Below are 52359 nucleotides of genomic sequence, written 5' to 3'. Positions count from 1 at the left end.
GTCTCATACACAAGCACGATGCGGATGAGGAGAAAATGGAAGAGCTGCCGAGTAACAAGATAAGGATGGAGTAGCAGGAGTATCAATTTATCATTGGAAATATCCACTCCCCTCTGAAGCGCTGGGTGGAGTATGCATAAGATGCCTTCGAGAAGGGAATACAGATCACAAACCAATTTGTCTTCTTGAGTCACAGTGAAGTTTGTACAGTGATGTGGCCCGAGCTGTATTCTCCAGAAACTAGAAGAAACAATAAGAAGGAAAATCCCTCCTAAACATCCAGCACTACATAAAATGAAAAAAATAAAATAAAATACAAAGAACCTGCTTAAGACAATGAAAACAAAGAGGAGGGCATAAGTGGGCTGAGTTTTATGTTTGTGTCTACAGCTGAAGAAAATCTGTTGTCTGACAAATCTGAGTCCGAATATGTGGCCAAAATGTAGTTGACCTACTCTTAAATGTGAAGAAAATAAAACTTGATGTTACGTTGGAGGAAGGTGACACTTAATAAATGGAAAAAAAATACAAAAAAATACAAATAAAAACCTACAAAAAAAAAGTTAATGTACTGTAGCAAGCGTTACCGCTGAAATACGAAGTTCAGAGTTCTCCAGAAGTTGCCAAATGCACCAATTTAGCATTATATTCCGATAACACTGTCAGACTCTCGATGGGCAGTTGAGAACAAAAAGAAGAAGAAAAAAAAAGCTGAGATGTTGTGTTTTTTTTCCCCCCTCATTACTCTTCCCTGATGCCTACATTATTACCCCACAGTGAAACGCCATAACACGGGGCACAAAGGCTTTTGTAGCACTTTCCAGCACCTGTGAGCTGATGAGTGAAATGGTCGGCGTTCCCCTGCGAAACTTATGCTGCAATTTTCACTTTGAGAGAAGTTTCCACGCAAGAGTTGATTCTGTTTTTGTTTTGTTTGGGGTTTTTTTTACAATCAGATGTAGGGCAACTGATGACCGTGCCCCCGTGGTAAAGACCTGTAGATTAAATATGATATGGATTATTGTAAGGGTATTGCTGAGCAAGTGCACATTCACTTTTATGTCACAGGAATCTGAGCAAATTAAGGTTAAAGGAAGTAATGGTCACAATTTCACATGAATTGCACATTTTTCCTTTTTTTTTTTTTTTTTTTAATATATTGTGTTTTTGTATCATTTCATACTCACTAACAGCTTGTCAAACTGTTCAGATGGAATACGATGGATGTGAGTTGAGGCCGGAGAGTGGTTATATTTATAGTGCCAAACAAGCACATGTTGTCTTTTTTTAAGAGAAAAATATATATATATGGGCAACCATAAGTGGTATTATTTATAGGTTATTTATTGGGACGTGTTTGACTTAAAAGAAGCCTAACTCATCCACCATGTGATCTCAATGAGATGCACCTACAGTACGTTTTGTAACTGACAGTTTCAGATTCCCATTCAGGTTGGTTTATTCCCAGAAATGGATACAAACATGCCTATTCAGGTATTTTCTTTTTCTTTCTCGATGCATATCTTTACTGAACTCCAAACGGAGGAGAAGCGTTAGCAGCCCTTTGCATGCTCGCATTAAAAAAACAAAACAACAAAAAAACCTAACCACCACTCATTTGAGTCAGAACATGTATGACCTGCTTTCTAGACATGAAATCAGCACCTTCATCTCAAAAGCTGTGAGGATCCTCTGTTCTATGCTTTTTTTGAATATTTGCTTCTTTATGAGAAAGAAAATATGTTTTGTTTTGGGTTTTTGTTTTGTTTTTTGACACATATGTTCAAGGAGTAGAGGAGAAGAAGTGTTGAACTGATTTCAATGTGAATTTTCTTGCCTCTAGTGTATATGTGTAATTACATGTGAATTGTACTGTAAATATGATATCTTTCACTTAATAGTTCTTAATGCATGAACAAAAACATGGCAGTTCGTAATACCAGCTAGCCTCACTGCTAATGGCATGGACAGCTTCTCTAGCATTGGCATACTTCTGCAAACGAAGCCTGAAAAAAAAAATAGGAAAAAAAAAATGAAACACATGAAATACACGGTGTGCACAAAATAATGGAGCAATCAACACGGAGTCCTCTCACAGTGACGGAGTTTCTGGTGGCTCTGAGCTTGCATTCGGTTCACCTGTTTTCCTCCAGGGCAAGGCTAATGCTAATGCTAATGCCGTCAAAGATGCCTGGGAATTGCAGTATGCCTTGGTGCACTCTCAGCAAAGGGGAATGTGAAATTCTGTAGCTTCGCTTTCCCATGTAACACATTCTGATCTGGCCTTGGGAGCCTGCGGGGGGGTGGGGGTGGGGGGGGGGTTTCGGACAGGACGCCTGCTGCGTTTACCTCAGCCGTCAACTAAGCACTCAGTTGTTCATGAGGCTACTCAAAAAAAAAAAAATTGAGGGCACGGTCGGCTAGCTGGCTTATAGAGGCTAGAGGAGCAGGGTTGCCTTAAGAAGGCGAGTGGGATGTTCTTTCCTGTTCCTCAATAAGACAGTCACGTGTGCCCTTGAGCAAGGCACTTAGCCAACTGCCCAAGTGCAGCTGCTCAGTTGCAGAAGTCTGTGCGGGGATGGTAGCAAATATTTTCGTCGGTGTGAGGGCACTGATGGGGAAAGACAGGTCCGTTAAATGTCCTTTCTTTATGTAGAAGTAAATCCAACCTCTCCTGTAGTCCGACTAAACTGTTCCAGTTTGCTAAAGTGCCCCTTTTTCAATGTTTGTCAGACGCCATCTCATGTCTATGTCGTAATTACCGAGCAGCGTTATAGATCCTGTCCTTCTTTGTTGATTCGTGTCTTTAGACTGAACCACGGCCATGCAAGCAAATCTCATCCACCAAAGCACCACAGCGCTGCTTGACGGGGCTCCTCACTGTCGGAAGACCTTTTGTTGGTGCACTCATTATTTTGTATGTACCTTGTAGGTTTTGTTTTGCATGACCTGAGTTTTTGAAAAGGTTTTATTTTCCTATATTTTTACTCCGCACACCATCCGACTCATCTCCACAGCCAGGAAAAAGAAAGATCCAGTGTTTACATGCTCCAATTGCACTTGTTTTACAGCCAGCTCTACAAACCTTGTGAAACAAACTGTTCATGAAACCGAAGGACAAACGTAACCCTTGCGGCGGTTTGATTCCCGCAAATCACGGCGGCGCGCTCCTGCTAAATGTATTTACTGTAAACCACTGCAATTTGGAATCGATGCACCAACGTGCATGCTGTAGTTTTATCAGGTTCGGCATAAGCATTAACATCAAAAAAACGCCCTTCAACTACAATGGATGTAGAGGATGCTCGCCAGTAGCATCTGAACGTAAGCCATGTGATTGCACACCGAGTGGGTGTTTCCTGCATTATTATTATTATTATTTGTTTTCCCCTCTCGAATAAGTTGCCTCTGGTTCCTGTCTGTTGTCGATGAGTGTACAAGGAAACCTCCGAGAAGCTGCGCCGACTCCCAGTCACACATCGGTACGCCGTAGCTTGCTCTTTCAAAGAGCCTCGCAGGGAGACGACTCCACGTTCGACCAGGGGGTGAGCCCATTATTTTTTTTATTTTTTTTCCAGACGCTTTATACGATTCGACAAAAAGAAAATAAAGAAGCCCACAACAAGCCCATTTATTTTTCGGTATGAATTAGTGAAAATGAGTTTTCTCATTTCTGTGTTCATTTCTGATTTATTGTATTTGCCGCATTTGTTATGGATTGTTATTCTTACTGTAGTTGTTGTTTTATCATTAGAAGGAAATGTACTTCATCTGATATACTGGCACTGGAAGAAAAAAAATGCATTTGGTTTTTGTACTGTAATTGTTTTGTTCACATTGGGCGCTTATTTGATTAAGTTGTTTAATAAGGTGTTTGATTTCACTCATGGAATCAACATTTGTGTAGTATGAAGTTGTATTTTTTTTTTGTCAGTGCAAATTAATGTTATAGTGTCAATCAGCTTTTTTAGGTGTTTGAACAAAATGTGTTTTTTACAAATACAAGGTGTTCAAGTATGTGGTATAAAAAGGGTTATCATTCAAACAACCGACTTTTTACAAATAAAGGCTTATACAGTAAAGAAAGCTAATGTCTTTTCATTTGCCCTTTGTGGACTAATATGCAGCACTGTTTTATTTATTTTTATTAATTTTTTTTTCTTAATGATATTAGTCCCCAAAAGGTAAATTGCTTACAATGTTGCAAAATGAGAGGATAAAATCAGGTATTTACCATTGCTTTTCTAGGTTGTTGGCAGAGCTCCCACCTCTTAGTTGGTGTCTTGCTTTTGATCGGGACTGGATGATATGAAAACAGTCCAAAGTCCCAACAAAAAGAACTTCAGTTAAATTATTTGGTTACAAAAACATTGCGCGTTAATAAGACTATACCTCCTTTCATACCCTATTTCCTGAATAAAGACGCAAAGTGACTCCTGCTGACAAGTGTAATATTTGCGCCCCCCCCCCCCTTTTTCAATTCAGGGGTAAAAAAGGTTTTTTATTTTTATAAAATGTTGCACAGTAGTGCGGGAAGGCATGCCAGGGGCATCTTCAAATCACTAGAGAATTAATTTTGGCAACGTTTGAAGTGAAAAAGTATTGCTTTCGCATTTTAGTTTCAGAAAAGTTCCATATATACAAGGCATTGGCAGAAACACTGAAAACGGTGTAGTTTCCATGCAGTGCCACTAGTGGCTGCTGTTGGTTGTTTCTGTGTTTCTGTGAAAGTGCACACATGCACGCAGAGAACAATATGTTATAAGAAATTATGAATGACGAGTATACAGTTGAATTGCTTTTAGAGTAAATATGAAACTACCAAGCCCCAGTAAAATATGGTCTGGGAGTCATGACACTGACATTGTTCATCTACTCATGCATGCGCAAAAGAACTCTTTGCTTTGGGTGTGGTGCCCATGCGTAGCAGCTCATTTGTTCCCTATTTCCATATTTCCAGCGCTGCCAAAAACTTGAAAACATCGTCGCGTGATCAAGGCCTTAGTTAGCTGGAACTTTGCTGATAGTTTTTGTCCTCTCTTTAGAGGCATTACGCAATAAATGGAGGTTTTTCCACCCTTGGGCTCGAACTACAGCGACTGTGTAGGTGATGAAGGTGAAGGGGGGCGACCTTTGAAGGTGACTGGGCCCCGCAGTGCTGAGGACTGTAATGATCCTGCGAGACTTTTGAAATATTGTGCTCCATCCACGCCTCCAAGCTTCGGGAAGCTATAAATCAGGGTTATTGATTTTATGGATCAGGGGGCGTCAGAGCAGGGGGTGGTTTGGAAAAGCCTTTGGGTGTGATAGTTTCTAGGTCCCATGTGAAGCGAGAAGCTGAATAAATGCAGTCTAAATATACATATGAAGTGCATTATCGCAGCACAAAGTTTCTATTGCTAACTTTTGGTTGTTTCAGACTTTTAACTCTGCATGGTACTTATGCACATTTTGATCTAAAGCTGCAATAAGTCATGTTTTTCACGCTATAATATATCAATGTTAAACTGTCAGGATCCATACACAATAAAAGGCTATCTCATCTGCTGCTTTTTAGATACTTTTAACTCATCTCCATTCCTATACATTCTGTCTTTTGTCTTCTTCAATGATAGGAAAAAGCATCGCCCACACCCCCTGCAAGCTCTCTGCACCTCCCTGATTTTAAAACCTGCTGCATTATTGCAATGTGAATTACAGCGAATTAGAAAGCCCATTTTTCATACGCAGGAATCTGTCTGTTCCTTCTCAGTATCACATCTATCCTCTCCGTCGGTGTGGATGTCGGAGTTTCCTCCTGCAGTTTAAATCCACAGGAGATCCTCGGTTGCTGTGTAGGTGTGAACGTGTCTGTTTACATGGGCGATACAGTGGAAACACGTCCAAGGTGAGCTCTTGTTATTTGCCCAGTACATGCTGGGATGCATTCCAACCTTCCTCCATACCTTCTGTGATCCTGGACAGCATGAGCAGTTTGTAAAGTGGTTGTGCAGCCATACTTTACACGTAATACTTTTTTGATCACGTGCAATAATCGATGCACTTCTAATTTATGTGATCAGAAAAAAGTATCGATCTCGTCTCTAATCGTGCAGTGATGGCTTTAACCAGTCATTAGTTCTGGGCCTCATTAGTGGTTTTTGAACAGTGAAATCCCCCCGACACTTATACTTCAAATGCTGGCAGGAGGAGCAGGAGCCGTGTGAGAGGTTTTCATACAAATGACACGCAGAGCTTGAACAGAGAAGAACCACAGTACAGCGTCTGCTGTGAGTGGGAAAGATGCAGTGGAAGATACTTTTCTGATGGTCTATTGACACATTATACTGGGCAACCCAAAGAAGATGGTGATGATGGTTTAACAATTCAACATTAAGAACTATAAAAAAAAAATCTGTAATAAAGTGAATATATGTGCTCATAGAAGTAACATTACAGCCGCAATAACAGCTGTCTTCCAAACTAACAATAGAGTGGTATCGATGTGCATATTGGTCCAAATGTTATGTCACTATGCAGTGGTTTCAAAATTGGTCTGCAAGAAGGATTCACTCCAATAAAATGCTAAAAAAAAAACATTTAATTCAACATTTCAATGAAAATATCTACATTTTCTACAAACTACCAAAACGGCGTCAAAGCCATATAATGAGCCTTTGACCGCGTTGACCGGAAGTCAAGCACAGTGGGCGGTATTGGTAGATTTGTCGAAGCTGCATTAAATGGGAACTTTTTCAGGATGTATTTATATTTATTGTTGCAAATCCTGAAGGAAAACACCAGAGGTTTTTGCTATTTATTAGTTATTATACTCATAAATCAGTTTCCCATTCCAGCCCCACAGAGATCACGATGTGCGACACTGGTACTGAAAGCAAAATGCGGAGCTGAGGGATGACTCATATTGAACAAAACAGACGCTTTGCAGTCGATTTGAATGTTATTGTCTTTTTAACGGTCGGGTAGTTTTGGGGTGGTGGAGGATGGAAGGAGCAAAGGTGTAGGGTTTTAAGTTCACCTCTTGTAACCAAAACAGTCATGACAGAAGTAATATTGAAGGTTTTAGGTGAACGTAAAGAAGCATTATGCAGCCATCAGGGCCAGAAATCTCCACAGAGAGATTTAGTGGTGAAACCTAATGAAACACGAACTGTGTGCCGGTGTTGGTATTGTCTACAGAGGACTTGTAGACTTGTTCGAGCAGAAAAAGTCCAGGTGTTACGAAAGTATGTGTTGAGGTAACGGCAGTGAGTGTATTAGGACTTCCCACAACATCAAATTTGTCTGTGAAACATATTCACCTGTCCAATTTGACGAGAATACTGAATTTAAAAATGCAACTATACAAATATGATTATGGCTTTTTTTTTTTTTTTTGCAGTTTTAGGTGTTAGTCAATTGAACGATTTCAGGAGTGTAAGTTCTTTTAACTACTTTGATTTTAATAATAGTATTAATATTGTATATAATACTATTTAAAATGTGTGTGTCTATATATATATATATATATATATATATATATATATATATATATAATTAGTGTTTTGGGGGTTTGGCATGAATAATAGCCTCAACGAATTATGCAAACTTCAACCATCGTAATATTCTTTTTAAATAGATGACATGGCACTAAATTTATATCTAATTCATGCTAAAGTTATTTTTAATATCTATCTGATATACTGTCGGTGAAAACGTTAATGGTTTCCTAGTGAATATTTCAAAGCATTCCAAAAAGAGGTCTCAACAAGCGGCCAGTGTTTAGCTCATTCACCTGCACACTTTGTCTTTTTTTTTTTTTTTTTTACTTTCAAACTTAAGAGGAAGTAACAAAGGTTTTCTTCGGCGACCGAGTTGGACAGCAGCTGTACGACGAACCTCAAACATGCAAAACAGCCTCCTGCCGCCATTAATATAATAGCTCCAGCCCTCCTCACTCTTCCCCCTTTTTTCTGCTTCATATCAGTTCTTTTTTGAGACATAGCTATTTTACTATAAATAATGCATCGCTGCAAGAAAAGGCAGTGCAGTTTGGGGGGTGGAATTATCCTCTAAATTTCTAGTATATACCATGCATGTTATATACTGATACACAGAATATTTAATCAGATGTTATTCCTCTGTGTGTGTGTTTTTTTTAGTACCATTAGAGTTGATGTATGATTCAGTCCCAGTACTTTTAACTGCCATGGGATTTTGCACAGAAAGCATTGACGATGGAAGGAAAACGTATTATTTAATAATGCTTTATCACACTAGTGTTTTAAATATATAGCTGTATAATATGAAATGTTGTATTAATGAAATGAGCTTAAACTAGTTTCCACATTTAATAGTTAGGAATTTGAAAGTAACAGTTTTGGAGTTACTCATGTTAATACCTGAAAACAATCATTTAATAATAAAGGGAATCAAATAATAAATGCCTTTAATTGGAGATCAGGTCATAAAAAAATGGTGTTAAAGCAGCACTGTTTGGTTTTTTTCCAAACATAACCCGATTTTGCTCCGTCTTCTATAAATTGTGCAGGAAAGCCACTTGGATTCACACATTTTTTGTGATTTACTTGTGGCATTTTGCTCCCTGCTACCTGCGCTTTTCCCACAATTCTGTGCCACTGACAGCTTTTATTCGTCCCTCTGAGAAGAGATTTACATCTAACTACATATCATTCAGCACAAGGCTAAAGTGCAAGAAGCATTGACCTTCAACTTTTATACTCTCAGAATTGATTCGATCACTGGCCGGATGGACTTTGTGTGTCTCTGCGTGTTTGTTGTATATCACCGCGCCTGCTGTGGTCGTGTCCTCTTCTAATGACTCTCTGCCGACGTGTCCTTTCTCAGATACATTGCAGATTTAATGCACAGGTTTGTCCCTCCCTAATTGATTTCTTTTAATTTACTCTCAGTGGAGTCCAGCAGGCACTTCACCAGCTGATTACACTGCTAAGTGAGTTCACCTTGAGAGGAGCCGAGGTATATAAATAATATGTTGCACATGCAAAGTGATGGAGGAGACCTGTTTGTTGAGCAATCAGGTAAAAAAAAAAAAAAAAAAAAAATAGCAGATTGAGTCCAGCGCTGAGATGTGCATGAACATCCTGTGCAGGATTGCTGTCTCTGACTTGTGTATTTCCTCCTTCCGCTCTCGAGTGCACAAGCACGGCTGAGGAGATGGATGATGCAGGAGCCGGTGGAGTACCTCGGCAAAATGTGCCCTCCATTTCCGTGTTCTATTGTCAGCACTCCATATAAAAACATAAAATATTGAAAGGGTGCATTAACATGGGTCAGGAATTGATGGCTGTTCTTCAGAAGGGGAGAAAAGAGGGAAGGTGGCATGTTTCAGCTCTCCGGTTTAAAAATGCAGCTTTATCATTTCTGTCAGATGCAGGCTTTCAATTCTTAATATAAAAAGTATTAGAATAGTAACACTACTTAGTATTTGATTAGCAGTGAAAGAAGAGTATTACAAATACAAGCCAATGTTAGTTAGACTAATGCTGACCAGGACATTGAGGTTCAACTGCATTTCTAGAGGATCTGATTGACAATTTTACCCCCTAACAAATTAATTTGTTGGGTTTAAAGGAGTAGGATATTTAATATTATGTTTCCTTTGTACATTAGGCGGCAGGAGTGAGGCCTTGTAGAAGACAGTTTTTTTTTACTGTCCTAGTTTTGAGTTGGACTTTGTTGTTTACCTCGACATTCACTGTCTTGTAAATCCAGAATATTCTGAACTGCACAAACTAGTTTGCTTGCTAACTTTACCAACTTTGGGCTTAACCCAAAGAAAAAAAATACAAGTTAAACTTTGGGCTTTGTGCTGAGGTTTACTCAATTTCAAATGTCTAACCCCATGCTGACGGTACAATACATGGATGATCAATGAAATTACATCACACATTTAATTTTTCTTTTATAGCATATTTAATGAGAAAAAAAATTAAACACTGTACCTTTAATGGATATTTTCTTTGATGGTTTTATGTTTCGGGTCATTCAGAGGTTTAATTAGCACAACCATGAATTACTGAAGACTTTAACAACACGTAGACGATGGAGGGCAAAGAGGGGATCTGCTGTTGCGTTTGCCTTTTTCTTCACTGGGATTGGCAGGACAGATAATGTCCACTGAGCTCATCAATTATTCAGTCAATAAACCAATACATCTGTCAGCAGACGAGGAGCACAAATTCTTTAAGCATCATCTCTGACATGATGAAATGTCAGGCCATGTTTCTCCTGCAGAGAGCGAGGGAGCCACGTCCGTCGCTCTCCTCCTCTTACAGCAGGTTCATCGGTGTTGCCATGGAGTTCTTGTTTGGGGCTTGAAAATAGAGTGAGGAGATGAAGAAGAGTGGAAACATAATGTGACTAATAAAATATTAAGACCTATCTCTTTTATGCAGTGTGACCACGACTGAACCACTAAATCCAACCCCTCCAGGGGCATCATTTAGAAAATCCCAGCATATAGCTTAAAAAAAGAGAGAGAAAGAGAGAGAGAGAGAGAGAGAGAGAGATGAAGGGAAAAAGGGAAATGTGTTGGTGTGGGGGAGAGGCTATTGAAGGTAAGATTACGGTTACATGTGTGCAGTATTATGTGGCAAACACACACGAGAACGTATGCCCACATGTCAGCAATGCCAGAGTCGATTATCACCATTAGCGGATAATGTGTGGCGAACGTCGGTCCTGTTTGAGCTTCTAACATTTGCACGATCCCATGAATAATAAGCTCAAGATCTCACTTATAAGACACTGAGATCTCTCAGTAGGGACCGACACCGTATAGTAACACTGAACACACACACGCTGATATACTAACGTTTGAATATTGGACGTGTGTTTCAGAATTAAATTTACATTGTTTGTAATTGTGACTGTTTTAAACCACTTCTTACATCTTACTTGCTGTCCTCAGAGCCACTGAAAATGCAACTTATTGAGACCGTGAGGTGGAACTTTTTCGAAATGCTCCCACTCCACATGTGGGAGTAGATGGACAATAACAACAATGGCGGCCTCCAGAGTGTCATGACTCCCAGGACTTATTCTCCAGGAACTTGGTAATTTTATAGTTGAGAGTCACCCAATCCAATCCAGCTTCATCATCCAACTTCATCATCGGTCTGTGTACGCGCCATTGTTTATGTTTATTGCGTAGCATATGGTTCTCTGCACATTTCATTACAAAAACAAACAACAGCACCCACTAGTGGCCCAACATGAAAACTACATTGTTTTCAACGTCTCTGCCCTTGCTGTTTACACAGACATAATTTTTAAAATGGATAAACATGAAACTTTGCTGAAATGGGCATGTTGTCATGGAAACGGGTTCTGAATCTTTTCTGTTGTGGTTTTAATGGCTGATCACCATGATTTTCTTTTCTTTATTTGTTGAAATTATATTAAATTATCATTCTTAGATAAAAACAGATCGAATGCAATACCCTCATTGAAATACTTAATATTGCTTTGGGTCTTCAGGCCCTTAGAGAGTAAAACATCTCTGCACCATGTGGAAAACACAAACCTCCTCTTGCCATGTGGGATCTTGTGAGGATCGTGAGTAAGTCACATAAAATTCCACTTTTCTGGCAAATTTTTTGGCATTGTGTTTCTCAATTTATTTTTGGCATTTCCCCGCCATTGCAAAAGGACAGATTTCAAATGATACCAAATGCCATTAGGCAAAATAGATATGGACATAATGTGTCTCAGAAAAAAAGCATAATGTTTCTTTGTGCCAGTGAGGGTCATCTGGGTGATTGCTGCCTTTTTTGTTTTTTTTATTGCCGGCACTTTATGAAAGTTATGGCCTCAATGCAGCCCTGACAGGCTGTCGATGTAACTGTTTGCTGATGTAAACGCACTCCCGGCCCTCTGGCCCTGCTTCCTCCTCGGGTTAGGTCACCTTCTGCGATGACTTTCAGAAATGCACAGAAACATCCGGAGATATTCCCCCTTCGATGCCCTGCTTCATTTTGACCTGTTTGCACTGCTGTGACAATCTTAGTGGAAGCATGCGAGTGTTTTGATGGTGATGGGAGGGGATAGTTCAGTGTCGCTGACCCAGTGCAAAGGAGACCTCTTGCACTTTTGTGATGTTTATTCTCGCTTTGTGCGTTCTTGTTCTCACATATATTTTAAGAGACGAAATCGCTTGGTGGCTGCAGGGTCATTGAGTGAAGTCATCTTAAAGGCTTGGCCTATATCTTTTTCCAAGTGGAAGAGGAGGGTCAGGGGGAGCACTGTCAGTTGAGGCCGGAGCGTGGCGCTCTCTCCTCTGTTGCCACCGGCTGCATGAAGCTTCCTGCATCCACAACACACAAACAGGAAAAACAGCATCTAACAGGCTGGCCTGCCATCTGCTGGTCATTGTCTGAACTTGCAGCCATGCCGAAATAACTGGATCTCGTTCAAACTGCCATCAAATAAACACACGCATTGCTGCAGTGTAAAAGTGTAGTGTAAAAGCTGGCTTTCAGATGGAAAATCGATATATCGCCTTTCCTGAGGTCTGACTCGCGCCTCCTCACAGTCTGCAGACAGGGAAACACCAGGCGCGGTGGGTGGATGAATAAGTGTGTGTGGAGGTATTGCACCAGGCCTGCGAGAAGTTTGAGTGGGAAGCAGCTCTGCAGCCCTGCAGCCTCCTCTTCACTCTGTCAGAGACATTTCCATTCTAGTCAGGTTTCCCTCACATTTACAGTAACTGCAGATTTATTAATGTGGACAGAATAGAAAGTTTAATTGCATCCTGAAAATATATGGCAGTTATTTTTGTTGTTGTTGCCAATGACTCAAGCTTTTAGCACAATAATCACACTTAGAGGAAATCCAGAGACACTACCAAAACTCAAGTGCATGTTCTTTGGACTGTGGGAGGGGAGAACATGCAAACTCCACACTGACTCAAACTTTTCGCTGTGAGCCAAGATTGTGAACCACTACACTTCTGTGCAGCAACACATATGTGGTATTTATGAGAAAAAAGAATTGCAATATATATTGATTGTTTATATATGTTTCAACCAAAATCCCACATTCTAGTGAAAAGCATATCATAATGTTTTGAATGAATAACAAATACCCGTGCATGTGTGGCCCTGATTTATCTCCGAAATACATTTAATTTGCAGCTTTAAAGCCTAAAAGACCACATTGAAATATATTTCATTTTATCCTCGGTTGCACTGTCTCAAAGACAAATAATAATCACTTTATTTACATGTGGAAAGCTCCAGGAGGCCGCCGCAGACAGGCTGGAGAGCTGCAGGCGACACGTCTCAGGTATAAACACTCAACGTCTCCAGAGGATCAATCAAACCCACTTTTCCACAAGTCTGTTACCCAAGGGGAACAAATCTGGAATAATTATTCCTCAAATATATATAATCTGACAAATATGAACAATCATACTCTGGAATCAAATATTCATATAGCTTTGTTTTAATGTTTTCTTTTGAAAATTAAAGGAGATACTATAATATAAGAAAATATTGTAGAGGTTGTTATTTCTGTTACATCTCTCATAATAGTACAAACACTGTCTTGTTATTTATTGATGTATTGATACATTCTAGTAAGCAGTATTAACTGTATTTCTTTTAATAATGCCAATTCTTTTTTTTAACTAAAAGAGCAAACGTGTGACTTTAGTCAATTTTTACATCACTTTGTTTAAATTAGTTGTGTAATTAGCATACCTTAGACTTGTTTTTTTTTTTCCCTATTAAAGAATAATTAAATAATTATTCTCATTAGATTTGTGGTAAACTTAGACAATCACAAAATGAAGGCAGAAACTAGTATGACAAAAAAAAAACTAGCTAAAGCCTAATGAATGATGAAGTTTTGACTTAAATCTTATGCAAGATTATAAACAATTAAAATGTTTTTTTTGTATGTTGCAATGTAATTCTGCTTCTTGTCCCAATATACATTTTGGAGCTATTGGTCACTCATACTGTAATACCACCAAGGTTCTTGGAATCGAACAGTGCAACACCTTGCTTGTGTTTCTCTGGGCACAATCCTACTAAGACTGTTGCGCTCCTAATGTAAAACAACTGTGACAGCACCTACAGCTGCATCCGTTTGCTACACCGGCGTCCCGCTGGACGGTGTTTAGTTAAATCTGCCTCCTGTTGGACCTAATTGCTGACTCATGGTTTCAGACACATTGCTCTGGCGAAGCTCGTCCTCTGCTCTGTCGACCTCTCGTGCTCCAGATTTACCTTTGCAGAGTTATTCATTGTGATTTTAGTTGAGTTTCTTTTAATAGTGGCCTCACAGTGTTTCACAAAATATGCATTCAGATGAACAAAACAAACTAACAGTTTTAAATGGTTATGAAGTAAGATGAGACACCGGCGGAGGTTTCGTTATTTTGACTTTTGGTGAAAAAGAGGCACAGTTATGGATTAATACTCTGTTGGTAGGTATAAAACTGACCAAGATGATATTCATATTTCACAGCTTGTATTGAAAAAGTAAATCTCTAAATAGGCTAAAGTTTGTAATGGCTGTCATCAGAAGCCTTTCTCAATCATGTCATGTCATCCTTAATCACTAATGTGTGTGTTTTTGTTCGCAACGTCATGTGTTATGTAAAATGATCAATTTAATATAATCAAAGTAACCATATATGTTACAATTACTTGAAATGACTACAGTTAATCAAAACTAGGATCTTTCGTCTCTCTCAATACCATCTTACAGTGTAATGAGTAAGTACATTGCAAAGGGAACATTGTTAACTCGAGCTTTCCTCAAATTCTTTAAAAATGTGTTATATCCATTCATCCATCCATCTTCCAGGCTGTTGGAGCTCATCCCAGATGACACCACGTCACCAGTAACTTATATTTCCCAGACTAACTATAAATGTCCAATCGGATGATTGAAGTATTTACTTTTTCTTGTTAAGATTTTCCAAGTGGATTTCATCGTGTCTATATACGATATAAATATGAGTCCTTGAAGGTTTTATTTGTCCCTTGGTGGTTTTCCCTCTCACATTCATGAACTCTGATCATCCACTCATGAGTTTATTATAAACTGGACCTTTCACACTGCAGTTCTGCCCCAAAGTGCAGCTGCCAACATCTGTTGTTTGGTTCAGATGACTCCCACATCACCCCACTTCCCCAACTTACCCGCACATATCCTGGGGATAATGAGCTCAACACGCCTCCCTCCACCTCCGCCGTGAACCCACCGCCTCCCACCCTCACCTCCGCAGTCGCCCTCCATCAACATTTGTCACGTTGTTAATCACTTGTGTCGGCTTCAGGTAATTACAGACAATTAATCATGTGTGATTCGGCGTGTCGCTCTCCATCTCCGCCGTGTGGGCGAAAAAAAACGACAAAGGTGAAACTGCCTTTATTAAGTGCGAGGCCGCGCCGGGGAGTAACCTCCCCAATGATGAGCAGCGTGTTGCAGCGCTTTGGCTTACACTTCCTCGAGGCGAGCGATAAAGGCCAGGTGGAGATTAAATTACATTAATTCCTTCGCCAGAAGCCCTGACCCAGAATGACTTACAAGACAAGGAGGATGAGCTGCAGTGAGACGACTGCCAAAGTGCTGAAAAATGAATTAAGCATCAGTGTCGCGACACAATGCTGGTCCTAACCCGCCGTGTACAGTCAACAAACACACGGAGGACACGGCAATGCCTCTGTCTGCTGTCATTTCAAACCTTTCGCAGTGGTAATCACAACTAAAGGCCTTCGTTTCACCTCCGTCCGAGAGCATTGGCGGCGAAATTGTGGGTTTTTGAAAAACAGCCACTTACACACCCAATCTACATGTACAATCTGGCAAACATAGATGTGCATCCATTATCAGGAATACCTTAACCTTGCCTTCATTAATGCATGTAGACTCACCTGTCGGACAGGAAACTAGATGGTACTTTGATATTTTGTAGAGATGTGCTCCCTCCGGGGTTTATTGGTGCTTATCAGTCAGACATTTCTATCTTTACTTGATAAATGAGGTATGTGTTGCATAGAATTCACCTTGTTGCGGCAAATTTTCCCAAACTTGGACCAGAACTATCAAACTAAACTATGCAGATTCCACAGAGTCCACACTAGATGTCAATTATCACATTGGAGCACAGCAGGATAAGATCCAATAGAGTTTATTGTCTTTTCAGCAGAGCGGACACTGAGTCAGGTTCTGGGAGCAAACTTGAAAACAATATAAAATCCATGGTCTTAAATACCATTTCTTCAAAGGAGGGCTGGGCAAACTCATTTTCCTTCTGTTCTTTTTTTTTTTTTTAGCCCATATGATTATAAATGGTGTCTGTTGATTTGGTAAATTGTCACTCCTTGGTGATATGTCGCATCCACGGGCTCTTAACTCAGGGGTCTTTGGGATTTTTCATTGAGTGTTTAAAAACTAAATAAAAAAAAAATCTCATCAAGCCTATGTCAGCATGAGCTGCTTCAACCCATTTACAAGGCCGGTTCAGTTCGCTAAATGACACAATAACACAAACCAACCAACACTTTAGGACTTGTCCATGTTTTGGTTGATACAATGATATGCTGATACATTTCATTGCGTGAGTATATTACACCTCATCTTAGTCGAGAAGAAATCCACAAGCCTCACCATCCCATGAAAGTTTGAGCTCATCCACTGCTTTGGCGTCACAATAACCTGGACCTACTGTCCAAACAGAGCAGATTTCCTGGGCTCAAATATGTCTAATATGCAACATTAGGCATTGAGATGGGATGGTAAACTCTATTACTGGTGCCCTGCTAAAATATCAGCACAACATAAAAAAATTTGGGGGGCAATAAAGAAGTGCAAGTGATTACTTGTTTTTTTTAATTATTATTAAACTGTGCAAGGATATTGCTGAAGAATCTCTATGAATAAAAAAAACAATAATTAATGAGCAAATTAATGTTAACATCTCATGGACAGACTAGCTTTATAAACAATATTATTGTATCAGAATATGAATTTTTTTTTGTAATTTTCTTCCAGATCTGCTTCTACCAGTCAGGAAAGATTGCCATCAGGAGTTATCACGAGGACAGAATTCAGCCCCGGCTGCTCCTGAGAACAGCAGCAATGCCTCAATGTGATAAGGATGCTCTCAGGCCAACGTTCTCGTAAACATCCTCTGCGAGATTTGTGAGCTCAGTTTCGTCCCCTAGACTGAAAAATAGCACACTTTTTGATCTATCTTGATGTAAAACTGACCACTGATTGAGTCAAGTTCATTTTAGAAATCAGTCAAACACATTGGTCTCAAGGGAAATCCACATATCAAGCCAGACAGAGAAAGAACTGCTATTTGTGATGATCAATCAAAGATGTGTACACGTTCTCACAGGCTGGGTAAACAAGGCGTGGAGGAGGCTTCGGGCTACGTGACTGAACCCACTGGCTCTACATCCTGGTCATTTGTACTGACTGCCTCCGCTCAGCTGAGGACCGGGTCTGGGTTGTGGAAAGTACAGAATCAGTATTTCATCGGTGCCATTTGGAAATGCAGAGCAGGTTTATTCTATATTGATTTATTTTATATAAATCAACAGCAGACCGATATAGAAGCAATAAATACAGAATATCTTCACAATGACCTGACTACTTCAGTTGACCTTAAAATGAATGAATGACGTCAAACCAAGTAAAACTAAAAGAAAGAAGCAGAACGAGTTCCTAAAAAAAGTAACTATTGCAATACTTTGGGTTTTGGCCTGTCTTTGAGCTGAGCTGTAATCAATGTGTGGATCAGTTTGATTCACTCATCATTAAGTTAATCTGAAGTTGCATCAATTAGGGGAACATGCTCTAATCTGAGCTGATTGAAACTGCAGTAGTTCTAAGTTTGTGACTGATGTCATTATAGTAACAGTTTATTAGCTAAAAGGAGCAGAAATATAGCCACGTGTTGCTTTAAAGTCAGTTATTCCCAATACAGATGCTGCTTTGTGACCTATTGTGTGACGCAAAGAAGTGAAAACAAAAATACAATTTAAACCTTGAGTTGAAGCTTCAGCCATTTCCCTGAAAAACTGGGTAATAATTAAAAAGTTTTTGCAGTCTGACAAGAAGAATAAATAACCTTGGGGTTTTTTTTGTGTGTGTGTGTAATATATAAGAGATCTTTCTCCATGTGTGATTTCTGCCTCTCTTGTCATTAACAAGCCCATTAAAATAGTGGCCATTAATGTCGTGAATGGAGAATCACATTCAGTTCGAATCACATTCAGCAAGTTACCAGGACAACCCTCGCAGGCCTCAGTTTCCTCGGCAGTTTCCATGGTTACGGCAGCAGTCTCCTCATTGTCAGCGCTGGAAATTAGAGGAGGACTGTGACTGCATCCTTGTACTGCATACAAAATATATGTATCAGCATGTGCTGCATGCTAAGCACACGTGTCATGTTACCCAGCCTCGGCCTGTGTGACACTGTTTTTGGTTTCTACACGCTGACCGTGACCAACGCCGTGAATATGCATGGCCGCGCTCATGCTGATTAACATGGGATCAAGGATGATTCCCATCATTTACTGCTGCATACAATTATGATAATTTTCCACAGATTGCTTGAATATGCATAGGCGATTCGCTCCTGCCGTGCCATCAATATCTCTTAATACAGAAGCACAACTGCGTGCTATTATGAGGCTTCCATGAAAATTTAAAGACATTTTATCAATTCCTGATAGCAGGCAGTGCATTTGATTAGAAGTTCATGTTTCAACAGACTCTATTCTTCACAGTGCCCACGGTGATTTACATGTTTAATTTTTCTTTCTTTTGTCTAACTACTATTTTACCTCCTCCTGACTTGGACAAAAAGTTGCCTGGATGAATGTACAGTATGTGCCAACTGTTGTTTAAGTCCTTCACCTCCCGTTATTTATTCGTCATGTTCCATAACAAGTGTCGGCACACTGACAACAACTCTTAAATCAGAGGGGAGATTGGATCCTTCCCTTCGTGCTCTTTTGTACGTGTCTCTGGCTGGTGATTTGCTCACTCAGATTATAATCCACCAATAAGGGCCCGGCAGACACTGAGTGGAGGAAACCAATTATGGACAGCACCTGGAGAGAGAAAGAAAAGACACACTGCCTCTGATGGCTGAATGACTGGTCTCGGTCGATCTCAAAGCAGAGTCGGCACATTTTTAAGGTGTCTGTAAGCTCTGTGTGAATCAATCTGCTTCACCCTGCTTTACAAGTTTCATGAGGAGATACAGAAAAGTACACATTTTCTTTCAGACGAGTGTTAGTTTGGGGGGGACAGGAAATCATGATTAAATGGAATAATTGACAACACAAATCATGCTGCTTGATCTACATTTATTTATTGCAACTTTTTCCTTTTTCTATGTTACACAGCAATTGGTATGGTATCACATTTCATTTTGTGTTGGTGGGGGCTCAACACTCAATCCAATCACTCCATAGTTAATAGTCTTAAGTCTTCCTTTCACACAGCTGTGAAAACCAAATTTTGTCCCAGAGACTTCAAAACGTCTGTGTTCCCTCCACAAAAACGTCCAGGAATACAGAGCACAGTGGACTAACATATGAATAAGAAAGATGCAAAAAAAAAAAAAAAAAAATCCTGAATGAGAAAAATAATGGATAAAACGCATCAGTGAACGTTTATTACTTTGATTTAAACCGTGGTCATCCATTCAATGGGAGGAGGATGTAGTTTTTATAAGGAAGAGTAGTAAAAGTGAGCAGGATACTGGAAAGCCCTCGTAAATCAACGGAGAGGCAGTCGAGGGCACTGAAGATGAAGACTGGATGATGAAGACCGTTTTGACTAATCAGACCTGTTCCAACATATAGCTATAAAACCCAATGTTTTACAAGAAAATTAAGCAAACTGAGGTTTTATTTTTATCAACATTTGGTATGATTTTTTCCCATGGAAATTTCCAAAACGCTGACAATGATGTAGTTAGCAGGCCAGGCCACGGGTTGACGCTGTTGCTTGTTTTTGAAATGAAATAAATTTTATTGCCCGAAAACATAATTGTATAAGGATACATAATGGTAAAATCCCCATTAAAAGCAAATTTTATCGTACGTGCATTCACAAAAACAAGCTATGTTCATCAGAAGATGAGTTTGATATTTTCATCCAACAAGCTTTATTCAATCGAGTGTGTGCGAGAGAGGATCCGCAGATTGATGAAGAGGTTCCAGAACACAATGTGTCAAATGTCTGACCAGTTCCTGTTTTTATTATTTGTTGGAAATAAATGCTGTTCAAATTGTCACAGATTTTTTTATATTATTTCTTTTTACAGGGGTTTTTTGGGCGGTTTCTTGTATTCTCTTTTAAGTTTTTCGGGGAATTGCTTTAGTCATTTTGTTTCTTTTTTTTTGTTTTTTTTTTAGGGACTTGTCCCAGTATACCAGCAGGCCAGTACACAACTGGATACATCGTATTTCATATAATTATTGATATTGGAGGTGTTTATGGCAGGTAAAGAAGATAAAGTGCATTGCTGTCATAAAATAGACTTCTTCCCATCTACGTTTGACTACCGGTAGTTTTAGTTGACACCAGGTCCCAGATATGTGGCCCAAGAGATTGAATTGAAAAACTGAATATGAATGAAGAGAAGTGAAAGTGAAAAGTAAGAATGAATTATAGCTTCAATTGCATAGTGATATACATTCAAACCAATAGATTCCATTTGAAATGAGGCCATGCAGGTTCACATTTAAAGAATTCAAATCCCATTCACAACACAGACTGGAGTCGGGATATCGGTGATGCTGCCACAACAACGGAAAACTTCAGTTAAAATGTCAACATTATGGCACTATTTTGCTGGTACAGCCCACTCAAGATGACACTGGGCTGTTTATCCCCCCTGAACTCAAATGAGTTTGATCTCCCAGGTCTAAATGTTTAACGCTGCATGTCCTTCCTCACGTAACGCTCAGTGGAATTCAAACCCTCAACTTCCAGTCACAAGGCCACCACTGAAACTATAAATGAAAAAAAAAAAAAGTACGGAAAAGGTCTTTGGACAACTTTGGATGTTTGCCGTGATGTCACTCATGTTAGTTTTCTTTGCTTATTGTTGGAACACACACGCAAACTGAAAGCATGTCATTTTATGTCTAATTTGTTTTTTTTAAGAGACTCATATTTATTAATATTGTCTCTTCGTGTTTGTCCTGTGATGGATTTGTGACCGGCTCGGGGTGTATCTTCCTTCACCCAGGACTTTTTTCCTATTGTTGAACTTCTCAGTGAAGTTTATTCATTCAGTCTGACGTTTTTGTTGAAATATTTGGAAAAATGACACTGATGTACATGGGATGAAACTATGCTTCACAGCATTGTCAAAAGGAGAAGGACTCAGTGCACAGAATGAAAAGTCACATGATAAATCCTCTCATTTTTCCTCACTTTGTCACTGCTCCGTCCGCAGTGACGTATAGACGGGTCACCTTATCACTCTGACTTGAGGAATATTTATGATGAAAACATGTTGACTTTATGATTCGGGTTGAAATCACAGTGAGAGATAGACACTCAGGCGTGGTGGCTTAGGTTATTACACACAAGTACAAATATGTGAAAAGCAGCAGGCAAAGACCAACAAGTTGCAGTGAGGCCTTTAAAAAAATAATAAAAATTTTTAAGTATGATTATGTCAACATTTTTTCTGTGCTTTGTCATGCAAATATCAGAAATCAACACTCTCCTTGTCCACTAGGAGGAGCTCTCCTCAGGCCCAGGAGGACACAGACAGCATTCCCATGGCAACAAGAGCTGGCAGCATCCATGCTGAGGCAGATAAAGCACAAGGATGATAATAAGAATAATCATCATCATTTCTGCATGAAACACTGGGCTACTCTGATTGAAATCCAGCAAAGTGCTGATTGTTTGCCAATGATAAACCCTTTCTTTACTTGAATAATTTGCAGATGTTCACAACTGCCTACGACACAATAAGTGCAATGCCCCATATTTATTTTTAGGTAAGATATTAACACTTTCAATTATTCTACTATGGCATAGAAAATTGTTTGCAAACAGTACATCAATCACTGCACAGCTCCTTGACTTACCTAGTTATGAACACACCTCACCAAAGGGTGAAAGGTACTCACACCTCAGTGTACAATGTTACTGTTTGGAAATGTCACACCCAAAACAAAAATGGTCCCTGTGGTCTAAAACTGGCATGTTCGTATTTTCTCATGAAATTAAAAGTTGAACAAGTTTAAAAATTTGATGTCTACAAATATAACGAAGACAAAGAACCAGAACAATTGATGACCCAGATATACTATCACAATCCCAGAGAGATCCGCTACGAGTGAAAATAGTTATTTAGTACTTTAATATGCGAGTTTAATAAAGCAGCATGACGCAATTAGCTCTGCAGCATGCATCGTATAGATAATAAACATGATATACGTAAGGATATACGTAATCCAAATACAGCCGCTGATAAATATTGTGTGCAGAATGATTTCATGCCTTTCCTTCAAATCGTTGAAATTATTTCTCCACTTCACACACAAGAAAAAAAATCATATGAATTAAAATGTAATAACATCTGAGTAGACTTGACACAATAAGCATTGAAGACATCTGAGTCAACAGCTGATCCTTAGCACCTGTCAATCAAACTCATTTACTGACTGACTGTATTAGGTCTCATTTTGGGGCATCTGTAACATCTAGTATGGTTATATAGTTCATAACGCCACAATCACCATTCATTACATGAGGAGATTCATGGATTCTGTTATTTGAAGTTTAGTTCGTGATTCAGTTATACAATAATTAAAAGCAAACCTTAAAAGCAAATCCTCATATTTCCCAGTTGTGTAAGAAAAAAAAAACCTACTCAGTGTAATTTTAATTAAACTTCACTAAAAGTCTGAGCGATGAGTCACTGAGGTGAATTCAGGCCAAGTCCTCCAGGCCCAAACAGCGTGCGTTGCTGAGGACGTCGTCTCTGGTCAGATAGCATCCGCAGAGCTGCCTCAAGCCGCTGAATGACTCCCGTCCATGCAAGACACGCCAGTTGTCTATAAAAATCACCTTCAGAAGCAATGCGTGGGAAAAATTGTGAATTACACTCAAGACATTTAATCTATCTGTTGATTTACGTCATGGGTTGCGCGTGAACGCATCATCTTACTTTGCCTGGAGTGAGTTTGACCCACAGCTCGTTCTCCGGCCGCCTCAGCTCTGCGGTCAGCTCTCGATGGGCCACGTACCACCACTGTACGGTGTCATGGGGGATTGTGTTTATCACCGATCGGTCGTAATTGTTGTATCTGCAAGACATAAAACGGAAGTCCTGCTGTTAGACTTAAAAACAGCTGCATTAAAGAAAGGAGAACTTCGGTGACGGACAAAAGGTTTCATTCACCGCATCATGTAAACTTCGTTGTTCCAAGGGTAGACCTGGAGCAACGGTCCGATCCCCGTCATGTGGTTCCTGTGGCCCTCCGTGTTTTCGATGTATTCGTGTTGGATGGGCACGCGAGACAGCAGCTCGAAGTTTTCCGGCGACTTCTGGCGGAGTTGCTCCGCAGCATAGAATCCGTCCACGAGGAGGGTCCGTCCACCGGCGCCCTCGTGCTTCAGACAGTGGAAAACCTGGATCCTGTAAGAGCAGTCAATGTCGTCAAACTACAGGAAAAATCTGTTTGTGGCTTCATAGAAGCAGCTGGGAAAGATTTATACCAACCTCGAGCTAAATAATTAGATTCTCATTTATAAAAATTTGTGAAAGCGTCTCGACTAGATCCACAATGGGTGTGTGTGTGTGAGCAAAGCCGAGATTTCAATGTGATTGCCATCATGTTGGAAAGATACTGTAGGATACCTGGGATTTATTTTTCCGAAAGTTAACCAGGTTTATTACTTTATAATGTACCATGTAAGATAAAAAGGTAGATGTTTACACTTGTCTGTTGAACCTATTGAACCTTGTTTAGCTCACTTCATGTCTATAATTCTCAGCACATTTCTTATAGTCGACCCCACAACTGGTTTTTATTTGATACACTTTTTATTGTTTCTCTATTTGATAACAAGGAGTTTTTTTGTTAAGACACATCTACTGTTGATAACACCACTCCTCCGTCTGGCATTTGTGAGGACTGTGCCAAATAACCTGAACTCTTAAAACCGTATAGAGTGAAATCTCTGTATAACACATTTTACATGCATTTTATATTTTATTGTTTTAGATCGTTCAGATGTTAGTATTTGTATTGTGCATTCCAAGGTAAGATTAACACACTAAATAGTGCCAGTACTATCTTATTGCTGTGCGAACAGTGACACATATCTTATCTAATCTTATCTGAAACCTTATCTAAACCACATTTGGATATGGCCTCGTGCAGGTCTACATTTTACAATGTTTTATAAACCTCAGTCCGTTCAGTGTCCTTCCGACGAGGCTGCTTTGAGACCTCAAGTAGGTGCGTGTGTGTGCTGCACCTACCCACACGGTTCATGAAAGTATGAGGTGTCAGTGTGACGGTCCAGAGCCAGCTGGCTGTAGGCAGTGTCTCCTCGGGAAAAGTCTGAAGTGAAGCACCACATTTTCCCATATGTAGTCTCTCTGGTGAGTAACACACACACACACAAAAAAAAAGAAGAGTCAAAAGACAAATTAAATAAATTTCTAGTTTGAATTGAATATGAGTTGCTGCTGCAGAACACTTGTAGGAAACACTGTCCGACAGAAAAAAAAAACGCAAAAGAGATTCACTAAAACTAATGAAGCAAATTACAAATAGAATTTGCTAAATAGTTCACAGAATATCGCCAAACATTTGCACGGCTTTGCAATTTCCTCACTTGAGTCACAGAGCAAACTTGTATTATTGACACTGGTGTGATGTAAGGGAAATTTGTTGGGGGGGGAGGTTGCATCATGGTTTCACATGTATGAAACTCATCTCATAGATAACACAAGAATTGAGAATTGTATATCCAGTTTGCGTGGTCTTCCAGCATTTCTATTCAATTTTCAACTTCTGCATGAGCACTGCACAGCTGTTGCATGAAATTCATGCATCTGCAGCAAGACTGTTGCAAGAACCCAAAGTTTATCATTTTTGTCTGGCGATTTTCATACAAATCTCACAAACACAAAAATGCAACATAAATTCAAACACCAGGTGAATTTTCACCCAACTGATTTTTAAATGAGCATGTGTAGAATTCCTGAAAACAAGTGAAAATTGGTGCGAATTCGCAAATTTTGTCTCTAATGACTTTGCGATCTGTGGGAATGTAGCGAGAACACAGTGAAGTGGGGTTTTCTGATACCTGATGAGACTGACTCGTTGAGTTACGGCCTCCGTGGCTTCCACAGTGGTGGGAACTTCATCTACAAAGGCGATCCCATAAAGAAGATAGTTTCGCAAAAACTTCTTCAGCTCTTCGCCGCACTTCATGAACTTCTCCCACTTGGACGTCTGCACGTGTGCGCTGTTGTAGGCGTCTGCATTCCAGAGGACGCGGCGCTGCATGGTGGTCTGCCGCTGTTTCTCATAGGTGTTCTCAGACAGCCAGCTGTGGCTGAACTCTGACCTGTGGCCATCGGGCCCTAAAACACACACGGAAGTTATAGTTAATAACACCAGTAAGAGGATAGATGCTTTTTTTTTTTTTGAAGAAACTTTATTTGTTACTTAATGTCGGTTTTCAATTCATCTGAAATTTGTATTGAGACCACATGAAGTTTGATATAAATAACTCTCACAAGTGTGAATTTCTTTAGCAATAAACACCGTAATTTCTCATTTTGGTTGTACGTGTACTTAAAATAAATGTATGCTTAAGTAAAAAGCTTAAACAATCTGACAACAAACCTACAGAAAACTATAAGAAAGACAGCAACACACACAATGCAATAACATTGAAGGTGACTTTGGTTTTACAAAGGGCAAACATTGTTTTATTTCAAGCTCTTATTTTCAAACAAAATGCCCATTATCAGCTTCCTCTGCATTTACCAAGCCAATTCTACGAGTAGAGTTCGTGGATAGAGAATCCTCTGGCAGCCTGAGTCGACCTTGAATATCCTCGTCTAACCGGGAGAGACACGCTTGCCAGTATGCCTGCAGGAGCATGTGCATCATCATCATCACCATCATATCCCGGGGCTGGCAGATCCCCATTTGTCACTTTGTGTAAGATACAGTGCCACTCTTGCGTGTGCATAAAAACACAGTGACAGGCCATCCTTCTGCACAGAAAGCCGAGCCCGGCAAGCCGGCGGGAGTACGCATCAGTCAGTCTTTAGGACGGAGCTGTGGCATGTAATCCAGACAGACACCTGAAGAGCTAAAACACGGACGTCTCAAACACTCACTGTCTCACTGAGCTGCTGTGATATTAAACCTGTGATTGATGATATCTCCTTGTCCATTTTGTGCTCTTTGCTTAAAAACAAAACCGAGGGACCCGGTGCTATAAATAATTTTTGGGGGGGAAATCGTCTTAAACTTTTTCAAATCCCTCTCAGTTTAATTTCCTGTGTATTCTGTCTGAGGTTTTTTTTTTTTTTTTACTAGGAAATTCTCCTGACAAATACAGTAAAATGTTGTGCAACATAAGCGTTCTTGATAAAATAAAGGCATTGTCATCGTCAAGTTAGCCTAAAATGGTCTAAATGATGGATGCTGAGTTGGTGTCACCACTGGGTGGGTGTAGTACTGTGTTTGCAGAAGTAGATCTGCTTTGATCCAGCATCCATGTGTTTCTCCAAGTTCTCCAGTGTCCCCATGAACCCAAAACATACATATTCTATGTGTGAGCATCCCTCTGTTAGTTCTCTCATGGACTGGTGACATGTCCAAGTTGTACCCTGCCCTCACCCTCGGTAGCATAAAGCTGTACAGAACATGAATGAAGGAATAATTGAGGTCCCGTTAAATAAACTTAAATGTCTGTGGAAGTAGAAGAAAGGGGTTCCCAATTTTAAATACAAAAAAAAGACCAAAAAAAAATGAACTAACTGTCGGCATATTGAAGGGTGCGATAAAGAGCGCATGACCTCCCTGTAACCGACACTTCAGGTGACTGATTGCACCTTATAGATTTCCAACACCCTCTTACACACCAGCCACCTCTGCAAACAACAATTAGATTACAGGAGCCACACAAATGTCAGTTTTCTCATCTGAAGAATCACATGGCGTCATGCTCTGAGTCGACATTAAAGGACACAGACTGCTTCATGAAGCAGAAACAGCTTTGGAGTGGGCCTCTCCAGTTCACCCGTCGTTCCACTGGACTGTGCACACAAGCCCTCACTTGTGACAGTGCATCTTTGTCACTCTTCCTAAAGTCCAGTGATTCGATCCATCACAACAGGTGCACCCTCAGTGACACTGGCTTTGATTTCAGGCATTGGAGCCTTTTTATTGTGAAGTTTGCACATTATTTGAAATTTCTTCCAGTTTATTGAAGTCCAAGAAAATCTGAAGTTGATTGTGTGACGTCTAATTTAAGACCCTTGCTTGCCTGCAGTGAGCAATTTCTCTCACTTTTTATTTCATCCACATATGGCCGCTCTTGATCGCAACCACTCACAAACTATAGAGGACCACTTCCATCATGACAGCCCATGACACAACACATTGCTTGCCATTTCGAGACATTGTTCCAAGTGCTCTTCCTTTTTATGATGCACTACATGTAAACTTTCCTGCTTTATCGCCTACCACACCCACCAAATCACAAAGAATAGGCCTTTTCACAATAAGACAGTCTCATGACAGGGGTCAAAAGCCACAAAACCTGATATGACTAAAATGATGCAACATGTTATGAGTTTACATAAACTTTGTCAGAAAATCTATATCTATTGAAAGAGCTGGAGAATGTTTCATGAATACTCATCCCACTCATCTACTGCTCATCCCACAAATGCATATGACATTTAAACAGTGATTAATTTCCAATAAGAAGACAAGCGGGAGAAATAGAGGAGCTGTAACTCAATTCAGAACTGTAGCATACATGATATTAAAGGTGCAAATATATGTTTTATTGTTGGATCAGAAGATCACAAACCTCTGCTGAAAATGCATTATTGCTGCACCCTCGATAGGGCTGATCTGTGGAGGTGCATCTCAGCACTCCTTCAAGTGAAAGCACTTTTGCGCATTTGGTTTGACGCGTACTGCACAGATCTCTGACTTACATGTGAGGATGAGATGGCCGTCCGACAGATGTGTATGCACAGGACGGATGGAGAGGTCTATACATCCGGTGTCCAAGTTTCTCTGGTTGGTGGCGGTGTTGTAGGAGGACGCGGAGCGACAGTGGTCGCGCAGCCAAACATAGTTAAAAAACATCGGGGCCCCTCCATAGTTGAGCTCTGGTGATTTCAGACAGGTGAGGATTAACGGGTAGTTTCATTAAAGAGGCCAAATACATTATTATAATGTTTTTCTACATCTGTCTTCAGACTTACCGAGACTGTCTTCAAGCAAGCGAAAAGTTGGAGATGTGGAGGAAGAGGCGCGGATCTGCGCGTTTCTTAGAGCCGACAGGCGCTCGGAAACTCTGACAGCAGGTCGCACTTTCTGACTCACGGAACAAAACATCCTCCCCCAAAACATCCTGATCGGTTAAAAATAATAGAAAGAAAATGTTCAGAATATTTAACTCCAAAGACGCAGCCGTCAAACAGACCAAAGAGAGAAGAATCAGGGGTGTTTATAACTTTGAGGGTAGACCATCCCACAAAGATGTAATGATTAACACTTGCAAGGTCAGGTTTACCTGCGTGGCTTGACCATTTAATCTGTAACGGGGGAAAAAAATACCTTATAACTCAGGTCGATCTACACACGTTGACTGAAAGCAGTGGATGATATGTGGTTAATCATCTTCCTTATGATGAAGGATGAGCAGCGTGCGAGCAGCTCAGATACAGAATTAAACTGATGCAACCTTACAAACAAAGGATATTTACTTTGCGCATAAACGCAAAAAACCCAAAACAAAACAACAACAAAACAAGCGTGCGCTTTCGCCTTCAGTGCGCCAGAGAACCGCCTCGCTGGATGGCGAGGTGGAAATAAACTGCACGCAACAGATTACAGCAAGTGTAAGGTAGGAGTCTTGTGGCTTTCAGTTTCACCGGAACCTGTAGATGACCAGGGTTGAACACTAAGCTACGACTAGTTTGACATTTTACGCATGTTTTCTTTCTTGACCGTGGCTGCGCAAAGGAGACAATAACTCGACGCAACTTCCCTCTGCGGTTGTTTAAGGGCCTTTCACAGCAGCGATCACGTGCAGAATAAAGAGGAACGTGGCCGCACAGCTTCTCTACAGTGACGAACTAAAATAAACTGACTCCATGGCGGCAGTGTTGCCATATCAGATTGACAGTTTCCAGCCCTGCATGGTCATTCGAGCACTGTGTGCGCCAGCCTTACTCTGGGTTGCCAGATCAGACAAAAACCCGCAAAACTCAATGAAAACCAGAAACAATCACAACCTTTTTGGAAACTAAGGATGGGATTTTAATTATTACTAAAGCACATAACAACAGAAAAAAAGGCTCATAACAATCCAATAACACAAAAGATAGCACAAACTGAACAAAGTTTTCAACCGTGTGATAAATAAACACCATAGTGTCTTAATGAACTCATCACGTTCGTTCTACTTGGCAAAGTCTTCACACACAAAATAAAATTAAAAAAACAGACAAACAAATAAATACATAATTCACCCACTTATCTTTTTATTTGTACTTTTCAATTTGTGCTGTATTTATTTGTTTATTTATGTTGCACACTTTACATATTTTGTCTCGTGCTATCAAACATGTTCCTTGTATGTTTGTAGAAAAAATTGCTATTTATAATCATACTTCATCACCAATAACTGTGGACCAGATTTTCTTCCATTCTTCCATTTTCAAATAAATCTTATTATATGAGTGGAAGGACACTGCTGAAATGTTTTGGGTTTTTTTGTCCTCAGATAAGGGAACTTATTTATTCATGTTTCCCTTTGAATATATGTTCTAAAAACCTTGTAACGGATTCATTTTTGCAGTTCGACGTGTTTAAAACAAGTGTTTAAAAAATGTTCTCCCAATCTGGCAACGCTGACCTCAGCGCGCATGCGCGCTTCATCCATCCACAGGGCCCGTATGTAAACACATCCTGTTGAAGGGGACATTCAATAAATGAGGGGGCATTTTAGCTGCACACTTCCCCTTGCTGTTAATGCACCAGTGTTCGGGTAAGAATTCACATTTTTACAGACTTTCTAAATGATTTACATATTTAAAAACATTAAAATGCTACATGCATCGAAGAAATAGACTGGAAGATTGAATACATGAAAATACAAGTGCATTAAAAACAAAATGATTTATCAAATCTATAAGGAGAACAAATTGCATTATTACCCAAAATGGTGTGATGTTTACATATTCAATGCGTCATTGTGTGATAACTGATATTCCTCTAAATTTAAACAGAAAGGTTGGTGAACCTGGTGTTATTGGTCTGTAAAAGTTCTACTAAGGATTTATCATTAGTTTCTTGATTTCACACTGGCTGTTCCCAATAGATCTGTTGCAAACATTGCAAACATTTTTGTTCCAGTTCATAATGTGGAGGCTTCAAATATCGGTAAAAAAATATGATACGCTCATTTTGTTATCATTCAATTTTGTATAGAGCAGCTAATGAAACACTTTGGGCAACACTTCAACCATATGTTAAGAATAACTTTGTTTATTCCTCTTTTCATATTTGAAGATGTCATTATAGGCCATTAATAGCCTTTATAACCATATCTATTAACCTTATTACAAATACTGCTTGATCCAGTTCAGGGATACATGATGGATGTGCTGATCTGAGTTAAAAATGAGTGACAGAGAGACACGTACTCTTACACACACTAACAGTTGCAGTCACAAAAAATAATAATAACATAATATAACAGCTGCCTAGGATAGTAATCTGTGTGCCTTGTCACTGAGGCAGGCACAAGAATCATTTTGTAATATTATTGAACATTTTTCCATGTTTCAAATCAATAGACAGTCAAATTGAAGCACTTAAACGTTAATATCATCATGAATATGAAAAGTTTAGATTAATAAATGTTGTCATCATTTTCAGCATATAACACTCATTTCATGTATTAAGTGGTTGTTAGTTTGGATGAATGTGGAAATAAATAGAGTCAGCTGCATCATAAAGGGTTAGTATCTCTGGTGTCTTTTCAGGTAGTTAATGGAGCTGTGGTGTCTGATGTATTCTTCGCATTGAATGCATATCAACCCATTCAATTCGATGAATTTCCTAACACTTCATTAGTATTTGCAGTCACAAAAGAAACAAAAATATATTCATCGTCAGTTAAAACAATAGCATGACAAAATAGGGCAGTGTTTTTAGCTTTAAAAGTAAATCCAAGAATTTGGCTGTAACAGTTCAATAAGTAAATAAAATAGCAAACCCTATTATGTATGAATTAACACTTTCAATGCATTATCAATGGTTGCTACTCTCACATTATAATAACAAGAGAATCTTTGTTGCGTTTCCTACTTCTCCCTGAGCATGAGTTTCCTTCCACAGTCCCAAAACATGCATATCTGGTTATTTGATGCCTCCAAACTGTCTGTGGGTTGGTGTGACTCAGAGAATACATGGAGTTGTTTTTTTGTTTTTAATTCAAAGTGTCATACTATGTAGGAAATGTGCTCTACCAATGAATTTCATTTAATCAAAATCTTAATATTTCGTACTATCAGAAAAATCTCCTTCTGCTCTTTTGTCTTTAACCTGAGATATCAAATATGTAACAGTTTATTTCACAATACCTGCTGTGGCATCCTCTGTGTTTTCAGATAAAAGGATATTCAGAATGCACCATGTGGATAAACTAAAGAAAAATATATAAGAAAAACATCACAAAAACAGGACAAAACCATCACTGCTTATTGTAATAATAATGTTCCTCCAGTGAGTTGACCCCTGGGTTAAACTGTCTTATCCAAGTCTTTGATATTAAAATACCAATATGTTGTATGTATACTTAAGTCTGACCACTATGTGGCTGACGGTCAAAGGTCAGAAAGCCATGGATTGCTTGGAGACCTTCATGAGACAGCAGATGTTAAAAAGAGTCATAACAGCTGTGGATAGAGGTCACAAACCTACTGAAGGGCTCCCCCTGCAGTTCCATTCAGAAACTAGCAGCGACTCTTTGATTTTTCAATGATTAGTTCATATAAAATATATTGTTCTAGTTCTCTTTGATGATCTCGGAGAGGCTCAGCTTTCCGCAGCAAAGCTTGGGACTGATTTGCATGGCAACTTCAAAAACGTTCATACAGAGCTGGATATATGTGATATAAATCACAGCCACACAAAGAGAAAAGGCTTTAAGAATTTTTTTTTTTTTGGGGGGGGGGATTGCAGCTCCTGCAGGTTTCCAATCTCTCTTTCACCAATAACAAATATTCAAAATTATATTGGTCGATTTGAAGCAGGGTCTTTGGTTGTGTTTTCTGTGGGTGGATGGACACTATTTATAGAAAACATAATTTAAATCTGACTTCATATTACAAAATACAGACCTATTGTGAAAAAAAAAAAAAAAAAGTTGCAGTCTACACATCACAGAGAACAATAGGTGGTGATTGCAATGAGTTCCTCCCTGATCAGGGGCCACATAGCTTCAGTCTCTTTTGTGACTTCAGTGTTTCACGTTTTGACATTTTATATGCTGCATTTTACAACAGATAGATGACGCACTTGCGTGACAATGGAAATAGTGTGTTTTGATCGGCAGCTGCTCTGCGTTGTACCAACTCATCAGACGCTTGGGTCGACTCCAGGGTGCAGGACCAGCTCCAGGGTGCAGGACCAGTTCCAGGGTGCAGGACTAGCTCCTGGCTGCAGGGCCACTTCCTGCAGCAGAGCCACTTACGTCGCTTCACGATTGCGCAGCCCCGCTGCGGTGATGCTGAGTTCATGGACTGTCGGACATTTCATAATCAGTGTAGAGGACGTCAATGGGTCGAGTGTGACAAGAGGGTTGTTGTTTGAGTATGAAATGCATCTAAAAACAAACAAACAAAAAAACAACAACAACAAACGTTTCGAATAGATGTATAAACTTTGGTCAAATATTAGACCGTTTTGAAATTATTCTGCTTGTCTTTTTCTCTACATACACATGTCCAGACTATGCTAGTAATCAATAATTAAGTTCATTTCTATATATTTAAAGGAATTGAACCGGTGTCAACCGTTTCATTTTGTTCTGATCAAACTAACATGTTTTGAGGATGAAGTTTGGGGATTTATGTTCCCCCTCTGAAAGCAAGAAAGCGTTTTTCTAATGTGCTTAGTCATCCTTCCATTCATGTTTCCTCATGTAGTAATGTGTCTTGAGATTACTGTGTTGTTATTGTCGTTATGGAAATACAATTCTGAATTAAATTGCAACGAATTTAATCCATCAATCATCGATCTATCCATCCATTCAAATAAGCATCGTGAGCAGAACAGTCAAGACTAAAATCCCGCTTTTTAAAATTACAATGACAAAGTATTATTTTGTAATGAATCATTAATAATAAACATGGTAACTTGTAGTATGACTTGTTGATCAGATTGAGCTAAAAGAGGGGCTCCTATTTATCTGTCAATTAAATTCAGTCCAATTAAATCCAATTCGATAAAATTCAAATAGATATCCATCCTGCAGGGGTCTTCAGATCCGGGCCTAGAGGGCCGATGACCTGCACGTTATAGCTCTTTCCAAGCTTCAGCTTGCCTCAATCTAATGTTGATGCCATCATCAAGGCTGTATAAAAGCCCAATAACAAACGCTTCATTGCATTCAGGTGTGCTGCAACTGGTAGAGAGCTATAACATGCAGGACATAGGCCCACTGAGTAGTTCAATACAAAGGGATTCAAAACAACATCAGCAACATCATCATGCATCACGATCTCGCTATTAAATAATAATAGGGAGAGTAAAATTCTTAAAATATCTGTGGAAATTGTGAGTCCGTGTGATAAAGCGGACGTTAAAATGAGTGCTGGGATGTCGTGTTTTCCCTGAACGCCTCTGGACCCGCCCCTCGCAGCGCAGTGGGTCCGCTGCGTGTTTACTTGCTTTGTCAGCGGTGTTTCGCCGCAACACTTATCTCGCGCTTCTCACCTGCCTCTGAGCCAAACCTTGGACTTTAGCCTCTCGGGGTGAACTGTCACGTCGTCCGGACTCATTATCAGCAGGCCTTTCGGAGGGGAGGGGAGGGGGCGAATCGGATTGATAGTTGTTGTTTTTTTTTTTTTTTTTCCTCCTTCCACCTCTTTCTTATCTAGCGCACAAAAAGATGACGTTAAAATCCAATAAAAACGAAGCCGCGGTCATTCTGGAGCCGGTGAGCAGCGTCCGGACAGCCCTGTCCGATCTGTACCTGGAGCAGCTGCTGCAAAACAAACCAAAGTCTGACAAGGTAAGATGTCGCTTATTTCTCTTGATTTTTTTTTTTTTTTTCCCCTCTGCCATGGCTTCCGGGAAGCAGACACATTATGGGCTATATGACCGTTGTTTATTCCCTCAGCAGCTCTCCTATAAATAGATTTTTTTTTTTTCATAGTTGCGGCTTAAAGCGGCTCACTGTGTTCATCTGTCTCATGTATGTCAGCTATTTACTGTGTGCTTGTGTGTTTGCAGCCTCTGCATTCATGGATTCATTGGATCCAGCAGACGCTGCATTGGCAGTTTCACTTCTGTAAATATACCATATTAAAACACACGAGAGTCATTTCACAACTTGTTGGAAACTGATGAATCACGTGAAAGATGCATGGATCAGATGGTGTAGTTATCCTACGTCTCTGGAGTTCAGCTGAAGTTGTAAAGTAGTTTTGAAAAAGACAGCTGGATTCTGCAATAAGTTATTTTTAAGCTGTTGTTGACCCTCCTCTGAGGAATTACATTCATTTGAGGCCAGACAGGTTGTTTACTTCCATCAACACTGTACCAGGCCTTGCTGTGAACTTGTTTTTTCTTGGAGCTGGGACATGTTGTGAAACCACCCTGAGATGACCCCAGAAACATTTGGAGGTGAACATTGGGACGCCCTTGGCTTCAATCCTATCCTTCATGAGCTGAGGGTGGATTCGTCAGGGGTGGGTGGGTAAGGGAGCTTTGTGCTGAACATCTCTGAATGTGAAAACTCAGCACAGAGTCACTGAGTGAAATGGAGAAGAGAGGAAACTCCTGTCCTGACATCAGCAGTTCGTGGCTCGCCGGCCTTGAGTTACAATCTGTCCCCTTCTGCTGATTTGTGAAATCAGTGTCTTGGAGTGGGATCACGTGGCCCTCTATCTCACAGTTTGTCGAAGGGCGTGTGCTACGTTCTTGCTCTTTTATCTTAGTCGTGACTAAAGTTGTGTTCCTCTTGAAACCGCTTCAGGGCAACTCCTCTTAAACACTCTGTACTGTCACAGGTTCATCTCTGTCGTCGTACAAAAACTGAACACTGCCTGCAAGTTCAGGCAAGACCGGCCTCTGGCACATGGAGCGGACCCTCGACGCCCTTCTGGCTAATTTCTCGACAGTCTGTCTAAATTTCTCAGAAACTGCATCTGTTGTTGGAGTTTGTGTGTGATAAGGCACACTGTGTCCCATTGTAGCCGAGATATTGATCTCCTACTGTGCTTCTTCAAACGCTCAATAGGAGATAAAGGATTTTCCACCATACATCTCACAACAGGGAGGGGTGATTAAATTTTGAGGGTTGGGTGTATACATCATGGCTAAAGAAAGACACAGATTGTTTAGTAATCTGTAGGTACAGGTCAACACTGTGTATAGAAATGCACGGCAGCCTGATCGACTCTATCTACTCCAGAGGAAGCCACACCCTCCCTCCATAGGGCGAGCAGGCCTGAATACCCCCCCCCCTTCATCCTGTTTCTTCTCCACACTGAAGCCGCCTTCCCATAATCTCAGAAAGGACCTCGTCACCTCACTCACTGTAGCGCGACTCAAACGCCCTTTAATCACCCGCTAATCTCTTTGTGTGACTGTCATCACCCTGACGAGGCACTTTCTTATTTATAAGGACTTTTACTGCTGATTTAATCTAAGAAAGCCAATATTTTAGCACGAAAGGGTAATTAAATCACCAATTCTTCACAAAGTCTGTCACGTTCTGCTTGAAATGCCTGTAGTGAACCCGCAAAGCGACTACTTTAAGTTGAGTAGAGATGGTACAATTCAGGAGACGATTGCATTTGATTAAATTGGCTGTAAAAGTATATTTTCTGTGTATTTGGTGTCTGTCCAGGTGTTATGTCATCTAAACACTTAAAACTGAATGGCGAAAGAAAAGAATGATATTCATCCCAGAATCACTACTTCAGATTCAGCCGGGGGTTACTGGGGGGAGGGGGGGGGGGGGGGGGGGGGGGTGATGTTGTTCTAGCTCGGTGAAGTTTATTGCATTTCATGAAATATTATCTCAAAAGTAAGAAATCAATTCAAGGTTGTTGTTGCTGTACCGATTTCTCTCCTCGGTGTGTGTAATTTCATCTGTTCATCACTCAACCTCGTCATCGGGGTGGGGGGCTGCAGGGTCCTGACATGTAACTGACTGGTAAATAACTATCAAGTTGCACATGAAAACAAGTGCTGGGGAGTTGTGACGCCTGCATCCCGCCCACTCCCGACTCAGCCACACAGAAATAGAAACATTGTCTGCTTCGGTTTTCTGTTTTATGGATTAAAACCAAAAAAACACTGCAAACTTCCTCTTTATAGAATAATCTTTTAACAGAAGTGGCGTTTTTCTACTTGTTCATAAAACGGAAAACAAAAAAACTTCCCTTCACATTATTGGATCACTGAGGTTGTGGATGAGGAGGTGGGGGGGATGATAATGATATTTATTGGTTTATTGTAGTGCTGACACTGGAATATAGATGATATAGTTCTGCTGAAGCAGCGCTGATGTGTCACTTTCATAAAGAAACTTTGCGCTGATGCAAAAAATTAGTTCCCCCATGGATGTTGTACTTTGCGTACTGATTTGATCTGTGTACCCCGGCTTTGGCTGGATTAATTTTACCTGCGTTCATAAAGATTGAAGGTTTTTCACCAGCAGTCTGGACAAAACGTCATCAAATTAATGACTTTTTAAATCCATGTAAAGCATTGAATTAACGAAACTCGTCCAACAAACACCAGTTGTTAACTTTTTATCAAACTCGGGACCACAGTTGGTAACTTGTAGTTTTTTTAAAAATGTTTTCTTCAAAACAAACAAAGACTGATTAAAGAGGGGGGGGGGGGGGGGTATGATATTTATAGAGATGGGTGTTATTTTTAAATATGTATTATAATGCAATAAACACCCAAGTGTTTGGCATCTTTATATTCTCTTTTTTTTTTTTCATTTATCTTAAGAAAATATGAATTCAACACAGAACATGACTAAAAGCAACATTAACATAGACACAATTAGCCCAGTAATATATATTTATTGTGTTGTCATTCGAATAACAAATTGTTTTGTCGGTCAGTAATGTACAGCCAAACTGCATGGAGGACATTTTTTGTTTACTCGAAAGTGAAATATGTGTGATTGTTGTTAGTTTGATGCAGGTTGCAGGCTATTTTCTTGTATAATTGTGTGTCTTTATACCGAATTTAGAGTCTTGAAGTATAAAAACGTCTTTAGTTGACTGCTGTATGAAGTATTAATCATGAATGTGTGACTGAATACTGACCTTAACAATATATTTTCATAAAAAATATATTGTTAACAGTTGTTGGGATAATAGGAAAGTGAAAAGTCAGATGTTATTTTAATATAAAGTCCACTTATATCCCTCTTTCTTCTTAAAAACTGAAGAATGAGGCATGCTGGGGAAAGTAGACTAACATGCATTACAGCAGATGTTTGTTTTCTTTCCCGCGAGCTGTAACGGATGTTAGGATGGGAGCGGCGTGATGAGGAGTCTCTTGATGAAGGTGTAAAAGTGCAATTTGTGGTTTGTGTAGTTCAATAGCTCGGTCCGGACGCCGTCGGAGGAAGACGCCGTCTCAGATTAGTGACCATCCGATGACACTGCTGGTATCCATGACCACATGAGCCTGGTGGACCAGATGACAGGTCGAGGTTAATGAGCTGTTATAACGTCGGGTTAATTTTCAACCCCGAACATATGTTTGAAACTTGCAAATGAAACGGAGCTGTTGGCGCACGCCCGCAGAAAGTGTTTACTTCGCTTGCAGAGATAATGATGCGATCTGTGCGGACGAAGTGAAAACGAAATCCAATCTCTGGCAAATTAATCAGCCAAAATTCAATTATGTAAATGTATTTTCTTTTTTCTTTTTTTTTTCAGTGAAGTCGGGTTTTATTAGGTGTGCGATGAAGCCATGAGTGTGTTTTTGTTTCCTTGCAGGCGGCTATGCAGACCTATGAGAATAAAGGGGCAGACGTCTACACCAACGGCAGTGCAGGACACGTGAACGGCACAGAGCTGACCAGGATGAAGGAAGTAGCATTCGAGAAGAATCCCTCCGAGCCCATGGTGAACAATCGGCTTCTACACCCTCTTCATTTCGCTGATTAATCAAGAGAGTTGTCGCGTTATAATCCATCAAAATCACAGAAATCCGAGCTCGATCCAAACCGGAATGGGAATGTAGACTCTAGTATTTTGTAAACTGGAGTAGGAAGGAGTCATTAATGTCCTTCCTGTCACCTCCGCTTCTCACAGGCGTCACATGCCCCAATTTTAGCTTCTCTCCACTGGCTGGATGGATTTACATAATTTGACTGGTCATGTTCAGGGCTTGCAGCTGTGTTTTCACATCAAAGAGTTTTCTTGTTGTTCCAAAGTTGACCATGTTTTGGTATCAGGCTCACAGAATAAGTTCTTTTTTCCCCTTTCTATATCATTTGTTGTCAGTATGTTCTCACTTTCTTCTCAAAGGTACTCGAGGTGTTATTTTCTCTTGTTTTTATTTGAATTAATGCTTTCATTCGGCTATTTTTATTTTATTGTATGTTTTTTTTCTTGATTTTTCTAGTATTTTTCTGTTACATGTAGTTTTTATCGATTTAGTAAACAACTTTTATTTAGTTTAGGTTCTAAACTTCTTATATACCTTCCCTCCCTGATAGTTCCCTATTTTTCCTAATATATATTTCCTTTTACATGTAGCTTCTTTGTCCGAGCACTTTGTCTTTAAAGGTGCAAACAGTGCGCATTTTATCACTATATGGTTGTTATATGGTTTCTCTGTTCTCTGTAGGGGGTCACTCTGAAAGTGAACGACAAACAACGATGCACGGTGGCCAGAATATTGCACGGTGGGATGATCCACAGACAAGGTGACAACCCAAAAATGATTAAAACATTGGCGTATTCATTTCCTGATCTCTTTGTCTGGGAGAAATTGCAAGCTTGTCTCATTGCTTGTTTTCCAGGGTCTTTACAAGAAGGGGACGAAATAGCAGAAATCAATGGAAAAAGTGTGACGAACCAAACCGTAGATCAGCTACAAAAGATCCTTGTAAGTGAGTCCTTCACTACTCAATGCAGTTATTCTCCTGGCCTGTCACAGGAACGTGTTAAACCGGCGTGATCTTTACATGCAGAAAGAAACAAATGGAGTCGTCACAATGAGGATCATCCCCAAGATGAAGAATCGATCCCGAGTCTGTGAGGTAAAGACGCGACGGACACGTTATACCCAGTACCGGCTCCGTGCTGCTTTGGTTTGGAGTGAATTTTGTGTTTCATATTTTTCTTCTGCAAACAAACTAAGAAAATCTACTTTAAATCCACTTCAGCGTTGAATTCAAAGATGATTTTTTTTTCTTCTCCCTTCCACGATGTACTTGTTCAAACATGATTTTGTTTAGGTGCATCTTCTGTTAGTCAATGAACAACTCAGGTGACTATGTGATTAGTTCAAAGTGAAACTTAACACCTCTTGCTAGTTATGCTAGTTGGGCTTGAAACACTTTGGTAGTGTGTGTTTCATTCTGCCATCTGCTGGCCACAGCAAGTCTCTACAGCAGCGGCCTGTGTGCAGAAAAACAATGGCTGCTCTCGATTTAACCACCGATTTGATCCGATAATGGAAACACGGACTTAGAAAAATGATAAGTTTGATGATTATTGTATTTCAGAAGCTCAGTACCTGCTGTGGCCAGTGATGGCAAACCACCATAAAGCTTCAAGTTCATCAATATATGTAGGATTAGTTGATGTGCTTTGCCTACGTCAATCAGTCCCTCCAGGATCTTGTGGCTCCGATAAATATTTTTTTTTGTGTTTAAAATGAACATATGTGCTCAGCAATAGTCCCAACTTCAAATTATCTGCATTTTTATTTAATTCATTAATGAAAATTGCTAGAATTGACCAAAATTACTAGTTTGGAGTGCAAAATCCTTTAAAAATGTAAAACAACACAGCTTCTATAACAATTATCTGTCACTGTCCCAGTTGGATCAACTATTGTGATACTTTTTATAAGGACACAGTTTATTTTGGTATGTGATAGCATTTCTTCATCATACCATTATACCACAGGGAAACTTGTGCAGAATTTGCATTATTAATTGCAGTCCTGCCCTAACAGTTCTCTGGAGGGGCTGTTTAATGCTAATTAAATGTAATTTGTGACGATCCAGACTTCTCCAGTACATTCAATTCTTGCACACGTGTTGTGTGTACCAGAGGGAAGTCTCGGGAAGCCACAAATGTTTTTGAACTGAACTAATAACGGTAAAAAAAAAACAAACCCTGAGGAGAATTCTCATGTGGTCCTGCTGTGATCTTCTACAGTTTGATTGAGATTTGTTCACATAGAGTTCAAATTTTAACAAGAAGTCATGAGGATCATCCCAAGATCACATAGTCCACTAATTATTCTGCTTCAGGGTGAATTTCTCATTACACACTAGGATAATCGAAATGTTGAAGCCTCATTAATAATAATTATCCTGAAAGGTGCTTTTTTTTTTTATACGTGTAGATCTGTATTAGAATTTCACCTTTGCTAATACATCCACTGTTGACGCCAATAGTTTCTCCAGTCACGACTAACAGCTTTTTTCCCCCACTTAACCATTGAAGTAAAACAAATTGCGGAATATTTTCGTTCAAGGTTTGTGACTGAAATATTTCTACCATTTTCAAAAGAATCATAGTTATGCTTTAAGCAGCTGGCATACCAGGGTAATTTCTTCCAACAGATTGAGTGGATTAAAAAAAAGAAAGAAAGAAGCCGAAAATGTTTTTACATATTATTGAGAAAGTTTATCAATTCCTTTCTGTCATTTGTATTTCAAAGTTAGCTGAATGTTTGACAACAACCGTGGTGTTAGAAAGTATATGTAGAAAAACCTCCAGTTGCTGATAAGAACTTATAAAAGGATTAACCAGTTGTTTTCAAAGTGTGGGGCGGCCCGAACCCTTTCCCTGGGGGATGCCTTTTCTATGCAACATTTGCTCCTTTTCATTAATTGAAAGGGGGAAAACTCCTTATCTTATTAAAATACACACATTTTAAAGTTGATTTGTGTAATTAAAAAACTATAAGTTTGTACAGTAAACTATATATGGACACAAGGCCACTGTGGTTCAGCCACTGCGACTGGAGGCGGATCCTCCCACACTTTGAAAACCCCTGGGCAACACGGTTTCCAGTACTGAGCAGTCTGCGTACGTGTTTTCCAACCAAGAGAATTGACCCGATTTCGCCCTCGATCCGCAGATGTACATGAGGGCCCAGTTCGACTACGACCCCACCACGGACGACCTGATCCCGTGCAAAGAGGCCGGCCTGACGTTTCACACCGGAGACATCATCCAGATCATCAACAAGCAGGATCCAAACTGGTGGCAGGGCCGAGTGGAGAGCAGCGCCGCCGACTCCGCCGGACTCATCCCTTCACCGGAGCTCCAAGAATGGTTTAAAAAGCTCCTCCATAATATTTGATTTACCCACAATCAAACCGCTAAACACTTAAAAGTCTTCGGTGTGACTTTTGTTTATTTTATTTCCTCGCAGGAGGGTGGCCAGTAAAAGTAAGGCTCGAGAGGGCAGCCAGTCCTGCAGCCCGTTTGGAAAGAAAAAGAAGTGCAAAGACAAGTACCTGGCCAAACACAGCTCCAGTATGTTAACCACCAGCGTAGTGATACCGACAGTGTGTTGGATGTTGATGTCCATTTATGTGAAACAAAATCCACTCTTCTTTTTTTTATTTTTGCAGTCTTTGACCAGCTGGATGTGATTTCCTATGAGGAGGTTGTTCAGCTGCCTGCTTTCAAAAGGAAAACGCTGGTGCTTATTGGTAAGCGTCTTTGCTCAATACAATATTATTAGCCATTAGTTCTCATTCATGCGGAGATTTCTTTTCTTTTTGGAACTCATTTCCAGATCTAATAGATGCACTTCATGGTTATTTACATTAGCTCTCCACAGTATGGTAAACAGATGATAATGTGGCATTTTAGAATCCCTACCTTTTAATTCCTGAATTTAAAAAATAAAAAGTTTTAGGAATTCAGTTTATTGTAACAATGCAAGTTAAATAACAGTATAGACACTTTGAGAAAAGTTGTTTTCAGGTGAAAACGCAAAACCTTTATATTTTGGCATCTAGTGGCTAATTGTTTTCAGCGTTTCTTGCATTTTCTTGTAAATGAACGTAGTTTTAAAAACGTTGCATAAAAGCAAAACTTTTCCAAAACCAAAACACGACAACAATGCGTTTCCACTTGAAACGTTGTCGTGTTAGAGAAGCTGACGTAACTTCTCGTTCCTGATCCCCAGTGTGCATCTATTATTTTCTGCAAATAAATAAAGGACTCTCATGAAGGGGAAGCAAAAGTCCAAATTCTTCCCAAAGGGAGCATGTGCACACAATGAGGCACAGCTGACAACAATCAAGGGTCATTAGGGGAGATGGCGGTGTATTGGGGAGGAAACGAGACACGACTGATGATTACACAAGGAACATGAAACCAGGCATGAACTTTAACAAAAACCCACAACCCAGAAGGATCCTACCAGGAGGGAGTAGCAACGCCAAGTTATCAGAAACATAACATTTCTGCAAGGATAACTTCAGCATTGGAGAATCAAGTCATTGAAATCCTAATGTTGCAATAAAGCACCAATAAAACACATGCTAACTGGACACGGCCATCTTCAAAACAATACTCTGGGTCCCCGAAAGGGGATTATTATTATTATTATTATTATTATTATTATTACTCTGCAACACCGAAAACAGCTTGAACTTCAGCGTTCTGAAACAACGAGAAAACAGCATAGCGTCATTTCGAGTGGATTGCAGTCATAATCAGTGTTTGTCCTGCAGAGGCTTGGCATGATTAGGTTCTCAGTTTGCAGAAGTAGCGACGGTCCCCTCAGTTTTGCAAACACTCACTGGAGAACTACTTCAGAAAATGAGTTTTAAAGTAAGTGTATGTCCTTGGCGGCTTTCAAGAGACAATGTGAGGCCAAAAGTGTATTAAATTATGCATACACTTATACTGCTTTCTTGTATGTGTGAAAACAAATGTTTAGTTGTTGTTGTCTCTGTCCAGTAGCTTTTGTTTCCTTATTGATCAAACTGTCTGGTTCTCCATATTAAATAAAGCAGGCTAACACTGATCTATGGTACACAAGTAGCTCATGCAGCCACACTTGAAGTAATCTTCTCTGTGTGTTTTTGATGAAAATGTAATAATATTCGATCAATTCTGCTCTTTTTCAGGCGCGCCTGGTGTAGGCAGGAGCCATATCAAAAATGCACTTCTGACTAAATACACTGATAAATTTTCCTACCCATCGCCACGTAAGTAGAATCACAATGTCTCTCCGCACACTGCGGCTCCGTGTTAAGCGGGTTCGGCGTGTCCGACTGACTCTTTTAACCCTCTGCGCAGACACCACCAGGCCCCAGCGTAAGGACGAGGAGAATGGGCACGAGTATTTTTTCATCTCCAACGAAGCCATGACCAAGTGCATCTCTGGGAATGAGCTGCTGGAGTACGGCAGCTTCCAGGGATACATGTTTGGCACCAAAATCGAGACCATCCACAAGATCCACGAGCAGGGCAAAATCGCCCTGCTGGACGTGGAGCCGCAGGTTGGTGGAAACTTGAAGCAGCGCTCAGTGAAAGTGAAGCCGTTCGTTAGTGCCGCCATGCCAACGTAACCTGGGTTTTATAAGGCTAATGGATTGCCATTTATAATCCCTTTATTACAATCTGTTCTGAAATGGTTTAATGTTGTATAAACTGAATAAAATGTATTTTGCAATGACTAAAAAGACAACGGGAAAATTGTGATGGAATTTCAATGTTAAATACCTAAAAGCACCAGCCTCAAAAGTCTCAAGAAGCCCAAAATTAAGAATAAAGAGCACAACTGTGTAAGTAAAATATTTACAGGCTAATATGCAGGAATCTACCCAGTAATGCATCATTAATAATGTACAATCCACTCATTCAAACAGAGACCCCATTTTAGACCATGTTGTTTCAGATGTTGCATTTGTTTGCATTTCTTTAGGTCTGCAAGCATCTCATAAGTAATATATACGATGACCAAAACTTACACAGACTTGTGGCCCAATCTTTTCAGTGACGTAGTTTCTGTTTTTTCTGGCCATTCAATCTATTCAAAGTGTCATTTAGCCACAAAACCATGTAAAACAGTTTTGGCTCTACAAGGAAAACCAAGTGTGGTGTGCCACTAGTTTTCAGTCACATAAAGAAAGAAATGCTAAATATTCGACACACATGAAACGCTTGATTAAAAATACGATCAAGGCAACTTAAAACTTGTTATTGGTAGCAGATATGATGAAATTCTATCAAACAGGCAAATAAAAACCCACAATAGTCACTTTCATTTAGTTTTACCTCACTAGATATTTTCCCAAATAATCCATTGAAGTTTTAAGATGGAATGGCTAATTATTTACCCATGTGTTGTATTTGTGAGCTCATTTCTATCACAATGCAGACGTTAGCCTCTTGAATTCTTCCCCTAAAATGACAGACGCTCTTTCAAAATGTATATATACAGTGTGTAATCCTATTATTAATGACATATCTTGTGTTAAGTGATATTTTCACCAGCTATTTCTTCACAGTTCAGTCTCACCCTCCCTCCTCTTTCAGACCTTGAAGCTCCTGAGGACTGCTGACTTTGCACCGCTGGTGGTGTTCATCGCTCCAACCACCACTGCTCCCCAGGTGCTCCATCATCATCTGGAAATACCCCCCCCCCCCGAACCGCTAATCCTCTGCGTTTTCTCTCCCAGACGGAGAACCTGCAGATGATCCAAAAAGAGTCGGACGCCATCCTCAAGACGTATAGACACTTCTTTGACGTGGTGCTCGTCAACAACGACGTGGATGAAAGCGTGAAAGGTGTGGAGGAGGCCATCGAGCGGGTCACCTCCACCCCTCAGTGGGTGCCTGTGTCCTGGGTGTACTGAAGCGGCGCGTGTCCCCAGTGTGAAAAGCAGTGCAATATCACTCCTTAGACGAAAAACCTCCCAGGTGTGTGTGGCTTTACCTTTCAGTTAACGAGAGTTGTCACTGAGATTTATTTTGCACAGACGCATTTGAAAATGAGCAATATGTAGAAAGGTTTGCCGTCTAGATTCTCACCAGGGATGCTTTGCGTTGTTGTTTAGACGTGTGCTTCAGGCTTTCCGAGGGGGCGATGGGTTGAGTCGTTTGTGTCGCGCACCGTTGTGATTGTTGGAATGTTGGAAAATGCAAAACAGGACCACAACTGTGAATGAAATCATCATTTAAAAAGTGACAGGGTTTCATTGTGTAAACCAGTGATTTGGGGATTTATAATCTTTCTTTCTGTTCTATTTTTCCCCCCTCAGCTTGTCATTTGGTTTATACCATGAAATTGAAATTCTGAAACCGTTTGCTCGTGCAGTCTGTGTAAGTCCATTATACTGTAGGTCCTCTACACGTAAACCCTTTCAGCCAATCATTAACATCCTCACTTTGTCTCGTCCTATCAAAATTGTATACCTCATGGGGTACTGTAAAGGCACTTTTAAACTGAAAAAAAAATAAATTAAAAATAAACTTGCCACCTCTGTTGCTGCTGCTCTTTTGTCTTTGTGTTTGAGGTGGAAATCGGCTCCTGGGAGACTTTAAGGGAGATACTCCAGCAGTGTTTACCGTCAACAAAAAAAGTGCAACTGGAACAGAATGACTTCTCAGGCTGCTTTGCACTCCTGTTTCACAATAACTCAGGCTTGGGAAACATTTCTGTAGCATGCATATGTTTTCTCAGATTGCTTGGCTTCCTCCCATAGTCCAAACGCATGTGTATTCAATTCAGTGGTTACTCTAAATTGCACATAGTTGTGACTGTATGGCTGAACTGAATTAAAAAAAAAAAAAAAATTGTAGTTTTATAATAAACATCCTCCACTAGAAAAGCAGTTGTATGGATAAACCAGACATTGTGTGGATTTTGCACGTTTTGCATGTCTATATGGGTTTTCTCTTCTCTGTAGTTTCAAAATGGTGCTTCTAACATTTTAATGGGCGTTAATAGAGATACCTTCTGCTCTATAAAATGGATACAGAAGAGAAATGAATGGTCAGATTTACATCAACCAGCAAAATTCTGAAAATGTAAACGTCAATATTTCACCTTCTACAATGAGATTAGAGAATATTCCATGACGCACCAACGTCTCTGATTTGGACCGGAGCATTGAGGTTCATGTCTGCCTGAATTTTTCAGCAGATATCATGGTTCTACGCTGTGATCAATAATAGATCAAGAGACTTGTACCGTACAAATAATTCACCTGTGTCCTTCGCATTGCAATTCCCTCCTCATCCTCAGTGTGAGAGGACGGGTTGCAGGTTATACATGACAATGAATTTCAACGCGGCTTCCATTCAGAGCTCTGCTTCCTGATGGCATCGCTGTTACTGGATGGCGAAATGCAATCAGAAGCCAGCATACCAGTTTAAATACAGGTGGAGGTGTTTTTCATGCAAATTAGATCCTTTAGTTGCTGCTTACTTGAGTGAACGTGTTGCAGTAAAGCTGAACAGTGGGACAGGCACACGGTGTACCCGCTGGGAGAAATGATTACCGAGAACAACTGTGCATTTTAAGTGAGTTTTACATGAAGCTTAGACTTAAATAGCCCATAGAAGAGCATAATAATGAGGGAAACCATGAAGCTCACTTTGCATTAAAAAAGAAAGATTTGAAAACACGGTTACTTCAGTTGGCACCACAATGATTAGCAGTGTGTAAAATGTGCTCCCTGAATCTCAGGATTTTACAAAAACAGATAAAAAAATCTCATCATATTTATATAATAGTCAGAAGAGGCTCTAGTGTGTGATGTGCAAGCTGCATGCCATCCTGGAAAGTGATGCTTGAGGTCACCAGAGTGGAACGTTAAACCTCAGACTGGCTTTCTGGGGACGACTGAAGCAAAACAAAGCTGCCTTTTAGTGCCACCATGTGGTTGAACCTGGGATTACAGGAGCTGATTTGAAGCGCGTTATTACCATCCGAACATTATTAAACTGGACTAATCAGCCTGTTAAAACAATAATAGGCTTTATCTCAGCAGTATTTCTTCATGATGGAATTACAAAGTCTGTTAGATGGCAAACATTTTAAGTTACGAAAACGCTATTTTAAAGTTATTATTATTAATTTTTTTTATCGTCTGATCACTGATGTTGAATATACGGTGTAAGCACATAAACCAGCCGACAATAGTATATTAAAAGCCATAAAGAAAGTGCAGAATACTACAGGTGATATCAGATAAGCATCAGGTGCATTTGTAGTACTGTATACATAACCACAGGCTGTTAATGGGCATTAATGCAAGGAAGAAAAGACGGAGAGCTTTCTATCCACTCACAAGAAACCACCCGAGGAAACATCTAATATTTATATTGAGTCTGCAGGAGAGTTCAGTCGGTGCAGTTTATTGACACCATGGGACTCATCTGAGAGCCAATTGATGTGTCGACTGGAGTAAATATAGGTTTAGCAAGATTGAATGGGGTCAGGTCGTCAGGTTTGACCGCGCGGGGTATTCCACCAGTGAGAATCACGTACCAACAACAAACACGTGGAACACAGGAAATTAGACATGACCTAATCCTGCATCCTGTCCAGATTAAACAGGATAAGAGTGTGGCTGATCAATAAATGATCAATAAAACCCATGGTGAATATATGTGATGTTAGAATTGCATTGTTTTGAAGACTTTTCTGGCATTTAAACATGTAGGTTTTCATACTCTTTTTTCTCATGTGTGTTTTAGTAAGTACATTGAGAGGTCATGAGATCATGAAGTCTGCATAAATATCATCTTCAATACAAGAAGGCCAAACATCTACGTAAAGGTAGAGTATTTTGAAATAAACTCGGTAATAACAGCAATTTGTAGCAATTCCAAATATCTTTCTCTCATCACAACAAATAACATTTGTGGGGAAAATAATTGTAATTCAGTTTTGTTCTTGAAGTCCCTTGTAAGGCCCCTTTTACCATCAGAACTGTCTTCATTCTTTGCGGAAGAAGTTCAGCGTATTGACATGTCAGCAGCACACAGTTGCTGCAGAAGTGTCAGCTGAATATCCATGATGATCCAAAACATCTCAAAGATGCTCTTCTTGCACTCTCAAGTGACTACGGGGGCCTTTTGAGTGCTGTGAAGTCAAAATAAAGTTTTAAAAAACAAATGTTTGAAGTGATTAGCGATTTCTGAAAAGGTGTATTAAACAATGCTTATTTGATACACTCAAAGTGTTGCAAGAAAAAAAATCTTCCACAGAATCACATCAGTAGCTGCTTGAAACCATTGATACAGGATGAAACAACGCTTTCACATTTTTTACAGCTAATTTTGGCATCTGAAAACACAGCAAAAATCAAAACTGAGAGGTCTTGCAAGACACCCAAGGTCACTGTACATAACGGACATGTTTAAAGAAAATTAAAAAAACAAGTAAAAAAAAACCCAACACTGTCAAGGATTTGCATGTCATGGTCTTCTGTACATCTTGGATGTAACGAGTGGTAATCTCAGTTTCTTTTGCCTTCTTTGGAAATTGTGTGTTCATTATCTGCTGACCTCTGACTTCAACAAGGCTGTGCGGTTCAGAGAACCGCTGCTCTCTGGATATTTTCTGATCATTTTACTGTAAGCACTGGAAATTGAAAATCCCAGGAGATCAGGAGATGAGTATTGCATTTAGCTCAGAGAAGAACAGGAGTTAATTTAAAAAAATCAAAATTCAAATGACAAAATTTAACAACGTTCTAGAGATCACAAGAGATAATGATGAGACCAAGTCCACCATGTTAAACACATCAGGGATGATAATAATAATAATAGTTATTATTATTATTATTATTATTTCAGGGATTTGCAGTAGACCGTGTGTGTGTGTGTGTGTGTGTGTGTGTGTGTGTGTGTGTGTGTGTGTGTGTGTGTGTGTGTGTGTGTGTGTGTGTGTGTGTGTGAAGGGCCCCAAGGGTCTCAAGGGGCCACTGCACTACAAAAAAAATAAATAATGAGTGCCTCTCCTTAGGATCATTGTAATAACTTTAACAGTGTAATACAGATTAATAGACGAATTCCTCAGACAAAAGCGGAGTGAACAGCCTTCAGGTGGCATCTTTCGCTCCTCTCCAGCCACATCCGTGTTTCCTGTGGACGATAACAGGCCCCTAATAACGCCACACCCCCTTTCCAGGAACGCCATTTTGTTGACACACAGACTTGCCATCAAAATAAGCCTCTTTGGAGGAGCTTTTGAAGGACCGTGACATGTAATGAATTAAACACGAGCAGACCCCCACGGCTGCAGCGTCCTCCACATTTAAAAAGAAATTTAAAAAAGAAAAAGAAAAAGAAAAAGGGGGATTGTGAAAGAGTGTGCGCGTTTGAAGTGTCTCCGACCACCCATTTCAACATGAAACTCGCCGCGATTGACGTCACCGAGCCATCTTTGTGCGCCTAATCCAGGCGGCTGTTTATTACACCTTCATTACCGCAACCGGGCTCCGGTTACTGCCTGCAGCTGCCGTTCAAATAGGAGGAGAGATAGAAAGAGAGAGAGAGAGATAGAAAAAAATTCAGAGGAGGAAGAAAAACAGCTTCAGTGTCGAGGGGGGACACATTTTCAGCGGCGGGCAGAGAGAAAGCAGCGCTCCTCCTAGGCTATATAGGCAGGGAAACGCCACAATAACCAACCAAAGGCTGCCAGAGGGGAGAGAGGAGCGCACGAGGCAAATCCACATCCATCTGCCAGCCACTTAGTCCGAGCTAATATTTCCAGTCCGGATTTCAGCACAGCTGTCCAGCCAATACCGTTAGGAACATGTAAGTACCACACCGTGTATTATCTGCTTATTGTCACTAGTATTAGTATTAAGAAGAAGAAAAAAAAAAACATGAATGGATTTCCTGCTCACGACTGTCAGGCTGTTTTCCCAGCGCTTCCTTCTATTTCCTGGCTGTCACGTACTGCGCCTCTTTTATTGTTGTCGTGTTAATGACATATTAAAAAAACACACACACACACACACACATTGTTGTTGGATTTAATTCCTCAGCCGTCTTCTCCGGTAATGTGACCCAGGCGCGAGGCTAACGCGTCGGCCTAACCTTGGGAGCGGACGGGACGCGTCGTGTTTACGTTATTAAAACCCGTTATTAGCCGTATTCTCGGGGATTTACACGGTAAAAGCGGCTCCCGGGATTATCGCCCGTCTCTTTCCGCGCTCGCGTCCCGGTGCGCCTCCGCCGAGCCGTTACGCACGCATTTATTTCCAGTTTGGACTGGTTCGACGTGGGGGGAGAGAGAGAGAGAGAGAGAGAGAGAGAAAAAGGACACCCGTCTTGTGTGATATACCCACAGAATAATCAAACACACGTCAAAATAAATAAATAAACCCGACGTGATCCGGTTAGCCCGACACCGTGTGGGTCTTTGGGTTGGTTTTAGCGGCTGTGCGCCGCAGGTGACGGTTCGGCTCGTTCCAGAAAGAGCAAGGGCATCTTGTTGAAGGAGCCGCACGGCGCCTTCCAGCCGCTGCCCGCCTGTTGAACATTCTTGCTTCGACGACATTCGACGAATACTTCACCATTCTGATCATATATGTGGGTTTTATTAGCTGGGGAACGAGGCTCGGGCCTAGTTTAGGTGATATTTGCAGCCCCCGGCGGGGGGTGGGGGATAGCCTAGCCTCCTACTGTATGTCGTCGATTGTCGTGCGAGGGCGGACGGCTGTATATCTCCCCTCATTCCACACTGCTGGCGAATAAACCACGTCAAAAGCCGGTTATTTTTATTTTTATTTTTTTTTCCTTTCTGGTTTTGTGTTATCTCGTGCGCACAGAAAAGGTAGTCTTCAAAAAAAAAAAAAAAAGAGAAAGACGCTCGTTGCCAGAGCACGTCGTGCCATTCAACACGAAGCAAGCACTCTGTGCACTATAACTTAACGTTTTGTCACCACGTTTTATCCCCACAGTGTCATAACCTGTTTTAAATCCAGCCTTTACCCGCACACACATTAATAAGAAGGCTCCCCGCCCTCCATGCTGAAAATCTGGAGGTGTATTTCCAGGCCCCGGTGTGAGCCGGTGTGGTTCACAGCACCGTGTGTACGTGTGTGTGTGTGTGTGCGTGTGGTCAGAAATGAAAAGGGTCAGGATACGGTGCAGCAGCTTCAAACAGAAAGGGGAAAGAGTCAGGCTGGGATCAGACACTTTCTGGTCTGGGCTGCTGTGGCGCTGTCCGGTGCTGAAATCAAATGTCGCTGTCCAGTGCTGAAAATCACACCGCCTGCTTCTCCATGGCAGTGAGCGCCCAAAGCATGCATGCATATCTATCTATCTATCTATCTATCTATCTATCTATCTATCTATCTATCTATCTATCTATCTATCTATCTATCTATCTATCTATCTATCTATCTATCTATCTATCGATCACAAAAGACACTATGCATCCATGCCATGTATACATTTAACTTCATCATGGCAATACGTCAGAATCACAAAAAAAGAGAGGAAAATTACAAAAAAGAACATAAAAAAAAAACTGATTTGAAAACCTCACTTGCTTTTGATCTGTTCGTCCAAAAAGAGAAAGAGCACGTCGTTTGTAATTCCAACACATAAAGGCCTCAACATCACGTACTTACCTATATGAGGGTGTAAGGGTGTCG

At 40.3% G+C, this 52359-nt stretch overlaps 2 protein-coding genes across 2 annotated transcripts; one reads left to right on the top strand and one right to left on the bottom strand.

Annotated features, from left to right (window-relative positions):
• Positions 1 to 19347: 19347 nt before the first annotated feature.
• On the bottom strand, positions 19348 to 29370 carry tmlhe (trimethyllysine hydroxylase, epsilon). The gene is made up of 7 exons (XM_080508631.1): positions 28511 to 29370; positions 28238 to 28414; positions 25354 to 25633; positions 24521 to 24640; positions 23435 to 23671; positions 23201 to 23339; positions 19348 to 23100 (listed from the first exon to the last, which is right to left on the bottom strand). The coding sequence occupies exons 1-7, from the start codon at positions 28656 to 28658 to the stop codon at positions 22963 to 22965; spliced, it is 1239 nt and encodes a 412-aa protein (XP_080364757.1). The 5' UTR covers positions 28659 to 29370; the 3' UTR covers positions 19348 to 22962.
• Positions 29371 to 34279: 4909 nt separating this feature from the next.
• Positions 34280 to 46225, top strand: mpp1 (MAGUK p55 scaffold protein 1). Its single transcript, XM_080508455.1, has 12 exons — positions 34280 to 34554; positions 38519 to 38647; positions 39375 to 39453; positions 39550 to 39635; positions 39721 to 39789; positions 41850 to 42046; positions 42147 to 42250; positions 42349 to 42429; positions 43861 to 43941; positions 44033 to 44235; positions 45275 to 45349; positions 45418 to 46225. Exons 1-12 carry the CDS (start codon positions 34432 to 34434, stop codon positions 45592 to 45594), a joined length of 1404 nt encoding a protein of 467 aa, XP_080364581.1. The 5' UTR covers positions 34280 to 34431; the 3' UTR covers positions 45595 to 46225.
• The last annotated feature ends 6134 nt before the right edge of the window (positions 46226 to 52359 follow it).

This window comes from Blennius ocellaris (assembly GCF_963422515.1).
Source record: "Blennius ocellaris genome assembly, chromosome: 14".
In the NCBI taxonomy this organism is placed as follows: domain Eukaryota; kingdom Metazoa; phylum Chordata; class Actinopteri; order Blenniiformes; family Blenniidae; genus Blennius; species Blennius ocellaris.
This window is presented reverse-complemented; position numbering and strand designations above follow the sequence as displayed.

Coding starts and splice junctions, on each gene's coding strand:
- tmlhe (XM_080508631.1), bottom strand. CDS start 28,658: ATGTTTTGGGGGAGGATGTTTTGTTCCGTGAGTCAGAAAGTGCGACCT. Junction 25,634..28,237: donor CGGCCATCTCATCCTCACAT/GTAAGTCAGAGA, acceptor TGTGTGTTTTAG/GGCCCGATGGCCACAGGTCA. Junction 23,672..24,520: donor TACTTTCATGAACCGTGTGG/GTAGGTGCAGCA, acceptor CTGCTCTTACAG/GATCCAGGTTTTCCACTGTC.
- mpp1 (XM_080508455.1), top strand. CDS start 34,432: ATGACGTTAAAATCCAATAAAAACGAAGCCGCGGTCATTCTGGAGCCG. Junction 39,454..39,549: donor TGGGATGATCCACAGACAAG/GTGACAACCCAA, acceptor CTTGTTTTCCAG/GGTCTTTACAAGAAGGGGAC. Junction 42,047..42,146: donor TCACCGGAGCTCCAAGAATG/GTTTAAAAAGCT, acceptor ATTTCCTCGCAG/GAGGGTGGCCAGTAAAAGTA.